The sequence below is a fragment of the Zingiber officinale genome, chromosome 5B, assembly GCF_018446385.1.
Source record: "Zingiber officinale cultivar Zhangliang chromosome 5B, Zo_v1.1, whole genome shotgun sequence".
In the NCBI taxonomy this organism is placed as follows: domain Eukaryota; kingdom Viridiplantae; phylum Streptophyta; class Magnoliopsida; order Zingiberales; family Zingiberaceae; genus Zingiber; species Zingiber officinale.
In genome coordinates, this window is record NC_055995.1 from 86854913 (window position 1) to 86907736 (window position 52824).

The following is a 52824-nucleotide window of genomic DNA, read 5'->3' on the forward strand; positions in this document are numbered from 1 at the left end:
ACAAGGGGAGTCACCCCTAGAGTTGATCTTGATGAGTCCCAAATGGCCAAGGCTTTAAAGCCTAAGAGGGTCATTAGGAGGGTTGCTAGGGAAGTCATCCCTAGTGAATATTTAGTGAACCCAATGAGCTCAAATAGGTATTGGGTTCCTAGGAGCGTGATTTCATCACGCTAGATGAGTTAGGGTGTGCCAACCTTACTTGACTAGGTAGTTAACCTAATCATGGCAAAAGGTGGCACTTTAGGAATTTTCAAGGTGTGATCAAGTCTTGAAAATGAAATTAAGAATTATTCCTAAGGTGATTAGGATGTGCCAATCAAATTTGAGGAATTTTCTTGAGTCAATCTAGTTGGCACATAGTGATCTAAAAGTCTTGAGGATATGATTTTAGGTCTAATACACTTAGGAATATAGAATTTATGGTAAAATGGTCGAAATTATCAAAAATGGCAACTAAGGCTAGAATTACGTATTTTCTATACCTTTACATGTTATTTGCCATATATTGTTTGCCATATGCCATGTCATGACATCGTATTTAATCTATGATCATTTGAAATATCATGATAATGCTTAGGTTATTTATATGTCATGCTTTATTTAAGTTTCATACTTTATGCCATGACATCATGACATTGGCACATGTTATTATGTATGATATCATTATATGCCATGTCATCATCTCTTCTCTCGCATTTATAATCAATGAAATTGATTTAAGGATAAAAACACAATTTGATATGGAGATCAAATTGATGTTTAGAAAATGCATGAGACCTTAGCCTAAGATAACCTAAACCCATATCTCACATCAAAATTGACTTGAATGTGTTTGATACACCTTAGATGTGTGTGAGATATTAGGATAATGAGTTAGGATCAAGGTGCATGGTTCTTGTACCTAGATGAGCCTAATTCGAAATTGGGGATCATAGGGAAAGCTTATGTATAAGTCATGTACATTTAGCCCAAAGATTGTGGTCCTAAATTAAATGGTTTAAAATCATTTCAAAATTGATTTGAAAAACCTTGATGGAGCTTTTCTAGTGATAGCATTCATCATTGAACAAGTTGATACAAAGATGACTTAACTTTGAGTTATTTCAAAGTCTTTTGAACTTTGTATCAAGATTAAAAAATAGAACTTATTTTCATAGAAAACTATTTTTTCTTGATAGTATATGTTATGAGAAATGTATCCTCAAAATTTCACAATTTTTCAAATTTTCTGGAATTTTCTAGGAGTTTCTGAATTTCGGGAGGAAAATCAGAAATTCTGATATCAGACTTGTGGACCGATCAGAGAGGATTCTGATCGGTCCAGGAAAGAGTGGATCGGTCACTAGGACCGATCCAGGGGATGCTGGATCGGTCACTGGACCGATCCAGTAAAGGCTGATCGGTCTGGTCACCGATCAGAGCGTGCCAAATGCTGATTTTTCGACTGTTGACTGAAATTTCAGCTATGGGAGTTGGTATTTTGAAGGTTTGAAACTCTCCAAGACATTGTTGGTGCAATGGTCAAGGGGGAGATGATCTTTAGGGGGAGTTTTACCTATTAGTTAAGGGGAGTTGACTTTTAGGGGGAGTTTTTACTCCTAAAAGACTTAAGTGATATGGGATTATCACTAAGTTAATTGTTGACTCTAGTGTCAAGGGGGTAATTAAGGGTTTCAATGAAAGGTATGAGAATTTCATTAGGAAGAAACTCTTGACCTTGATTCACTCTTTTTGATGTGTGTCAAAAAGGGGGAGAGTGTAGGTTTGAGGAGAATGAAGAATGTCTAGAGAATGTTCAGGGAAGAACATTGGAAAACCTAAGTTAGGTTATCGGATTAACCTAACTTGATTATGGGTTTGATTATGAGTTTTGTCAAACATCAAAAAGGGGGAGATTGTTGGTGCAACCTTAGGTCAAGGTTGACCTGGTTGACCAGACTCGAGTTGACTTGACTCGAGTTGTGTTTTGATGTTTGACGAGTTATGTTTGACAATGTTTGTACCTTGATGTTTTACAAGGATACAAGCTTGGGAGATTGTGGGTGCAACCCGTGGTCAAGGTTGACCTGGTTGACCCGAGGTGAGTTGACCGACCCAAACGAGCTCCGTTGGGAAAAGTCCAAGCAGGGAGTTTGGCATGGTGAAAAGTCCAAGCAGGGAGCTTGGCACGGGAAAAGTCCAAGTATGGAGACTTGGCACGGAGAAGTCCAAGTATGGAAGCTTGGCACATGGGAAGTCGGAGAGGGCTCGGTAGCTCGTTCTCCGGACTGTGGTCAGAGAGGGCTCGGGAGCTCGTTCTCTGGACCGGATGGAAGTCGGAGAGGGCTCGGTAGCTCGTTCTCCGGACTGTGGTCAGAGAGGGCTCGGGAGCTCGTTCTCTGGACCGGATGGAAGTCGGAGAGGGCTCGGTAGCTCGTTCTCCGAACTGTGGTCAGAGAGGGCTCGGTAGCTCGTTCTCTGGACCGGATGTGGAAAGTCCTGGTGAGTGAAGCCAGGCAGACGGATAAGTCCTGGTGAGTGAAGCCAGGCAGTGGGAAAGTCCTGGTGAGTGAAGCCAGGCAGTTGGAAAGTCCTGGTGAGTGAAGCCGGGCAGATTGGAAATCCTGGTGAGTGAAGCCAGGTGAAAACCCGGTGAGTGAAGCCAGGTAAAAGTCCTGGTGAGTGAAGCCGGGCAAGGGAAAATCCAGATGGATCAAGGGTGATCGGACATCTGGTGTTGAGAAGGTCAAGTAGGTCAAGGGAGTGACCGGATATTTGACACGAAGAGAAAAGTCCAAGTGGGTCAAAGGGATTGACCGGACACTTGGTGGGGAGTCTTAGTAGGTTAAGGGAGTGACCGGATGCTAAGCATGATGTACCAACAGGTCAAGGTTGACCGGATGTTGGTTTGGAAGGTTTGGGACTTGGTTTGGGCAAAAACCAAGCTCTGGATCGATCTGGGGACCGATCCAGTGATACGGCTGATCGGTCTGGTGACCGATCAGTAATCAAACAAAATGCTTCTGTGGATTATCTGATCGGTCTGAAGACCGATCAGGAAGCAAACAGAAGAGAAGAAGGAGAAAGGCTGATCGGTCCAAGGGACCGATCAGACTCCTCCTGGACCGATTAGACATAGCCTGATCGGTCCCCAAGACCGATCAGGGACAGTGTGGACCGATCAGGTTGGAGCCTGATCGGTCCAGCACTAGCCGTTGTGACTCAACGGCTAAGTTATTTCGGGCTCCTGTGTTCTGGTCTTTTTGCTTGCAGGTTCGCAGGTTGGCTCAGGATATCAGAGGTTATAAGAAGAGATCGAGGGCTGCTACTGCTACTTCTTCTTCCTCTCTGTTTCTTCTTGCTTCTTGCAAGTTCTTCCTGTTGATTCTGCGAGCTTTGTTGAGCTCTCACTGCCGAAGCTTCGGGTGAGCTTCCTGCTGGTTTTCTAGCTGAGCTTGGATCCGAGAAATTGCTGCTTCATCAGGATTCCAGTCGACAACGAGAAGACAAGCAAAGGGTTTTACATTTCGATTGTTCTTGTTTGCTTTCTCTACTGTTGTACTCCTTATTGCTGTTGCAAAGTTCTTGTGGCGAGGTTTTTCCACCCATAAGGAGTTTATAATAGCCGGTTTTCCGGGGACTCATCCACCGACGGATTGATAGGCTTCGTCCACCTTACGGACACGCCGAGGAGTAGGAGTTTCATCTCCGAACCTCGTTACATCGACGAGTTTGAGGTTTGATCTTTCCTTTTTGCGTTTCTATTTAGTTATTTCCGCTGCGCTAACCCTAATCGTAGGAAGAAACGAAGAATTTGGGGTCGGCTATTCACACCCCCCCCTCTCTAGCCGCGATCATCGATCCTAACAGTTGCAAGGAGTTCAAATATGTTATTTATTATTTATTTTGACTTATCAGATGTGCTAAAATGTAATAAGGAAGAACCGATAAAAATCTCCAAGTTAAGGCCTGATATAATTCAATATTAAGTCCAACGTGGAGAGAATGAATGTACAATGCCTATTAATGGGAAATTCTACCTCTCTTTCTTCTTTTTTATTTGCATGCATGCATATCATAGGCCTGATATACAAATCATATCAGTCCAACGATATTTAAGATTTAGTTAATCTTTTGATAACATTTTAATATATTTAGAGAAGCTAAAATAAACCACGAATAGCAAATTTGAACTCCTTGTAATCTCATAAATCCACAGGAATTGAAATAAGTGCAATCAAAGCTCTCTAGGTCTATTAGTGGGTTTTGGTCAAAACCCACTGATGGACTTAGAGACCTCATATTGCACTCATTTCAGTTTCTGTGGAGTTCTGAGGTTGTAAGAAGTTCAAATATGCTATCCATTATTTGTTTTAACTTATCAGATGTGTTAAAATATAATAAGAAAGAACCTGTAAAAATTTTCACGTTGAGCCTGATATGTATTATATTAGGCCCAACGTGAACCTGATATGATTCAATATCAAACACAACGTGGAGAGAATTAATGTACAATGCCTAATAATGAAAAATTTTATTTTACTTCTTTGAGGATACAACAATGAAAAGAGACTTGAATAAATCAACAGGTTTATCATCTGGACCAGCTAAGACCCATGATGATTTGAAGTATGGAAGGATTAAGTGCAAATATAAGGTTCTTCATTAGAGAAACAAAGACAATTAACTAATAATGAAATGCTCTAAAATACCAAGCTAACAGGTTTGTGCTGAAATTACAAATTTCATGTAAAGCAAACAGTATAGAATAACTCATGGTCCACTTGTTGGAGTGTATACTGAAAGCCTAAGCTTTTGTAAACATTTATTTTGAATAAAGAATCACATTTGGTCAAATTGTCTACATTTAGTTGTAGTTGTTCAATTAATTTATATTGTAGATAACATAGTATGTGGTGCTACATACAGAAGATGATGTTATCAGTACCTTATAAATTATAAACAGTAGCTCACGACCAAAATGGAAAGGAACAAACCATTGGAAGGTCGTAGTGTAATTAGGTATTAGTTTATCTTGACTATATAATTACACTAGTACACTCAGAGTGTATTGAGTAGGACCATTTGAGGTCGTTTCTTTTATACTGACTTTATAAAGGAACAAAGACCTCGGTTATTATGGAAGTGTGTGCTCTTAATCCTAATATAATAACAAGCACATATATTTGATATTTATTTCTTTAATTTATCAATAGGTGAGATTTAGTTCGATGAATCAATAAACCCGATAAGTTGGGAAATGATATCACTTATAGTGTGTGTTGTTGATTATAGAAGGAAACTGTGTCCTAGAGATACTAGGTTGATAATGTCCCCAAGAGGAGCTCATAATGATTGTCATGTTAAACCCTGCAGGTGGACTTAGTCCGACATGACGATAAGGTTGAGTGGTACTACTCTTGGACTAAGATATTAATTAAATGAGTTGTCAGTAACTCACTTAATTAGTGGACATTCGATATCTTAAACACAGGGAGACTAACACACTCATAATAAGAAGGAGCCCAAAAATGTAATTTGGGATTGGTGCGGTAGTTTAATAATAGTTCTCTAGTGGAATGAATTATTATTGATAAAATTAAGTTGTGTGTTCGGGGCGAACACGGGATGCTTAATTTTATCGGGAGACCAAAACCAATTCCTCCTCTCGGTCCCTATCGTAGCCTCTTATTTATAGAGTACTATACCCACCTATACCCACCTTCTATACCCACCTAAAGGGGGCCGGCTAAGCTAGCTTGGGAACCAAGCTAGGGCCGGCCTAATCATGGTTTAGGGTGGTCAGCCCTAGATTGAACCCAAGCTAGAGGGGGCCGGCCATATTAAATTAAAAAGAATTTTAATTTTAATTTTTATTATGTGGAAGATATAATTTATTAAAGGGAATTAAAATTAAAATATTTCTCTTGTAAATGATCAACAAAAGACTAAAGAAAGAGATTAGATCTCTTTCCTTATTTGTAGATTGGTGAAATATTTTATTTTCTCTTTAAAAATTATTCACATGTTGAAAAATTAAAATTATAGAAATTTCTTTTTATCAACTATGAAGAGATTTTTGAAGAGAAATTTTATTTTAAAAATTTCTGGAAACAAATTAGGAAGTTTTAATTTGTTGATTAAAACTTGTCTAATTTATTCCTTCATGATGTGGCCGGCCATTATGTTTTTAATTGGGAAATTTTATTTTATTTTTCTCAATTAAATCATGTCAAGGAAATTAAGGAAATTTTATTGTAATTAAATTTCCTAATTTGCCAAGGCCAAGGAATATAAAAGAAGGGGTGAGGGTGCCTTCATGGGAACAACCTCTATTATTTCTCTTCCTTTTTTCCTTGGTGTTATGGCCGACCATCATCCTCTCCCTCTCTTCCTCTTGGGGTGGCCGAATCCTTCATCTCCCTTGGAGCTCTTGTGGTGGCCGGATACTACTTGAAGAAGAAGGAGAAAAAGCTTGCATCTCTTGGAGCTTGGTTGGTGTTTTGTTCTTCATCCTTGGTAAAGCTTCCTTGTTGTGGCCGAACCTAGCTAGGAGGAGAAGAAGGTGGTTGGTGGTTTCTCATCTCGGAAGATCGTTGCCCACACAACGTCCGAGGTTAGAAGAGGAATACGGTAGAAGATCAAGAGGTCTTTCTAGAAGGTATAACTAGTAATTTTTCCTTTCCGCATTATACTAGTTATTTATGGAAATAATACCAAATACAAGAGGCTTACGATTCTAGTATTTCGAATATGCTTTTCGATGTTGTGTTCTTTTGTTTTATTTTTCCTTGTGATTTGATTGTTCTTTTCGGTTAACCTAAAGTTATTTTAGGAAATTAAATATTAGCTTTCCATAAAAGGTTTGTCTAGTCGGTGGTGATTGCTCCCATATCCAAGAAGGTCATGTGCCTCGCCACGTCAGTACTGGGAACCAATTATGGAAATTAATATTTAATGGAATTAATAAGTTAAGGTGATTTGGGTCGAACGTGTTAAGTTCCGCAGGAGATCCAAGTCAAAACCTAAAAGAACAAATAAATTAAGTTTTAGATCAAACATGTTAAGTTCCGTAGGCGATCCAATATTTAATTTAAAAGAACACATGGTAGCTAGGAAAAGGTTCAGACCTTTGTACAAAATTTTTGTACAGTGGAACCGCTAGGTTTTCCGAGTAGTAACCAACACCACTAAGGGTTAATGACATAAATTTTAGATAAGAGCAACTTGTTAAAAGTAGGTGGGTATCAACAAAATAACAAAACTATGCAAATAAACCAAAATTATTTATGTATAAAAAGCTATAAAATTTCTATAAAGAAACCTTATGTGGTTAGAGAAATATGATCTCTCAATATAGTAAGCTCGCATGAAGGTTCATCTTGCTCCAAAAGTTTTAAATACTCCATTGCAGTTGTCAAAAGCCCTTGGTTAGCTAGTAATTCAGCATAATTCTCAAAAATCCTCAAAGAAGTATAATAGAATTTTCCATTAATAGGTATTGTACATTCATTCTCTCTACGTTAGGCCTAATATTGAATCATATCAGGCCCAACTTAGAGATTTTTACCGGTTCTTTCTTATTACATTTTAACACATCTGATAAGCCAAAATAAATAATGAATAGCATATTTAAACTCCTTGTAACCTTAGAAATCAACAGAAACTAAAACGAGTGTAATATGAGGTCTCTAAGTCCATAAGTGGATTTCAGTCAAAACTCACTGATGACCCTAGAGAGCTCTGATTGCACCCATTTCAGTTTCTGTGGATTCCTAATGTTGCAAGGAGTTCAAATATGCTATCCATTGTTTATTTTGACTTTAGAAGGTGTTAAAATATAAGAAAAAAAGATCAGCAAAAAATCTCCATGTTAGGTCTGATATGAATCATATCAGGCCCATGTTAGGCCTGATATGATTCCGTATCAGGCCTAATGTGGGCCTCACTCTATTAGGAATGCTCAACTATTTTAGGAACTCTTCATTTCATAATGGATGTGTCTATGATTGCTCCAACACTATGTGCCACTGGTTTGGTGCAATCAAGAATGAAAAATCCTCAAGCACATACAGGTAGAAGGAACAAGCAAATGCTTAAATTGAACAAACTATTAAGTCACAATCACTTAAGGTTGTACTCAGCCTCTTGGATGACATCAATGTAATGAAGGACACCTTGTTTAAACTGAGCTCCTCCCTTTGGAAACTTGAGGTACTCTCCTGAAACTTTCACTCAGTTCTGGTGTCCTTTTACCTTTGCAAGCTGGGTATGGGGGGAATATCAGTACTCAAGCTGATACGATTCATATCAAGCCTAATATTTAGAGATTTTTATTGATTCTTTGTTAGTATATTTTAATACCTTATAGATGTCAAAATAAACAATAGATAACATATTTGAACTTCTTGCAACATCAAAAATCCACAGGAACTTAAATGGGCGCAATCGGAGCTCTTTAGGTCCATCAGTGGGTTTTGACCAAAATTCACTGATGGACCTAAAGAGCTTCGATTGTGCCCATTTTAGTTCTCGTGAATTTATGATGTTGAAAGGAATTCAAATATGATATCCATTGTTTATTTTGACTTTCAGAATGTGTTAAAATATAATAAGAAAAATCAGTAAAAATCCCATACGTTGGGCCTGATATGATTCATATCAAGCCCAACGTAGGCCTGATATGAAATCATATTAGACCTAATATGGGCCTGATATGGAATTATATCAGGCCTACGTTGAGCCTGATATGGAATTATATCAGACTTAATGTTTGAAAATTTTTATTGATTCTTTCTTATTATATTTTAACACCTTCTAGAAGTCGAAATAAATAATGTATAGCATATTTAAACTCATTACAACATCAGAAATCCACAGAAACAAAAATGGGCGCAATCAGAGCTCTCTAGGTCCATTAGTGGATTTTGGTCAAAATCCACTGATGGACCTAGAAAGCTCCGATTGCGCCCATTTCAATTCCTGTGGATTTCTGATGTTGCAAGGAGTTCAAATATACTATCCATTATTTATTTTGACATCTATAAGATGTTAAAATATAATAAAAAATCAGTAAAAAACCTCCATGTTAGGCCCACACATTAGAAGTTTTGTCGATTCATCATTATTATAATTTTATACCTTTGTAGAAGTTGAAATAAATAATGAATCAATTTCTGATGTTACAAATAGTTCAAATATGTTATTTATTTATTATTTGACTTCTCCAAATGTATTAAAATGTTATCAAAAAATCAACTATACTTTAAACGTCGTGGATCTGATATGATTTGTATATCATGCGTATGTTATGCATACATGTATGAAAAAAAAAAGAGAAGAGAGGAGAGGATAAATAAGATTAGTTATATGCATACAAGAGGGGAATAGAAAAAAGAGTGAGAAATCATCTAGAAAAATAAAAAAATCAGATTTGACAAAAGTATAAAATAGAAAATGTACTTTAAAAATATATATATTTTTTAGTAAATATCAAAATAAGATGCATTTTTTTTAAGTAAATTCAGAAAATTAATACAACTTTTAATAAATTATCTTAAAATTTTACATTTACAGTTTTGGTAAATTTATCCCAGAAAGTATGCATGCTTTTATTTTAGTAATCACAGTCTCCTTCTGCTGCATAGATTAGATTCGCGTGCCAATTTGTATTTCTTGTTTTTTTAATCCTTTGCTCCATAGATTCGTGTGCCAATTGTATTTCGTTTTTTTAATCTATTCGGTTATTCGAACCGGTTAATTCCGATGTAGTGATTTAGTCCCGTAAAATTTTTTTCATCAATCGTAAAGAAAAATCCGAAAGTGCTCATGGGTCTATTTAAACCGCCAGTATTCTCATAGTTACCATTCCACCATCTCGAATTACATTTTTAATTAACGACAACAAATCCTACAAAACTATGATTAATAGATCAGATGTTGACTACTGTTGTCATGTATCTCCTCCATCATTAAGATTTGATTTGATTCGATCGAGGGATCGATTTGATTCTTCTCAATGCCATTGATCATCCATTATTTTAATTAATTTATCTTAATGAAAAACCTAAGATCCAGGACCATTTTTCAATCATTTCGACCTAATTAAAAGCTTTACAGCTATTTCTTTTGACCGACATTGAACTAGAATAGAAAAGGGGGCAAGCATCTATTTTATGCTGGGCCCTACTCGTGAAGAACATTTTTTATTCACATCTCACCTTAGATAGACAGTTCCTTATACTTAAGTATTTCGTTAACTAGTAGAGCCGTTAAAATAACTGATACGTAAGTATTTCGTTAACTATTTGATGAGAAACTTTTTCCATTAGATCTATTTATAATTTAAGTACAATTAATAGTTAAATTGTTATTTGGCATTTTGTGGCATTAATGAATCCATGTTTAGATTGGAAGGGGGGAGTTGCTATCATGGATGTGAGTTGGCTTGTTCTTCCCAAATTATTAGGGTTCTAACACTGGCTACATAGCTTTAACACATGGATGGTACACCAAACGATATAAATGAGATTTGCACATCCAACTCTTGCTTGTTACTACCTACCTACCAACCGACCTTTCGAAAGATTGGAGCCAAATTAGCGTTCAAAGTCCAAACAATGCAGCATTAATGCGATAGTAACAAATTTTTTCTAAGTTTATCATCATAGGATAAAATTGAGTAATGAAAATCCTAGGAAACTTTAATTGTAAAAGATCAATTAAATCAACAAACTGTGAAATAATTTAGGCATTGTTCTTCCTTTCAAAAGTTGGATATTGATACGGGATGTAATAACACCCAGGAGATGACATGATAGTCAAACTTAAGGTGACGTGATGGTCAAAATCAAAGAAAGAAAATATTCGTCAACTAGCTTTATTATTCGCCCAACACTAAGCCTTGTAGTGCCAACCTGACCGAATTATAAGCCGTTCGAAGTTGGGCCAACCGACCCTTAAGCTAGTGGAACATAGGGGGTTTAGTATTTTACTCTTGGACTGGAAAGCTAGCATGTCTGGTCACTCAATTGCTGACCAAGTATAGGGGATGCCCTACCCACTTCATATTCGATTGACCCTAGGGTAGGTCGAGGTGAATGTCAAACTCCCTATTCTGTATGAGTCTCTTTGTATATATCTGGTCGACCTCATTACTGGTTAACCTTACGAGTCCCCGCACGAGATAGAAGGCCTCCATGTGTATTGGACCAGTACTATAGTCGGACATACCCATGGCGCTCGACAAACCCATACAGCTTGTACGTGCTTTTCTTTTATGCGCACAGGTGTAAAGCAGTCCTTAGTCAAAATTTCAGATCTCCGACTCACTTTAACTACAAATTATTATATGGACGATCAATTGAAAGTATCGATCGAACCTTTCAAAGTACAACTTCATTTCTCTAGGCATCCCATTACATGCCCAACCGGATGAAAGGTCGATCGAGCCTAAGACACTTAGTTTCATACTGCTTCTTGAACGGATTTCCAGGACGCCCTCCAACACACATAGTTTATTATATTGTTTCTCAAAGGGATCTCCAATATACTCAATGCATTATATTATTTCCCGAACAGATTATTAACAACATTCAATGTATAACCATTTGTGCGAGGATAAACATAAAGACGATCGACCCTATATGCCGGCTGAGATATACTCAGTAAACAATATGAGTGGAGAATCCTAACAACCTGTCAGAAGAACAACCGTATGATAGAGAATATTCTTTTGAAACTTTCTTCGCGGATTATTATGTTTCCCATCTGCCGGTCGCTTATGACAGCATATTCCTCATCAACGACATAAGTTATAAACGACAAAAGAAGTATACATGTGGGTAATGAAAGATTCCTTAGACAATTATTGCACAAGTGACAGACTTTCCATTACTCGAGAACCTCTGATATTCTTAGCATTATAAGGAGGTTATGAGAAGTTGTATATAAATGGGGGCCTATTCGTTGGCGGAATTTTTTCCGAACATCTAAAACTGATTCTTGCACGCACGTTCTCTACTATTCTCCATTTGTCCGTCCAAAATTTTTACTGACGTGAGCGTCAGAAGGCCTTTGCCAAAGATTTTCCATGGTTTTGGGGCACTGACATTTTATTTGCTCATCTCTGTATATGCATGATCGAAAAGAAGTCTCCATGTAGAGTAAAAAGTCTTCTCCTATTCAACAATTAAGTCATCATTACTAACACGTTCTCTTTTCAATTTTCAGATAGGATCAGATATACATCGGGTCAGTGTTTGTCAAATCTATCTTCAGTAGGTGACTTTCTTCAAGTCAGACTTCTTTTTATATTAGTCTTATTAGACTTCTTTTAGATTGAACTTTTTTCAGGTCGATTGTTGCTAGTATGATTTCTCAAAGGCTCCGCTTCTAACCGCTGAGCATCATAGGGATGTATGGAAATACTCATGTAAGAGGTTAAAGGAGGGGCCAAGGTGAATCTTAACGAAAAAGCCGCCGATTTTGAAAAAAAAATTGAGAAAACAAAAGGTGTTGTTTGCCTTTGACCCCGAGTTACTTTAAATAGAAAGGAAAAGGATGTCTGTAATTTCAAAAGGACAAAAGCTACCAACTTATTCATCGTAAGTTTTCGGTATAGACACGGTTTGAAGGTTAACGACTAATAATCAGATGTCTATCTCTATCTATATGCTATTAACTGTGTAAGTTCTTTACTGTTCAATTCCTACTTACCTTAAGTTCGTAAAGTTTTTCTCTCTAAATAAAATTTATGATTAGAAAATACTGGATTTTTGGCTGTCCATATTAAATATTTATGATTTATTATGATATTTATTAAAAAATTTTATAAAGCAACCTAAATTTGATATTGTCCGATCTAATTAATTAATTTTGTACAAGATTAATAATCATATATTATGATTTGGACGGACTAACGATGCGCTAGGGCGAACGAAATAGCCTCAAAGATAGAACAGTAGGATGTAAATGAATCAAACCGCTCGTGAATTATTCGAAACTCGATTCGATAAAAGCTCGTTTAATGAGGCTCGTTAAAATAAACACACCAAGCTCAAGCTTCGTAATACTCGACTCGTTAGCTCATGAATACGTTTGTTAAGCTCATGAATCAACTTTTAAATTAAAAAAATAATAATTTTGATATTAAATTTATAGATTTTATATTTTACTTATGAAAAATATAAATAAATATATTAAATTTATTTATTAGAATAAAATTATAAATTTTAATAAAAATATTATAATTTTCTCTAAATATATAGTTTAATTTTTAATGAATATTTAAATTTATAATTTATACTTATTAAATTCGTTTAGCTTAATAAAAATTCAAATAAACTCGTGAACCATGAATATATTCATTAAATAAAATTCGAGCTCAACTCGATTATAAACGAATCAAGCACAAATATTCCAAAATTAAGCTCGGCTCGACTTCATTACACCCAACACCCAACGTAACAGAACAGAAAAGGAGGCAGAGCACTGCGTTAAGCGGGCTGCTCTCTAATTAAAACGCACACACACTCTTTTCTTTCCACTTGTAAAACCCATTTCTTTTTGGGGGAGCCTTCTTTGGCTTTTCCTCCTCCTCCAACTTCAGATCTGCTACTCGCTCTCTTCCTTTCTTCTTCTTCTTCCACAGTGCGGCAGGAGGAGGGTGGCCATGGGGTTTTTGTGGGCTTCCCTGTTGCTTCTCCTGGCGAGGTGGGGGGAAGGAAGCGAGTTATGGAATGTGAGCGAGCTGGAAGCTGCAAACTATGTGATTTCCTCTGGGAGCTCTCCTTTGTTGGTGGGACTGACAACCATTCAGTCTGCTGTCGCCAAGGGAGCTGGTAATGCTCTCCGAAGCCCTCGCCTTTCTCCGATTTGCTCACTTTTATTTTTATTTTTTTTCTTTCTCTGATCCGTGCGCCGCGTGTTGTTATTTTTTTTATGCAATGATCATTCCTCATCCCGAGTCTTTCTCTCGAAATCATTTTGGCTGTGACTGCTTTCGTAAGCGCAAAGAACATTGATTTTCTTCCTGTGAGGGTGTTGGTCTTCTTTCCTAAAAGATAGCATAATTAATTCCTTTCGTCTATTTTTCTAAGACTCTGAATCCAAAGAATGTATGTTTGAAAACTTTTCTAGTATCTCGCCTAGAAATGTTGTTTTCTTCATTGTCTGATCCGGTGGTTTATCTCTTCTTTGTCATCTGACAATTTTTTCTCCAGTCATTCGGGTTCACCTTCATCAGATGCCTTAGTTTTCTCCTCAAGACATAATTCTTAAGTCAAATTTGCTTGTACTTCTCAACATATTTTCATTTTTCATCTGTGAAATCAAATACTCGCTGACTAATGAAAAGAAAGAAAAGAAAATTCTACGTTTACTGAGACTTGCATAACATAACACTGTCAATCATAGCCTGTATATATTCTTTAGGTATTAATGTCGGAGCTTTAGACTAACAATAGAATTAGGAAAACATGTTGAAAAACTTAGAATTGTACTGACTGTGAACTGATCATAGAAATTTTTGTCCGGTTCAATTTCCTTGATCAATACATTTGCTTGCATTATATTTTCTTTGTAATAAAATCAATGCGATGCACACTAGCCCGTTATTTTGAGGGGCAACTGATTAGCTCCTGGTTTCTGTATTACTTATGAATCCAGTATGCTTGGATGGGAGCCCACCTGGTTACCACCTTCATCGTGGCTACGGATCTGGAGCAAACAACTGGATCATCAATTTAGAGGTGATTTACAAAATCTGGAGATTGACTTGCTTTCTCAAGATGCTTCAGTTAAATGCACACTTTGTATTATCTCTGCCGTATTTCACATTTTTCACTATCCAATCTTCAATCTGAATGCTATTGATCGTGAGCGCTTCAACTTGCTACTCAGGGAGGAGGCTGGTGTAATGACATCCGATCATGCGTTTATCGAAAGATGAGCCACCATGGTTCATCATACCACATGGAGAGCCAGATGCAATTTACTGGAATACTCAGTGACAAACCTAATGAAAATCCAGGTTCACCTTGGACTCCTTTTCTCTACAAGTGAATTTTAGCCTTTCTTATGCACTCATGATCTGTTCCTTGTAGACTTCTACAACTGGAACAGAGTCAAGATTCGCTATTGTGATGGTGCATCATTTATGGGCGAAGGCTATAACAAGGTTTGCTAAATGGCTATTTCACTATCTTACCCACTTCACACAAAAAAAAAAGTAAACAAAATAATGTGAAGCTGAATGCCTTCATTCATTACATTTTCTTACCTCACATAAGAACAAGAATTATAGTCATGGATGTGTTGTTTTATGGTTTAGGCTGCTGGCCTTTACTTCCGGGGGCAACGTATTTGGTTAGCTGCTATGGAAGAACTAATGTCACTTGGAATGCGCCATGCTAGCCAGGTTTGTTTATGATTCCACAACACATCTTCAATCATTCCTATATTTAGCTCTCATACTCTACTTCCAGGCCCTCCTTTCTGGATGTTCCGCGGGTGGTCTAGCAACCATACTACACTGTGATGAATTCCGAGCATTATTTCCAGGATATACAAGAGTCAAGTGCCTGGCTGATGCTGGCATGTTTCTTGATGTGTAAGATTTACTGTATTTTAATTTTAAGGATCCGTCAATGCTGCTATACTGTCTTGGATACAAATGGATTCCCTTTCAATTTTTTGCTGAATTACCATCATGTAAAATCTAAGTTATTTATACACATTACAGTGCAGATGTAGCTGGTGGTGAGACCATGAGGTCCTACTTTAGAAGTGTAGTGAAGTTGCAGGTAAACATATATTTCCATATTATTTTTGCCAAATAAGACTTATGTTCTGTTGGTTGAGATACACCATGCATCTTGGTCATTTGCTGTTTGTTTTAATCACGAAACCTCAAAATTTCACTTAACCATTCTTACCATAAAATTGTATCAATCAAGGGTGTCTGGAGGAATTTGCCAAGAACATGCACTGCTCGCATGGATGCAATTTCGGTGATGTTCCTTTTGACACAACTATTTATTTGATGGAGAATAAAGATGTGAATTTCTTATGCTCAAACTCTCTTCCTGTCTTTTGCAGTGTTTCTTCCCAGAAAATATTGTTTCAAATATTCAGACTCCATTATTTGTGTTGAACGCTGCATATGATGTGTGGCAGGTCATTTTCTTTTCTTTGTGATTTTTTTTTTCACTCGGCTTTGCATACAATCATGGTTAGGCATATTGCCGATCCTCAGATAGTGACAGATTCTTATAATTTTGATCTGCCTGTTTTTCTGACAAATCGCCTTCTTGGATTTCCAGTTACAGCAAAGTTTAGCTCCCAAAACAGCTGATCCTAATGGTTATTGGAGAGAATGCAAAATGAACCATGCAAATTGCAATGGATATCAAATGCAATTCTTGCAAGGTTCCATCACTTCATTCACCCTTACATTAGCTTGATAATCAATGCAACATTCAATATTGTTGTGCAAATGCAGGGTTTAGAAATCAAATGATAAATGCAGTCAGAGACTTCTCCGGGTCGGGGAAAAATGGCTTGTTCTTGAATTCTTGTTTCGCTCACTGTCAAAGCGAGAGGCAGGATACATGGTATGCGAGTAATTCCCCGCTTCTTGGACACAAGGTACTATTCGCCAACCAACATCCGGAACGATTCTCATGAATATGAATCATCTGATACCGTTGGAAATGTTTGATACGCAGAGAATCGCCACCGATGTGGGAGACTGGTTCTTTGAACGGGGCCAAGTGATCGCAGTAGACTGCTCATACCCCTGTGACAATACCTGTCATCATATTGTTTTCAGGGGGAGTATCTGAATGATTTGTTTTCAATTTCTTCCTCTATTCATTGTGGTCGTTGTCATCCTCATTGGCTAATTTGTCAATGTCGTGAAGCAGCATAACACAGAGAATAACAGACGATGCGCAAGTGCCTCACTTGCTAGTGATTCAGAGACAAGGCGATACAGTTTGCCTGAGACACACCGTATCCCCTTATTTATATAATTAATCAGACATTTGATGTTCTCTGTCATTCATGCAAAGAAAATTGTCATTAATTTGACTGTTATAATTTTAATGTTATCTATGATTCAGATGAGCGTGTCAGACGTCTTTAAAGTTAGGTTGATATTATTGACGAATAAGCCAACGGGCCTAATGTGTGTGTTGAATAAATGGATAGAGAAGAAATGGAAGAGGAAAGAGGTTTCATTATGAATGAGATTTTAGTGTCACATTGAAAGTTTTAAGGTATTTTTATTGGTTTATATTGATTCATATACATTGAGGATGTGAACAAATGTATGAGTAAAAGTTCTCTCTTACATATGGGTGCGCAGGGGTATAAATCTAGGGTTCAGATTGCACTGAATCAACTTGTATGCGAACGTGACCTGTGCACACGAATGCTGGATCGATTGAGGTAAAATTTGCCCAAGTGGAATACTAGAAGATATTCCACGATTCAAAAGGTTAAATCAAGATTTAGTTGCAATCTCTCATGAGGAATGAGCTTGATGTCGTTGTAAGCGATTAGTGTATAGGACACTCAACCTATGCTGACTGGAGATCCTAAGAATTAACACACCATATAAATAATATTATTTCCAACTTATCGGGCATATTGATTTAACGAGCTAAATCACGTACATTCATAATAACAGAGGTTCTGTTTTTTTATGTAGTTAGTATAAATCGAATAATCTCAAATGGTCCTACTCAATACACACAGTGTACTAGTGTAATTTTATAGTCAAGACAAACTAATACCAAATTACACTACAACCGTTTCAATGATTTGTCTCAATTCATTTTGGTTGTGAGTTACTATTTATAATTTATAAGGAACTGATAACATGATCTTCTGTGTGCACACCACACACCATGTTATCTACAATATAAATTAAATGGATAACTGTATTGACATATATATAAATATAACATGCAAACATTTGACCAAAGTAATTCTCATTTCAAAATATTTCAAAACATATGTTCATACAAAAGCTAGACTTATAGTATATATCTCAACACCGTTTCGAAGAGAATTGGAGGCACAATCCTTAGAATTTCTCATAGAACCATGCATGTTCATGGCCAAGAACGAACACACTCATGAGAACTGAGTTGTATCAGGGAGAGTCTTGAGTGAGATTTGTCACTGCTTACACAGACGATAGTATAGTTCAAGGATATCGTGTCTACTATCACTTACCTATCCTATACTTGACTCAACTACTGAATGCTATCACTTACCCTATCTCCATTCATGTGGGGGATTGTTGAATAAGTGAATGGAGAAAAAATGGAAGAGGAAAGAGACTCCATTGTGAATGGGACTTTAGTCCCACATTGGAAGTTTCAAGGCATTTTTGTTGGTTTATATTGATTCACATACATTGAGGATGTGAACAAATGCATGGGGAGAGACTCTCTCTCACGCGTGGGTGCGCATTGGGGGGGGTGCAAATCCAGGGTTCGGATTGCACTGAACCAAATTGACTCGTGTGCGAGCGCGACCTATGCACACAGATGCCGAACCGGTCGAGCCAAAATTTGTCCAAGTGGAACAACCAACATTTTGCCACGAGATTAATGCAGAATAAAACCGGGTGAGTAATAATGAGTGAAATGACCAAAGATCATTAACTTTGACCATTAATTTGATCTCCTATATAAGGAGGCTCCGATCATAGGCAGAGCATATACAGCAAAGCAAAGGCTCTCCATTTTTCTTCCTCCTCCTCTGTCGTGCATCTCCTGCTCGGCGGAGTGCCCGTGGTAGCATTCGGGTACCACTCAGCTCGTCGTGACCAACAGTGCTTGGTTGGATTCACGGTCGGTCGTTGTATCTTGGGAAACAAGCTCGGGATCTTCGCCCGGCCTGTCAACTCGCCCGGTCGGCCAGTCTCTTTGATAGCCCGACCTATTTGCTTCACTCGGCCTGCCTGCTCGACACAACCGACCTCTCTGACAGCCCAACCTGTCTGCTCACTCGGCCTGTCTGCTCGACCTGGCCGACCTCTCTGACAGCTTGACCTGTCTGCTCGACCCGACCGACCTCTCTGACAGCCCGACCTGTCTGCTTCACTCGGCCTGTCTGCTCGATCCGACTGATCTCTCTGTCGCCTGGTCTGTCTGCTCGACCCGACCAACCTCTCTTGCTCGGCCTATCTGCCTCGTCCGATCGACCTCTTTGCTCGGACGCTCTGCTCACTCAGTCACTCTGAGGTTGACATTTAGATAAAAACCACCACAACCTGATATCATTTACTCACATCAACTTAACTGTAAGTTAAATTTAAATTTTATGAAAATTTTAAATTAAGTTTCTTAAAATCCCCGACAATTGTTTGTATTGCAACAGTATGTACGCGCTGTTCTTTTCTTAAATCTGTACCCCTAATTCAATCGGCTGATCTAAAAGTCATAGCTAGGTTTAGAATTCCGATAAGGTAGCAAGAAGAGTAGAGGTGAACTGCGTGCCGAAGATTGAGCTCGGAGCCGTGTAATATCGACGGGAAACATGGCTGGTGCAACGCCAAGCAGCAGCTCCTGTCTGCCGCCGCCAGCTGCGCTCGTCGACCGCACCCTCCACGCCCTCGGCTTCCGTTTCACGCACATCTCGCCGGGAAAAGTCGCCGGCCGGCTCAAGGTCACCGAGACATGTTGCCAGGTCCGCAGAAGCAGAACGAACTGTTCCTGATCCCAAACTTTTGCTTATCTTCTTTCTAAAATTCCTAAGCTAAGCTGCTGGCCTGTTTGGTTCGTTAGCCGTTCAACTTGCTGAACGGCGGAGTGTCGGCTCTGGTGGCGGAGTCGTTGGCGAGTTTGGGTGCATACGTGGCGTCGGATTTCCAGCAAGTGGCGGGCGTGCAGCTCTCCACCAACCATGTCAAGGCGGCTCTGCTAGGGGAAGAGGTGGAGGCGGAAGCATGCCCAATCCATGTCGGCAGGACAATCCAAGTAAGTAATAAATAAGCTGGTTCGATCTCCTCTTGAGAATTTACTACTAGCGTCTGCATGCAGCAGCCTTTCCAAGCTGCGATCTGTAAATTGAGACTTGGATTAATTAGTTGCGGAGATTTCAACTAAATCCTTCTTCCTCGTCCCTTCCCTCTTTAGTCTCATATGTTAGTGAAAGTGAAGTAGAGACGAATAACTAACTATTTATTTATTTATTATTATTTTTTTGTGTGTTTGGTGATTTCGTTGTTTGTTGTTGGAAGGTTTGGGAGGTGCAGATACGGAAGATGGACTCCTCGACCTCAGGGAGAAATGTATTAGTCTCATCTTCAAAGGTCACCATCTTATGCAATCGGCAAACTTCCCAGGCGCACAAGGATTATGAAGACACTATCAAGAAGTATGCAAAGCTGTAATTTTCTTCTTTCTTGTTTAGACAAGCATCACTTGATTTGGGGTTCTGGCTGGAATATTCTGGTTTCAGTGTGATCAGTTGATTATCCTTGAAACCTTGCTCTTCGCTGATGCACAAACCTAGTTTGTTTATCAGCTATGGAATAAAAAGAGGAACGCCGTGCCCGGCAGTAAACAAAAAGAGTTAAACAATATATAACTTCTTCACATAGAAAACAATGCTTTGAGACTGAAAAATTAGGGAATTAGTTTCCTCCATTTCATATAGGAACTACTGCTGCATTTTATGAGCACAATCCAGAAGGGAGACAAACCATCTGTCAGAGACGCAAGTTCTGATTTTTCTAATATTACCTTACCTGAAGATAATGCAGAAGTGGTTCGACTTATGAGAGAATGATCTTAGCAAAAGTAGCAAGTGAAAATTTCAAGAAATCAGTCAGCAGTCTAGAGAAGATCTCTGTCTATACATACACACAGAATGGTGATGCTAGTTTTATCAAGATGAGTCCTGCTCCTGACAAACTGACGGTGCTGGAAGTCGAAACGTTCTTCGAGTATCCTCCTTTTGGTAGGTTCGCTGTGAGAGACATATGGCTTCTGGTGGATGCCAATAAGTGCGTGGAGAAAAAGGATCCGACTTCATGCTTCTCCCACTGTTCCTGCCATGAATGCTATGGAGAAGGACCATGAATGAATGCTATAGACAGCGTCGAAGTCTGAGATCAACCAGAAAAAGGTAGATGATTTTGATTCTTCATTTAGGGAGCAATCTTGTATGATTCGTGAGTAAGATTGTCCGGTAATTGTTTGGGATAAAACTGTAAAATTCAATAGAGGATTTCACCATCTTCCGTATAGTTTGAGGTCAACCAGACAAAGGCAGATGATTTTGATTCTTCATTTAGAGAGCAATCTTGTATGCTTTACGAGTAAAGCGTAATCGTCTTGTGGATTCCACTTGGGTATTTGTCGCTTGGACTTTCTCGTTTTACCTCCCTCCTAGTGATAGTAGATGGCCTGGGGCTGCTAATGTGGTTGTTTCGGATTGTGAGAGACACTTTTTACAATGAAAGTGAGTAAGATTCTCCCTATCGGTATGGAATACCCAGTTGACTACAATCGGAGTGAATTCTCACCGTGAGAGACACATAATAGATTCTCCCATGATTAGTTAGGTTTTCCTGGTAACTCATTCTCCCGTTCCACCCCTCGATTATTTCACGAAAAGCCAACCGGTTCATTGGGTCGGTTCAAATTAGCGGTCGACACTCGACGTCTCCTCGAAATTTTAGCCCTGTCGGAGTAATTAAGGGGAAATGTTCTGGGTATTTCCGCGAAATCGGTCTGATTCCGTTTTGGTGCTCTTTGGTTGCAACACTGACCGTCCATTTGGGTGATTCGTGCGTAATCTGATGTACGGCTGAGATGGAGGGGATGAACAACTAGTCTTTTATAAAACGATTTCCTGTTCCTGCGATCCGCTTGCCTGGGAAAGGAGACGCGAGGAGAGCAAGGGAAGATGGAAGCGCTTCGAGGTTCGCGCTCGGAGGCCTTCGCTATGGAGGCGCAAGAGGGGGTGCAAGGGCGGGGCGTGAAGGTCTTGAAGCTATTCGGTGTCAGTATTATCGGAGGAGAAGCGAGAGAAGGAGGGGAAGGTATGGGGGAGGCCGAGGAGGATGAGGAGATGGAGGAGGAGGTGATGAGGAAGAGCTGGAGCACGGGCAACCTTGTCTCGTGCATCTCCGCGGCATCGGCCGCTGATCATGGCCTCGATCAAGGGTACCACTCCGACGGCGGCCTCCTTCCGTCCCCGAGCGGGCCGAGGAAGAAAAGCCACGAGAGAAAGAGAGGTACGTCGAAATGGCCCCTTTTGTTTCAGAAATATTCTCGATTTGCTTCCGTGTTTTATCTATCGCCTACGTGGATTTGGGGCGGATCATCTATCTGTTTGCAGAACAAAAAGAAACAGCTCGATCTACTTTGCTTATATTATATTATGTGGATATATCTGGCGAATCTCTTGAGCTTTGCGATCTCCTATTCATTTGGTTATACATATAATTTTGGTTACTGTCTAATGCATTAATTGCTCGCATTCTAACAGAAGGGATTAGATACAATAATCTATTGTTTGGTGCTACCTGTTGATATTTTTGTTTCCTTGTCGCAGGATTGGGTTGGTAGAGTTATTATCTGAAAACCTAATACTTCGTTCTCACCTTCTCTGCACTAACTTATTTGGCTCACTTTTTTAAAATTTAGATTCAAGCAATATTCAGAATCTTCCTGACTATTTATTTTGACCTGGGCACATCTGCAATCGACCAGATGGTCAAATTCTTCCATTGACGCTTCAATGTCTCATCTCAAACTAATACTGCAAAATCATGAACTTGATATTCCTTTTACTCAAATGTTAACCTGTTAACTGATCAGATTATCCTCTTAATAAAATCTGTTTCTTTTTCCTTGTATATATATATATCTAGTAAAGCCTTCAGTTTCAAATCTAGATCCTGGCAACAACTCGGGGTTACTAACTTTGCAGTTGGTACCTTGCTTTATGGTTTAAGACAATGGTGTATTGTCATCATCCAACAAATAATGGTGGATCAGCACAAATATTTTTTTACATGATAGAGGATATGATCACCTATAATTTTGCCACACATGCATTCTACTGGTACTTTTTTTTCTTTTTTTTGCTCCTTGTTATATTTCTCATAGATGCATTGTTGGGGAAAGATATTCTTGGTATATACGTGATGTCCTGCAAAATTCTCATCTTTACTATGAAAAAAAACATTGTTCCGATGAAGCATCTCCTCTTCTCACTCTCCTAGGTTTTCAAAAATATAATGATTTGTCCCTCAAAAATCATTGTATATCAGGTTCAGTCTCCTAAATTTTCATTAGTGTTTTCACACGCTGAAGGACTGTGCTTCTTTGGAAGCAGCACATGCTCACTTTTTTTTTTATACATCTAAGAATGAGTTGTGTCCTTCACAGGGATACCTTGGACAGAGGAGGAACATAGAACCTTTCTGATTGGGCTCAAAAAGCTAGGGAAGGGGGACTGGAGAGGGATTTCTAGGAAATTTGTCACAACTAGAACTCCAACCCAAGTTGCTAGCCATGCTCAGAAGTATTTCCTCAGGCAGAGTAATACTGGAAAAAAGAAGCGTCGATGCAGCCTCTTTGATGTTGTGGTCAACGATAAAGTAAGCCTTAATCATTTCCATGAGTGTTGAATGCAATTGCAAAAGCAATACTCACCTTACTAATTTCCTGATCTTATCTTTGCAGGTTTCTGCCACAGAAACAGCTCCTCTATCATCTTCAAAGGAAAATAATGAAGTTCAAGAAAACAATAGTCATCACAACCAGGACAATAACTCTGTAATTTTCACATATCAACATACTCATTTACTGTTTTTATTTTTCAAAACGAGATTTATACCTTTTACAATTGATCCATGACTCGTTGTCTCAATATTGAAATATATAATCTAATTAGTTGAATTTTTTCTCATTTTCTAGGTAAGGTTGTCAAATAACTGGACAACTGGCATGTCATCCGTGGCTGGAGGGACTTCTTCAGATTTTCAAAATGTTACAAGTCAAAGTAATGCTACCAATCTCCCTACTACTCCCATGGTAAGCATAAAATATTTGCAGTCTTCCCGTTCTCTTCATGATTAATCACACAGGAACATCTTGTTAATCACAATCTAATTCCAGAGGAAATTTGGATTGTGATCAGGTTGTTATCACTGGCCACCCTCACATTTTGGGTATGCCACCAACCAACGTACCAATTCAAACAGATATGCTGTCACATACAAAGATAGTGTACCCATCCCCACATTTCGTCGAATTGTCTTTGTCGTCATACCCAAGCAGTCAAATTCACTCTTCATCGACAGTCCCAACAGAGGCCACTGATTTGGAGCTCAGGATGGCACCTCCTCAGCCTCGCACCCGTGCTAAAGTGCCTGCCCATGGCGCCGCTGGTGCAATAAGAGTCATCTAATAACTTGTCTACTTGCGCACCATGTTATATTTCTGCTACAGACAGATAATTATGCTATAAAACTCTGCTATAATTGGAAGTGACATTTCTTTCTTTCTTTCTTTCTACTCGAGAAACATCACTACAATAATATAATTTCGAGCTGTATTCTATCTGTATGGTCTTTTGTATTTCTGCAACATATTGGAAAGGGATGAGTGGTGCTCACTGAATAGAAGAGGATATAAGTTGCTTTTCTTTCTTCTCGTGGAGCATCACTACAATAATTGCAGCGGTGTGACAACATCCATCACTAGTGTCTCATTGTTTGTGGCTTGCCATCTTGAGCAACAGTAAAGGGTTGAAGCATTTTGTGGCTCATGGCTTCTGGTGCAGGATATGAGTGAGATACTTGGGAAAAAGATGGAACTGCTCTGGGAGAGGCCAACTACCTGCTGTGTTATTAGTTCTTTAAGATAGCTACATGTCTGGCTGATAAGGTTGCTCGTGAGGTGAAGATAGATCCCTTGTGTGAAGGGATTGTGCTGTTGACTATTTCAATGGTGTCGAGTGAATCCTTTAAAAGGTCTGTACATTTTTTTTTTTAATTTTCAGATTTTTTTAAAAAAAATAATATTGGAAAAAACAGAGAATTTAAAGTTATTTTCACATATTTATTTGTTTCCATTTAATTTTCAATCATTTTAACGTGCCACACCCATTAAAATCGGGCCCGTTTAGCCCGAGACGAAGCCCCAAACTGGCCTACACTCGCTAAAAGTTGCGATAAAGTCCTATCGCACACTCCATGGCCTCTGCACGCTCCTCCACGCAGATACACGAGCAGGGGCATTTACAGGTAAAGATATATAACACATCCTCAAGTAGTAATTTATGGATATCATACTTCTGATCGGGCAGCATGGATGCGGCATGAAGATAGTCCAAGCAGCTCTTGTATTTCTTCAGGTCAGGTTGAGGTGGTAGGTCGACCTACCAGCGGGTCCAGAAGCTTGACCGCTCGGGGAGGCGTATAAAAAAGAAATATTTCTTCCAATGTTTATTGGAAGTCGGTATTTTATCGAAGAAAACCAACCCGATATGTGACTGAAACAAGAAGATACCCAGTTCAGACTGTTTGGGGTAATAGAAGAAGTGGAAGGCTCGGGGAGTCAAAGGGATGCCGTGCAGCCGGAACAACACAATGACGCCGCACAGAAGGCGAAAGGAATTCGGTACAGGTTGTGGAAGGGGAACACGGAAATAATTACAAACTTTAATGATGAAGGGATGGATAGAGAAGCAGAGATCGCCCACAAATTGGTCCCGAAACAGATAGATGGTGTCGGTCGGCGGTGCATTTGGTCGATCGGATGAGGAAGCTAAAATGATCTCGTGATCAGGGGGATCTCAAAAGCGTTCTTAAGGTTCTCAGTGTCGCCTTCATCGAACCTGGTCGTCATGGTGGTGTACCAGAGTTCGGGAGGGGGGGGGGGGGTCCAACGACTGAGAAGAGCTCGCCATTGTGATAAGAATGCGAAAATAGCGGAGGAAATGTGAGCGAAGAAGAAAAAAGACCACCGAAAAGACAAAGGGAGTGAGAAGAGGCCGACGACCAAAAGAGAATGAGGGAAGGAGGCTTGCGGGACGAGAATCGTCGGAGCAGAAATAGAGAAATGGCTGACAACGCGCAGAAGGCCGCCAGAGAACGCGCACAAAGCCGCCGGAGAATGCGCACGGAATCGCAGGAAAATGCAAGCGCAAGAGCACGAGGGTGAAGAAGGCGGTGAGGTGACGAACTCATATACCCAAGGCTCGGCCGACCGGAGCTGTCCGATCTAGGTCGCGAAAACCTATGCGAAGATTCAACCGTCAAACGTCGCCATTAATGCCTGTCACGTCAAGCGTACAGCGGTTGCGGGTCAGACACGTGACGCGCTATCATTGGGCAGCAATTAAGAGCGGCATGGGAACCCGCTCTGCCTTAATGAAAAAAGATTTGCACGAATTCCAAGATATTCGGGTAATGTCAGCCAAGCCTTCGCTCACCTAAGACAGCCAGAGGAAAAATTCTACAAGGGTAAACCTTTGTTCTTCCGATCGGATCAAAGAAGCATGATGTTCGATCGAGCGACTACTTTCAGAAGGTCGATCGGCGAGGATGAGGCACAGCTTGACCAGAGTCTATACAAGGATGAAGGCCGATTGGGAAGAAATCGACGCACGCTGGTCTAGTCAATCGGACTATAGTCTCCTTCTACTAGACTTGAAGGGGAGGCTTGTGATGCAGTGATAAGGGGAGGAAGGCCCCACCCCGTGGCCAGGGTGGAGGTCAGTGCCATGGTGGGGGCCAGTCAAGGCGATCAACCGCCTCTAGACCACTCGCTGATCGAGTAGCACGCTCGCCCGACCGGGATAAGGAAGACCTGATCCGAAATCATAATAGCTCGGCGAGGTTCCGAGCTTCCGATGCTCAGAAAGACTGCTAGGTATCTACAAGAGCACGTCGAGCGGCTTCCCCGCTCGGCCTTATATAGAGCTACAAGAACAGAGCGGATTTACTACGGAGCTATGCAGAAATGGAAGGGCGACCGAGCGTCTTTCTCAAGACAGTGGAAGCACCGGTCGAGCGGCCTCCCCGCTTGGCCAGAGAACACACTCAGCCGAGCCGAACGACTATTCCGCTCGGCCCAGTAAAAGACACGGCCAGCTGGATATTATCTTTTTGGGAGCATGTGCCATTGACAGGCGGTATAGTCGGCGGTTGGTTCAGACAGAAGATCGTACAATAGAAGTTTCCACTATCACTTCAGAGATATGCTCGGCTCGTTAAGGTATTGTGTCAGAGACACTATACTGATACATGTTTTTAGGGAAACTTCGAGAAGCGTGCACACTTTGGGAAGAGTGCACACGCGCTACAGGAGCTCTATATAAAGGGGGGTTCAAGCTTCAGTGGGGGTATGTGATAATCTATTGTTACTGCTACTATTCGTTACTTTGCTCTGCTTCCACATATCGCCGGTGACTGACTTGAGCGTAGAAGGGTCATCGTCGGGGATCCCTTCCCTTGCTTGGCACTGACGCAGCTGTGGTTACAGAGTTTCGAGGAGTCGACACACGGTCAATTAGAGTGCTACGCCCTTAATTTTCATCACTTAGACTATCGGATAGGATTATATATACGATTAGTTGCTTGATGAAAAAGTGTGGTAGATTATGTTTTGATGACATTATTATTTTATATTTAGACAAATAAATAACATTAATGGTTAGCGGTTTAAGTGATAAAAGAGTCTGAAAATTTTAAACTACTTTGATAATTTGAAAATGATTGGTATATCCTATTAGATAAATAAATGGCATTAATGATTTAATATAATTTTGAGGGTCAAAATGAAACCTTTCTTAATCCAAATCAGTGTCCTCCCGTCCTTGTCGCCCTGAATTGGACTCCAAACCATTCCCTTCCTCCTCTCGAATCAATCGCCCAATGCTTCGCTTTCCCTGCTAATCTCGTCTTCCCTGCTAATCTCGTCCCACCAAGATTTCTCCGCTTCTTCATCTTTGGACTCCACTTTCTTCTTCTTCGTCTTCTTCTTCTTCTTCTCCTCCTCCTCTTCCTAAGATTTCAACTTTCTTTTCTGCTACACCTCCAATCCAGCGATGCGCGGCGGCAGCGGCGGCCAAATGATCTCCATTTACCCGGAAGAACTCAGCTTCGAAGGTAAGCTGACACTTTTCCCTTTCGTTCGCCCCACATTCTGGTTCCCTAAGGATCTGATTTCGGATGAATAGTTGAGTTGGAGAAGCCATCTTCTTGCAATATCAAAGTCGTCAACAACACGGAGCACCACGTCGCCTTCAAGGTATTCAAAACACTTGGCTGAATCCCCCTCCCCTACTTTTACCATTTTGTGTGTTGTATCTAAGATGCGGGAGGAAAGGGGTTCGATTTCGTCGCGCATTGATCTCTGTAAAAAATTGGATATTTGATTCTTTAGCTCAATGGATAGGTGAAAACGACGTCCCCTAAGAAGTATTTTGTTCGCCCTAATGCAAGCGTCGTACAACCTTGGGACTCATGTACTGTGACAGGTACCTTTAGGATTGGTCTTAGTTCAATGGATAGCGATGCATCATGAGACAAGTTCACTCATTTATGTTTAACATTGAAGTCACTCTCCAAGCTCAAAAGGAGCTTCCTCCGGATATGCAATGCAAGGATAAATTCCTCATTCAGAGTGCTAAGGTGCCCCCGACTAGCCACATTGATGAAATTCCTAAAGATACAGTGAGTTTGTTTGTGATGTCATTTTGTTAACACTTAATACTAAGGACTTGTAGTCTTTTGGTATGTAATTCAGTCTCGATCTATGCAGTTCAATAAAGAAGTTGAAAAGGTGATAGAGGATCTCAAACTTAGGGTTGTGTACATTCCCCGCTCGGAAAATGGCCATGCAAATCCCGAAGAGGAGTCTGGTAGAACGTCTGATGTAAAACTCCCCAATTCCTATCTTTTGTTCCAAATATTTTCTTGTACTTTCTTTGACTGCCTTTATTATATGATTTGTTTCTTTGTGCCTCAGATGCTCAAAAACGAGGTGAGCAATATTTGTTAATGGTCCTTTTCCTTATGGCTTGTCGCACCAATAACTATCTACAAATTCAAGTTTTCTCAGCTAACATTGTTGATTCTTTATGAGATAAAATTGTATATTATCACGTTATTTACTCATTATTGAATTCCATGATTATATGTGATGAAAATTGAGAATGAGACTTCTATGTTTATCATGGAAAACACATGAATATTTCCTTTGCATAGTTTTGGATCAACATGTTCCTTGTATATTTGTTCAGAAAAGACTAAAATGAATGAGGTCTCCGCACAGAAATTACATGAAGATTGGCTCACCATGCCTTAAAATCTGTGGAACACTGACAACTAGCAAAATAAACACAAGCAGCATTGATGAGCTTATCCTAAATTTCATAGTGCAATTGAAAAATGTTTGTTTATCCATTTTTAGCTAATCTCGATGCTATTGAATTTGAGATGCAGGTACTTCAAAAGTTGAAGGAAGAACGTGATTTGATTCTTCATCAAAATCATCAGTTCAAAAGGGAATTGGTTAGTCATGTCCTTTCGTTTGAACACTTAACTGTTTAAGAGAAGATTTTTTTATTCCCTTTCTGTTAGGCGCATTCTTTCATAGCTCATAAATGATTTCAGAATTTGTGAATAAAGTCTTATCGTAAATTATAGTAAAGTCGATGCAATTCCACCATAAATTGCCACACTTTTGTTCATTATTTGTTCAATGTTGCCTGCTCTCTTAGTAGGTCAGTTAGAAATTTGCTCCCTGATTGTGTCGGTTCTTGTCAGTTTGATTCCTAATGTCTCCTATTTGTTTGCTAACTTTTTTTTTAAAAAAAATTAATATGGTTCAGGAAATGTTGAACAAACGAAGAAGCCGCAAAAGTGATGCTGGTTTTTCGATGACTTTTGCTGCATTTGCCGGCCTCATTGGTATAACATTTGGGTTCATCCTGAACCTTCTATTCACTGCATCACCAACTTCATGAATTTCATTAGCCAACCTTCAGAGTTCAATCAAAATTTCATCTCTGGAGGCCATCTCCATTTGTTTTTTCTGATTCATTAAACGTTTTCCCCTCTCATTTGCTACCTAAGAAGGAGGTTACATCAGTCCCAATGCTCACTTCTGTGGCCTTGGGCGTGCTTTTGCTTGTTTGACCTCTTGGAGTTGGAGAAAAAAGGAACTCGAAGATAATCCATTTTTGCATGTGGTTTTACTCCATTGTTTTTTTTCTGTATGCCGAGAAATATTGAAAACTTGATGTAGAATGGGTTTGATGTTTTTTTTATTTTAAGAAAGAATGCATTATTCATTTTATCTCTATTGGTTTTGCATTTACAAATAAGCACATATAATAAATGCCTAGTCATTTATGTATTTGTTCTCTAAATAATGAAATGGCATCGAAGCAATATCATTAAAACTGAAGCAGTTTGTGAAAATCCACACAACTACAATTGGACAAACAACCAGAGTCATGGCCCAAATATTAGGGTTCTTATGAAAAGCTGAAATACCAATTTCAGGTACGTAGTAAATATTTCCTATCCCTACTCGTATATCCAAGGGTGGAGGTTGCTCTGCCACTCAGAGATGCCTTCAGGAAACCACAAAGCAATCTCCTTCCTAGCACTCTCAACCGAGTCACTTCCATGGATCACATTCCTGCGTATAGAATTGAAACCGTGATCCTCTAAAAGAAAATAAGCACAAATGCAAAAGGAGCACCAAAGTTAATTTTAGCTGCAAGTGGTGCCACAACTACAGTAGAGCTTTATTTATTCCAAATCTTATATAATAACACAGGGAGCCAATGGCATCTACCATTAGAAAGTAGATTTGGAGTAACAGAAAAATTATTAGATTACATGCACTCTGAATGAATCTTTTCATAAGAATGGCTTTCTCCCTGTCAGCTCCAAGTAGATGCTTTCTGTTTTAGCACATGTCACAGTGCATTAGAGGAAAGACAGCCATTAGAACTAGTTAAAATACAAATCAAATCACACACGCATCAAATCCTACCAGAGCCAGAGGATCCAGAACCAATTACCATTCCATGAATGAGAAAAAATGTTCTTCAGTAGTTTGTTCAGACTTAGTGGTTTTTAACTAATTTTTTGATTGTCATAGTGGCGTAGCATGATTGCATAACCAACCTTTTTTATGATTCATATTATTGGGGAAGAAGAAATCACCTGCCAATCTCAATTGCATAGTCTCCGCGGATGGTCCCGGGGGCAGATTCCGCTGGATTGGTGGCACCGATGATCTTGCGACCAGTGACCACCACATTCTTTCCCGTCCATACCATCGCTACCACCGGACCAGAGATGATGTACTCTACAAGGGAGCCAAAGAAGGGCTTCGCGGAGAGGTCGGCGTAGTGTTTCTCCGCAAAGGAGCGTTCCACGCCGACCAACTTCAACCCTGATCGACGCACAAAAATAACCAAGAAAATTTCTCCTTTCTTCTCTAAAGTAGATGGGGAAAACAAAAAAAGGATTGTAGTTGGTAAAATCTTCACCTTTCAAGTAGAAACCTTTTTTCTCAAACCTACTAATGATTTCTCCAACCTTTCAAGTAAAAAAAAAAAAGGAAGAAAAAGAAGGATTTTGGTGTTTCAGTAACACATCCACTGTAAATTACGCAATGCAACGCCGAAGAATGGATGAACGAAGCGAAGGAAGAAGAAATCAAAGGGGAGGGAAACGGAGAGCACACCAGGCCGCGTTGGACGCCGTCGGGCTTGATCATGATGAAGGTCTGTTCCATCGCCGCGCTCGCTTCGTTTCTATCGGTTGCCGACGTTGCCAAGGAGAATGATGACCGAAGGCACAGCTTTCATAGAGTGGGAACGGAAACCCTAATCGGACTCAGCTCCACAGAAGGTCCTGGCTAGAAGTGCGAGTCTTCCCAAGTCAAAACTACAAAAGCCAATCGATTTGCTGGCAGCGGGTGAAAATTTTTTAAAGGATTGGATCACAGGTTTAGTATGATCATGTTTTTCGGAGCCAATCGATTTGCCACCACTGAACATAGTTAAGAGCATTTATGTGGGAGGCCAGATCCTCTGATTCTGGATCATAAAAGATCCTATCTATTTATTAGTTGGATAAATTGTACTCCACCTATTAAATAGATGGGATCTAGTTCATCCAACCAATGAATGAACAAGTGACCAAGGATGGTCCAAGAATCCTGGACCAGAGGATCCCTGCCCATCTCCGTAGGCATCCGCAATCGTGTGAACTTCTGAAAAAGTTTATACTTTATCGTATCGTAAAAATCTTAATCCTTTTAAAATTCTCTCATGATTATCGTAAAATCTTACTTTAAAACCTCACTTCTTTTAACATCTTCTTGCTAGATTTTTGTAAACCTGATCCCAAAATTTTAAGATAGGTTTATAAAAAAAATTATAAACCCCACTTATGTAGTGGAGGGGGAGTTTATAATGAGAGATTTAGAGCATAAATCGCATGGTAAGGAGGTTTTTTTTTTTTAATGGTTAAACTTCGTCCCCTCAAAGCGATGCGATGGTTGAAATATAACGTGTTGCCACATGAGATATTAGAATCGAAACTCGGTGCCAGAATCGGCCCTGGGCCAGGGCTACCGGGGCCCTTGCCTAGTACCCAAAAACTATATAAAAATATATATTTTTTTAATAAAATTTTTATTCTTTCTCTGAAGCCATCTCCGAAGTGATGAAGCCCTAGCTCTCTCGACTCTCACCTTCATGGCGATTCTCCTCGGCTGCCATCCTCACCGACCCCGGTGTCTTCAATGCCTTTAACCTTACCATCGAGAGGATATCGCCAGCGTTGGTAACCTCAACGGCTGCTCCTCCAATCTTCCGGTCAGTAACCATTTTATCGATTTGGGCAACTGCGGTCTGAGACCAGATCTCGATTCTTCGCCTAGTTAATTAGAGTTTTGTTGTTTGATTAGGCAATCACTTAGGATTTTATACCTGGATTTTACCAGAATTTTAACTTTTGCTTTTCAATTTGCAATTTTGCATCGAAATTGTTCTCATTATGCAGATGATTTCTACTTCTTCTTCTTCTTCTTCTTCTCTGGTACTTAACTACTTATATTTTCCCAAATTTTTTACTTTTTTCAAGTCGAATAAAAATGTTCTTATTATCATAAGAAGATGACTTTTTCTTCTTATTCCTTGTTACAAATTAAAATATTATAGTTAGTCACACTTAGTAGGCTCTTGATTAAGAAAAACAAACAGATATCAACAAATCGATGTGTGTGTGTGTGTATGAGAGAGATACAAGAACTTTCTTATTGGTTTACTCTAAAAAACCTTGGCTTCTAGTTGTTTATTCTCTTCAGATGGATTCTTTTAGCTAGTAAATGATAAGTAGATTAACTAAGTTTCATGTCATTTAGCTAGTTAAATTAATGTGCCTGTGTCTTTAATTGCATGAATAAAGTCCCAACTTCTAAACAATTAAATTGTTGTATTTTTTTATAAACTTGTAGGATATCCGTGTTAGGTCTTATATAAGTGGATTTCGAATCAAAGAAAAATTCTCCATATAAGGTTTTATTGTTCTTTGTTTATTGCTTATTGTTCATAATTATCTATCATCATTAAACAACTCTCTAGATATCAAAAAAGACAAAAAAAAATAAAAAAGAGGAGGAGATTGCCCAAAGCTTAAGAGGTTTATTGAATAAATATTTTAGTAAAGAATCACATAACACAACAGCAAGCTTTTTGAACTAAGCTTAGTTCAAATTTTAAGTAATATAATGAATCAAATACAAATGAAGATTTTGTTGAAAATAATAATAATGAATATGAATAATTTATGGTAAACGAAAGTGCTGAGAATGAGAAATTTGTAGAAAATGAGAACGAAGAGAATACAGATCTTAATGATTTGAATGAAATTGAAATTGACAAAACTAAAGATATTGATAATTGTTGTGATGATGAGCATACAAATGAATATCAATGTTCGACACCTAGATATGATATAAACATATTTGATCTAAGAGTTTGGGATAACCTTGATACAAAAATAAGAGATTTACTTGTGGAAAGAGGTCCTAAAAGAGAAGATATTCTTAAGTTTCCTTTAGATAAAGAATCTTGACAATTTTTTCATACTTACTATGTTCAAATGTTACCAAATGGTGAGACTTGTGATCGAAAATGGTTAGTATATTGGAAGGAGTTGGACAAAGTATTTTGTATTTGTTGTAAGTTGTTTAAAGTAATATACAACAAAAGTAATTTAGCAAAAGGAGTTAATGACTGGAAACATTTATGTGACAAATTTAAACAACATGAAAATAGTGTTGAACACCTCACTAATCTGAGAGCCTTTGTTGAACTACAAATGAGATTAAAGAAAACATTGACAATTGATAAGGAAATACAAGAACAAATTAAAAAGGACACAAAACATTGGAAGCATGTTATGCTAAGAATAGTTGTTGTTGTCAAATGTCTTGCTATACATAATTTGACATTTTGTGGTACACATGACAAAATTTATGAAGATGGTAATGGCAATTTTTTAGGTCTACTTGAAATGATTACAGATTTTGATCCAATAATGCAAGAGCATTTTCGACTCATTCAAGATAAAAAGATTCATTATCATTATCTTAGTCATAAAATTCAAAACGAGTTAATATCTCTTCTAGCTTCTAAAGTCAAGAATGCAATAATTAAAAAAGTAAAAGAGGCAAAATATTTTTCAGTAATTCTTGATTGTACACCGAATGCAAGTCACAAAGAACAAATGTCTCTCATATTAAGATGTGTAGATGTTTCAGAGACTCCAATTAAAATAGAAGAGTACTTTTTAGAATTTATAAATGTAGAAGATACAACTGGTTTAGGTCTTTTTAATGAATTGCAAGTTGTTTTACAATCTTTAGAACTTGATATTGATAATGTGAGAGGGTAAGGTTATGATAATGGATCTAATATGAAAGGCAAAAATCAAGGTGTGTAAAGAAGATTGCTTGACATTAATCCTAGAGCATTTTACATGCCATGTGGTTCTCATTCTCTTAACTTAGTTGTTTGTGACATGGCAAATTCTTGTGCTAAAGCAAAATCATTTTTTGAGCATGTTAATGTATGTACACACTATGTTCTCTAATTCAACAAAAAGATGGAATATTTTGCTATAATATATTGATGCATTAACTTTAAAATCATTGTCAACTACAAGATGGGAAAGTCATATTAAAACAGTCAAAGCAATATTATCTCAAGCTTCCCAAATCAGAGAAGCTTTGTTCAAATTAGTAAAAATAAGTGAAGATGGTAAAGTAAGTAGAGATACTGAAACTTTAGCATCTTGTGAACTTTCAAGTTTTGAATTTATATTAAGCCTTGTTATTTGGCATGATATTTTGCATAAAATTAACTTAGTTAGCAAAAAATTACAGTAAGAGGATATGCATCTTGATGTTGTTGTAAAATAATTGTCTTTCTTATTTCTTTTTTTTGAAAAATATAGAGAAAATGGTTTTGCTTCTGCTATGGTTGATGCAAAAAAAAAATAGCATCTGATATGAAAATTGAGCCTGTATTTCCTATAAAATGTAAAATTTGTAGAAAGAGACATTTTGATGAAATCGCTAACATTGAAAGAGAAAATCAATCACCAGAAGAATTAATCTTTTCGAATAGATTATTTTATCTTAGTGTTCGATATTGCTCTTGGGCAATTGAAGAATAGATTTGAACAATTGCAATATTTTGAATCTATATTTGGGTTCTTATATGTTGTTACAAAATTAGTTTCATTAGATGATGATGAATTGATGAGTTCTTGTGTTAATCTTGAAAATGCTTTAAGAATTGGCGATACTTCTGATATTGATGCAAAATATATGTTTTTAGAACTACAAGTTTTGCAAGTAATGTTACCATGTGAATCTTATGAAAGAAATAAAAAAATGGTCTTCCATTCAAATATTAGATTTTTTAAAAATAATGGATATGTTTCCAAATGTGATGATTGCTTATAGGATATTATTGACAATACCCGTTACAATGGCATCTACCGAAAGAAGTTTTTCAAAATTAAAATTAATAAAATCTTATTTACGGACCACAATGACTCAAGATAGACTAAATGGATTAGCAATTTTATGCATTGAAAAGAATATTTTGGAAAACATTGAATATGATGTTATTATTGATGATTTTGCCTTTAAAAGTGCATCACGAATACACTTTAAATGAGTTACCTTTGTGTTTTTTTGCAGGTGTATTACAACCAATAATTTAATTATATCCTCTGCATTCACTCTCATTCGCACTTGTAGGTAAACATTTTGTTACTTATGAGTACACGTGACATTGTATTTATGCTCTTAAAGTGTTCATAAGTCATAACAACTCCAGTACTTATGCTAATTGGTGCTACTTATACTCTTTTTCTTTTGGTGATTAGATCAATTAATAGTTTGATAAATTGATACTTTTTTGTTTACTATGGCTTTCGGAGGGAAATGGCGGAGCATTTTCTATGGTGAAAATTTTGTTTCAAGGAGCATCCTTTTTTATTGGAGTATTCTTGATATGCTTTGATACACAGAGGTTTTATTCATGTCAGATTGGGTAGCTCTTCTTTTGGTGGTTGGCTGGCTGGAGTATAGATGTTGCAGTGGGTATCTTACAGGGAGGAGAAACTTATTTACAGAATGTGCTTAGAAGGGGCTGGATTGAAGCTGTGATGTTGATGGTTTATGATCTGTTGTGCAGGAATGTTGGTATGATGTGCTGTGTTTATAGTGGTTTTTTGTATTAGTTGTTGGAAATTTGTAAAGGTTGGTTTTTCATGTCTAGCACTTCCCTCTTATCAGAAAATGTGATGTTCTGATAGTGTAGGGATTTATGTATTTGGTTGGTTTTGTTCTAATATGGGTTAGTATTTGATATGTTTTGATTGTGAGATACTATTGTTGTTGGAGTCTGATGTTATGGTTTCTAAAGAAGGTGGAGCAATGCATATTTTTTGAAGGGTTGTATATGTGGCTGATTCATTAAGAAAAATTTTATTTGGTGGATTTCTAAAGGTTTTCTTTGCAATTGGGAGTTCGAAAAACATACCCTGTGGCTGTGTTTTATTTTGATCAGAAATTGATATTGATTTGTGGTGTTGTTGGGTTTTGAGCTGCTGACTGAATTTGTTGATGAAGCTTTAATGTGTAAGCTGATTTTTTTGGGAGAGTTGGTGGATTTCCTATGTTATGTATTGGTGGTGTGGTGGTTATGTATTGGTGGTGTGGTGGTGGTTTTGAAAGTTCTATGGTGTTCTGAAAGTTTGGAGATTTTGGTGCGTTCTACATGTTTGGGATTTCATTTTGTGAGTTTGAAGGCTTTTGCTGAGCGTTCATTGTTGGTGGTTTTATTTCAAGGAAGAGGTTGAAATCTCTTGGATTTGTTAGAGTATTTTTGTTAGAAAGTGTGTAAATAAAGTCTATTTTATATTGTGTTCTTGGAATGTAAGTATGGAGAGAATAGTTTTGTTTGGAATACATGTAAGTCTGTGGAATCCTTGTAAATTGTAGTATGAGATTAGGTTTGACCCCCTCATTCTATGGTTTTTTTTTTCATATCTGATTTTTTTAATTAAAGAAAAGTAGTGCTCGTTAGATAAAATTGGGTCATAATTTATAATTTCGCCCAAGGCCTTTGAACAATAAGGATCGGCTCTGCTCGGTGCATCCGAGCATGCCTTCCCTATACCTTGGTCATCTGTACTAATGGCTAGTAGTCATCCATGATTTGTCTTTTCCGTGCCGGCCTAGGGACGGATTGATGGGGGGCACTAGGGACGAGCGAATCGCCTTTTGTCACATCTAATGGCAAAACCTTTAAATGAGGTTTTTTTAGCCTTCAATACTATATCAAAAATAAAAAAACCTATTATTCTTTATAATGAAAAAATCTCCCTATAATTTTTTTCTATAAACTCTACATTATAAATCATAGAACTCTTTGTATTACAAATTATAAATTAAAATGCAACACTATTTTATCATTAATTACAAATTACATTTTCAACCAAATTTTTTTTTTTTTGAGTTTTCAATACCACTCTTGAACTACAAATCTCAAACTTCATCTCTACCATGTTTTAAACTTTTTTATTAAGATTTTTGATTTTATAAATCTTGTAAAATTTGTATTGGAGATGTCCTTGGTTAAATACTACAAAAAAAAATTGATAGAAGTAGACAGAGTCAATGTCCAATAAAATTGGGAGAAATATCCTTCCCTTCCCTATGCTACTGTTTAATTTTCTAATTTATCTCTGAAGCTAACTGTGTGGGATATCTAGATCAATATATCCAAATACAAAGCAAATATATTTGGACAAATCAAAATAATTCTTTGTTAAATGAGAACCACCAGCATTAACGGTATATAAATTCTTCATTTATGACCTTCATTATGATGACTCTTCAAATTCTCTATGAATCATCATTATGATGACTATTCGAATTCTCCATTAATCATCATGATTATGACTATTTGAATTCTCTTTTTTTTTTGTATCAAAAATCTATATTTGATCTTGATCTCGACTAGTTTTTGATATTTTAGAATTAATTAATAATCCAATTAATTCTTATTCTAAAATAATCAATTGATTAATTTTTGTATCCACTAAAATAATCCATAGTGTTCATGTCTGCATGCTATGCGTGCGACCCTCTAGGTTTTATACACGAAGGCGGTGTAAATTTATACACAGACTAATGTAATCGTCTAACAATAATTTTTAGTCACCCAACGTGATAAAATTAATATCAGTCATAAACTATAAACCACCATGAACTGATTACTGCATAATTCAATCTCTTCATCTAAGCCTACATCCCAATTAATTCAGTACATTATGTATCATTACCAAATTAATTGTTTTACTTGATTTCTAAGATATAATAGACTCCTCTTGAATGATAAATCATTCCTCTCATGGCCACGGATTTCGAGTCACTAATATCTCTATCAAGTGGCCAGGATGTTAACTCTTAATTCAAGAGAGTGATGAATCTCTATTGACTCAACACTATTCTCTCTACGCTTTGCCATATACCGAACTACCATATTAATCACAATCCGATTAAAGAATACTTTTAACTGCGTCAAAGCACATAACTCCACTCATAGAATAAATGAAAGTCTCAAGTCAAAAGATCTGTTACACTCGTTCATAAGAGGAATGACCAATGATGCTTAATATGTGGTTTCCTCTTAAGCGGGTCATGCCGAGTGTGTCTCTAAACTCAAGGCACCCTTAAGTACAACTTGGATATCCATCCCTTGGTATATCTCGACCTAGTCATACTCATCGTTGATCTAGATATCCATGTCTCCTCTAGATATCTATTCGATCAATGACTTTTTTCAGATTAATATACTCATTAATCTATAGGACTTTATCATTAATCATATATATACAGAGAAGTAAATAATCAATGATAAATACATGCCTTTATAAAATAATTATCCACAAAATACATAAGGAGTGTCTTGTCACATAAGTGCACATACTAACAATCTCCCACTTGCACTATTTCCAAACACTATGGGCTCTTAGTCCTAGGCACCTCACATGAGTCTCATGTTTCTGTAGAGGTAAGACCTTTGTGAGTGGGTCTGCAATGTTCTCGCTGGTGTCTACTCTGCTAACCAACACATCACTCCTCTAAACAATCTCTCTGAGGAGTTGATACTTCCTTAGTACATGCTTGGATCTTTGGTGAGACTTGGCTTCTTTACCTACGCTATGACCACATTATTGTCACAGTATAGCACAACTAGATCAACAATGCTAGGAACCACTTAAAGCTCCACTATGAAGTTCTTGATCCATACAGCTTCCTTTGCTGCCTCTGAAGCTGCTATGTACTTGGACTCATCTGTTGAATCTGCAACTATCTCTTGCTTGGAACTCTTCCAGCAAACAGCTGCACCATTCAAACAAAACACATATCTTTACTGTGATTTCAGATCATCCTGATTTGTCTGAAAATTTGCGTCAGTATATCCTCTGACGACTAATTCCTCGTCTCATCTGAAAACTAAGAACATGTTCTTTGTTCTTCTAAGATACTTGAGGATAGTCTTTACCGTAGTGCAATGACCCTCTCCAGGATCTGACTGATATCTACTCATCATGCTTAATATATACAAGATATTTGGTTGTGTGCATATTATAGCATACATTATGGACCCTATAGACAAAGCATAAGGTATCTTGTCCATTCTACTTCTTTCTGTAGGACCGTTGCGGTCGGCTAGGAGGGGGTTGGATATCCTGCTAACACAAAAAGAACAACAAACCCTTCTCGAACTCTTTAAGCTAACACTTGCATAAATAAACTAAGCGCTAAATTAAAAGCATAAAGAAAAAGCGAGGCAAAAGTATTTACTTGGTTACAACCGATGTGGTTGTTAATCCAAGGAAGATTAAGCTCAATAAAAATCTCCTTCAGGCGGAGAAGCCTCGTACAACAATGTAGCGCAGAAAACAGAAGCTTAGACTAAAAGAGAGCGTGCAAGCACTGGATTTACAATCAGTGAGTTCATTCAAAAGCTTCTGGACCAAGGCTATATTTATAGCCTTGATCGGGGCGCTTGGAAGGGTTCCAGGCGCCTTGGGGGGATAAAACTTATCCCCCAACGTTTAGATCGAGTCAAAACTCGATCTGGTCAACTTTACTGCTCAGGGCGCCCCGGAGGGTTCCGGGCGCCCCGGAGGGCTCCGGGCGCCCCGGAGGGCTCCGGGCGCCCCGGACTGCTCCGGGCGCCCCGGAGCCCAAAGTCAACAACGTTGACTTTTTCGCCTCCGGTTCAGCTCATCTCGGTCCAGGTCTTGTTCGCTCCGGCTCCGCTAGCTTGGGTGATCTCTGCCATCCGGAATAGGGCTCACCCGAACCCAAGTTCCGGCCTTCTCCTCGACAGCCTTCCTTCCCGGTTTCTCATCCCTCGAACGCTGCGCACGTTCTTCTCATCCACCGGTGTACTCTTCCGCGGTCACCTCGTCCCTCGGACGCACTGAGCCCGTCGGCTCTCTCCCCGTGCCGTCCTTCTCGCTAGCCGCGTCTTCCGTTCGACTTCCTGTGTTCCTAAGCTCCTGCACACTTAGACACAAGGGTTAAACAAACGCATGACCTAACTTAGCTTGTTTGATTACATCAAAACACCTTGGGGTTCCAACAATCTCCCCTTTTTTGATGTGAGCAACCCAAGTTAAGTTAGGGCAAACATATGCAATAAAAACAATTTATATTCAAATAAGTCCAAAATATTTTTCAATTGAAAAATTATATTACCTCCCTCTAGACTTATACTTTCCCTTCTCCCCCTTTGATCACAATAAAAATAGAGTTTCAAGAAAAATAATCTAAGGGTTTGACACTTAAAAAAAAATATAAATATATTTCAATGTTTTTCGGAGAAAAAATATTTCCAAGTTAAAAAAAAAATTCTAAGTCAAAGAATGACTTTTGAAAAATTTCTAAGTTTCCACCAAAAATAAATCTTTCTAAGCCCAAAAATTTATGCAAGAAAATTTAAGAAAAATTGATAGCATTAAAAAAAAATTCTATGCATTTATTTATTTATACTGATACTTATATCAGCAAGTTTTAAATTTCCATTTCAATTTTTCATAACTTCTCAAATTACACTTTTTCAAATTTAAAGCCACAGATATTAAACATACAATAATTTGTATCATGTTAATTTCTATTATTTTTTGAATTGCAACTTCACAAAAATATTCAAATGGCATAGATTCTAACTTGATAAAATTTTTCGACAATATAAAAAATTCTTTCGGCAATGTGCAAAATTCGTTCGAAAGAATATTTTGTAATTTGCAAGAATTTTTTAACAAAAATTCTAATTTACAGGAATCTATTAACAGTAGATTTCTTAAACCGAAACACCTTTTCGGTGACTCAATTTCTAAATCGCAAAATTCTTTCGAGAGAGTAATTTGTAATTCAAAAAATTCTTCTAATTTGCATAATTCGTTTGTCAAAGTATTTTTAAATTTGAAAATTTCTTTTGATAATATTTCTAATTTGCAAGACAAGTTTGACAATTGATTTTCTAATTCAAAAAACTTTTTCGGTAATTCAATTTTTAAATTGCAAAAATCTTCAGGCAATTTTTCTATTGAATTAATCGGTTGTTCAGAAGGTAGAGACCATACCTTACTTACCTCGTTGGCCGTTGGTTCTCCCCCTGTTGAATTAATTTCTTCCGAAGATTCTCCCCCTTCATCGATCTCGGGATGTACTTCGGTTGTTGGGGTTGTCTCGGTAATTTCTTCCGTCTCGGATTCTTCTGATGACGGCTCGATGTCTATTGAGGGGACGACTTCAATCGGTTCTTCGTAGAGTTTTAAGAACTTTTCCCAAAGTTCTTTTGCGCTGTTGTATTCGCCAACTCTATCAAAGTCTTCGTTTGATATTGCGGTTAAAATGTGAAACTCTGCCCGACCGTTTGCCATTGACTCGTCACGTTGCTTCTTGTTCCATAGGCGTAGATCGAGTTCTTCTCCATTCGTTGTCTTTGGTGTTTCATAACCTGTTTTCATTATTAGAGAAATACCAATATCAGAGTTAAGAAATACCGTCATTCGTTGCTTCCAAGAAGCAAGCTCCCCCTCGAATGCTGGTGGGTAGTCGCTAGCTCCGACCATTGTTTTGTTGCTTCAGACGGCGGTTAGTCCTTCTGAGGCTTACTCGGCTCTGATACCACTTGTAGGACCGTTGCAGCCGGCTAGGAGGGGGTTGGATATCCTGCTAACACAAAAAAAACAACAAACCCTCCTCGAACTCTTTAAGCTAACACTTGCATAAATAAACTAAGCGGTAAATTAAAAGCATAAAGAAAAAGCGAGGCAAAAGTATTTACTTGGTTACAACCGATGTGGTTGTTAATCCAAGGAAGATTAAGCTCAATAAAAATCTCCTTCAGGCGGAGAAGCCTCGTACAGCAATGTAGCGCAGAAAACAGAAGCTTAGACTAAAAGAGAGCGTGCAAGCACTGGATTTACAATCAGTGAGTTCATTCAAAAGCTTCTGGACCAAGGCTATATTTATAGCCTTGGTCGGGGCGCCTGGAAGGGTTCCGGGCGCCCTGAGGGGGATAAAACTTATCCCCCAACGTTCAGATCAAGTCAAAACTCGATCTGGTCAACTTTATTGCTCAGGGCGCCCCGGAGGGTTCCGGGTGCCCCGGAGGGTTCCGGGTGCCCCGGAGCCCAAAGTCAACAATGTTGACTTTTTCGCCTCCGGTTCAGCTCATCTCGGTCCGGGTCTTGTTCGCACCGGCTCCGCTAGCTTGGGTGATCTCGGCCATCCGGAATAGGGCTCACCCAAACCCAAGTTTCGGCCTTCTCCTTGAGCAGCCTTCCTTCCCGGTTTCTCGTCTCTCGAACGCCGTGCACGTTCTTCTCGTCCACCGGTGTACTCTTCCGCGGTCACCTCGTCCCTCGGACGCACCGAGCCCGTCGGCTCTCTCCCCATGCCGTCCTTCTCGCTAGCCGCGTCTTCTGCTAGACTTCCTGTGTTCCTAAGCTCCTGCACACTTAGACACAAGGGTTAAACAAATGCAGGACATAACTTAGCTTGTTTGATCACATCAAAACACCTTGGGGTTCCAACACTTTCCTCTTGTATTCTTGGACACATAGCCTTGGAAAGATGCACACCATGTGACACTGGTAAATATCCTCTCTTGGAGTCCTACATACCAAATCTATTCAGCATTTTATCAATATATGTACCTTAACTCAACCCTAGTAACCTGCTTTGTCTATCTCGGTATATTCTAATACCTAAGACATAGGTTACATCCCTAAGATCTTTCTTTGAGAAACACTCTCCCAACCAAGTCTTGGTAGATTCTAAGTTAGGGATATCATTGCCTATAAGAAGTATATCATCAACATACAACATTAGGAGCGTAATCTTGCTCCCACTAACCTTTTTGTAAACGCAAGGTTCTTCTGGACTCTTGACAAAAGAAAAATCTTTAATGACTTCATCAAATCACAGATTCCAACTTCGAGATGCTTGCTTTAGTCTATAAATGGACTTCTTGAGCTTACATAATTTATTGGCGTTCTCGAATTTTATAAAACTGAGAGGTTGTAGCATATATATACTTTCTCCTGTAACCTTCCATTTAGGAAAGTAGTTTTAACATCCATTTGCCCAATTTCGTAATCCTTGTAAGCTGCTATAGCTAGCAAAATTCTAATGGACTTAAGCATTACAATGGACGAACATGTTTCATCATAGCTAATTCCTTGACGTTGATTGAAACCCTTTGCCACAAGGCTAGCTTTATAGGTACTTATGTTCCCATCCATGCCAATTTTTTTCTTGAAGATACATTTGCACTCTATGGGTTTTACTCAACTGACACATCAACCAACTCCTAAACTTGGTTGGTGTACATGGAGTCCATTTTATATTTCATGGCTTCCAGCCATTTCTCAAAATCATTTGAAGCAACTGCTTTCTCGTAAGTCGACGGTTCATCATCTTCAATGAGTAGCACTTCCTCATCTTGGGTTACCAGCCAACCATATCTGTTTGACTTTCAGTGTATTCTTTTAGACTTACGTTGATCTTGTTGGGTGTTACTTGAAATTTCGTTCTATTTCCCTTGTTCAAAAAATTGTACAAGAAAAGAACTTTTCCTAGCAACCCATGTGCTCTACAGAAGTCAAACTTGGATTGCAAACGAAACTTAGCATTATTAATCCAAGTTGTTCTTCAAAAGTTAAACTTGGATTGGAAACGGAACTTAACATTTTTACTCCAAGTTCAACCCATGTGTTCTTTAGAAGTTAAACCACATTACAAAAGTTGATTAAATATCTATTTCAAAGATTGGCTTCCAAGTTAAACATGGTGAGACACTCGACCTTCTTGGGTATGAGATCATCCATCACTTCCTAGATAAAGTCTTTCAAAGAAATTGAATATTTAAACTTCTTACAGTAACTTTAGGTTTAACTATAGAGATCACAATAGAAACACAAAATCGAAACACAGAATCGCTAGCCTCTTGTGTTGGTATTTCAGGATCCATACAAAGAACACAAACTAATTATGCAGCGGAAACAAATAATTAGTTATACCTTTCTTTGTATCTTAAAGACCTCTTGATCTTCTGCTATATTCCTCTCCTCCTCTTGGACGTCGTGTGGACGACAATCTACCAAGATGAAATCCACCCGAGCCTTTCTTCTTTGCCTACAAGTTTCGGCCACCCAAGGAATGCCAAAATAGGAAATTTCCTTCTCTTCTTCTTCCCCTCCAAGCAAACCGGACACAAGAAGATGGAGTCTGATGTGTTGTCGGCCTCAAGAGAAGAAAACAAAGGGAGAAGAGAAAGAGAAGGGTCGACCACCAAGGAAAAGAGAAGAGGGAACTTTAGGTTGTGTTGTTGTTCCATAAGGCACCATTTATCTCTCTTTTATAATCCTTGGTGAATGCAAAAAAGGAAAGTTTTAAACATAATTAAAACTTCCTTTTAATTCCAATCATGGCAAAAAAGGAAATTTTAATAATAATTAAAATATCTCTCTTTTAAATTTCCTATTGTGATAGCTACAAAAGGAAAGTTTAAAATTAAACTTCTCTTTTAAATCATGGTTACAAAAAGGAAAAGTTTTATTAAAATTAAAATCTCTCTTTTTAACCAATATAGATGGCAATAAAAAAAGGAAAGATTTTAAAATTTAAAACTCTCTTTTAAAACCATGTGGACGACTTCAAAAAAAGGAAAGATTTTAAAATTAAAATATCTCTTTTAATCCTTTGTAGATTGCTATAAAAGGAAAGATTTTTACAAAAATTAAAATCTCTCTTTTTATTACTTTAGTGGTCGGCCCATTGCTTGGGCACCAAGCAAGGATGTGACCAACCCCTAGCTTGGATAAGAAGTTGGGCTTTGGGTGGATAAAAAAAACTTTTAATAAGAGGCTACAACAGGGACCTAGAGGAGGAATTGGTTTTGGTCTCCTGATGGACTTGAGCTTCTTGTATTCGACCCGAACACCCAACTCAAGTTCATTAATAATAACTCATACCACTAAAGAGTCATTATTAAACTACCGCACCAATCCTATATTACATTATGAGCTCCTTCTTATCATGAGTGCATTAATCTCCCTGTGTTTAAGATATCGAATGTCCATTAATTAAATGAATTACTGACAACTCACTTAATTAATATCTAGCTCCAAGAGTAGTACCACTCAACTTCATTATCATGTCAGAACTAAGTCCACCTGCAGGGTTTACATGACAATCCTTATGAGCTCCTCAAGGGGACATCATCAACCTAAATAACTAGGACACAATTTTCTTTTATAATCAACAAACACCATATAAATAATATTATTTCCCAACTTATCGGGCCTATTGATTTAACGAATAAATCTCACTTATTGATAAATTAAATAAATAAATACTAAATATATGTGCTTGTTATTATATCAGGATTAAGAGTACGCACATCCATAATAACAGAGGTTATGTTCTTTTATGCAGTCAGTACAAAAGGAACAACCTCAAATGGTCCTGCTTAATACACACATAGTGTACTAGTATAATTTTATAGTCAAGATAAACTAGTACCAAATTACACTACAACTATTCCAATGGTTTGTCCAATTCATCTTAGTTGTAAGCTACTATTTATAATTTATAAGGAACTGATAACATGATCTTTTGTGTGACACCACACACCATGTTATCTACAATATAAATTAAATGAACAACTGTATTTTACTAAATGTAGACATTTGACTAATGTGATTCTTATTACAAAATAAATATTCATACAAAAAGCTAGGCTTTTAGTATACATCCTAATAGATCTTGTGTTTCTTGAGTAGTCTCGGATGAAGGAGACACTTGTACTTGTGGCACTGTCTCATTGTCCAATTGTTCATCTTCCAACTTATTTGTAGAGTCTATAATTTCTTCAAGACTTACTTTACTCCCACTATTTCCTTTAGAAATAAATTCCTTTTCCAAGAAAGTAGCATATCGAGCAACAATAGCTTTGTGCTCACTTGGGAGATAAAAATAATATCCCACTATAGCTTTGGGATAACCTACAAACATACATTTTATAGATCTTGCTGCAAGCTTATTAGAATGTTCATTCTTCACGTAAGCATCACAATCCCATATCTTAAGGTAAGGCAAATTTGGTTTCTTTCCAAACCATAATTCATAAGGAGTCTTATCTATTATCTTGGTTGGAACTCGGTTAAGTGTGTATGCTGTTGTTTCTAAGACATAACCCCAAAATGACATTAAAAGACTTGCATGACTCATCATCGATCTAACCATATCCATGAGTGTGCGATTTCTCCTTTCTAAAACACCATTCCACTCCGGCGTTCTAGGAGGTGTAAGTTGGGAAATTATCCCACACTCTTTTAGGTAATTAATGAACTCTTGGCTTAGATACTTGCCACCTTGATTACTCCGAAGGGCCTTAATCTTCTTGCCACGTTGATTTTCTACCTCATTCTTGAACTCCTTAAACTTGTCTAGAGTTTTAGACATATGTTTCATTAAGTAGATATATTCATATCTACTTAAATCGTCAGTAAAAGTCACAAAGTAGGTATACGCTCCTCTAGTCTGAATTTATAATGACCCACAAATATCACTATGTATGAGTTCTAGTAGTTCCTTTGCCCGTCCAAATACCCATTACTAAGTAATCTAGTGATGCATTTCTGGGTTATATGACCAAGTTTACAGTGCCAGAGATGTGTCAAGTTTGAGTCATGCAATTTCTGTTTCTTACTTTCAATACAATAAATCGGTTCATCTAAGTTAAGAATATAAAGACCATTATTTAATAAACCATTCTCATAGAATACATTGTCTAAATAAAAGGAATATAACTTGTCCTTGAATTAAAATATAAATCCCTTGGCATCCAAACTTGACACCGAAATGATATTCTTTGAGAAACTAGGAACAAAATAATAGTTTTATAAATTCAAAACAAGTCCATTAGACAAATTTATTGAATAAGTTCCTACAGCTAACGCAGCAACTCTCGCTCCATTAGCTACTCGTAGGTTCATTTCGCCCTTGGACAACTGTCTATAGTTACTTAGACCCTGCATGTTCATACAAATGTGAGAACTATTTCTAGAATCGATGACCCATGATGAAGAAATAGAAAGATTGCATTCTATCATAAAGATACCTAAAGCATCAACTCCACTGACATTCTTCTTCATGAAAATATAGAAGTTTTTCTTCCAGTTACCTTTCTTGCCACAATGGAAGCACATGGTCTCCTTCTCATCAGATTAGAGTACTTGCATCCCTTTCTTAAGCTTCTTATATGCTTGATATCTAGGATTCTTCACTGCATTAGCCTTGGGATTAAACTTCCTGGATATAGGGCGCTTGTTAGTCTTTCTAACCATCATTACATGTAGTAAAGGATTTACCTTCATATCCTTCTCAGCAGTTTTCAATATTAACCATCAGATCAATCAAAATCTTGTTCATGTTGTTCATGTTGAAGTTTAACACAAATTAGAAAAATGATGGAGGTAGTGACGACAAGATTAGGTCAACAGCCAAGTCCTGGTCCAACTTGGAACCTAAGCTCTCGAGCCTCTCTATGTATCCGATCATCTTGAGTACATGAGACCCAACTTGGTTTCCTTCCTCCAACATGGTACGAAATAGTGTTCAAGAGGTTTTTGTTGGTTAGTCCTAGGAAAATCGTACCGGTTCCACTGTACAAAAATTTTGTTCAAGTGTCGAACCTTTCCTTAAATAACCTATTGTGTTCTTTAGAAGTTAAATTAGGAATCGCAGACGGAACTTAACATCATTGATTCCAAATTTAACTTATCTGTTCTTAATGGTTTAGATTTAAATCGCAAAAGGAACTTAACACTATTGATTCAAATCCACCTAAGTTATAAATTCTATTAACTATTAATTTCCAAAATTGGCTTCCAAGTTAAACATGGCGAGGCACAAGGCCTTCTTAGATATGGGAGCAACCATCACTTCCTAGACAAAGCCTTTTAAGGAAAGCTAATATTCAATTTCCTTATATAACTTTAGGTTTAACCAAAAAGAACAATCGAATCACAAATTCAAAAAATAAAGAAAACACAAACATGAATTACTAATTCGAAAAACTAGATTTAATGCTTCTTGTGTTTGGAATTCATACAAAGAAAAATAACTAGCATGATGCGGAAAACAATTGCTAATTATACCTTTTCTTTGCAAGCTAATGACCTCGAGATCTTCTGCCGTATTCCTCGCCTCGCCTTGGACGTCATGTGGGCAACGATCCTCCAAGATGAACACCACCCAAAGCTTTCTTCTCCTTCTTCTAATATTCGGCCACCACCAACAAATAGCAAAAGAGAGCAAAGGGAAAGGGAGAAGGGAGAGGGCCGACCACACCAAGAGGATCACCAAGCAAGAGAATAAGAATTGTGTTCCATGAGGCCTCCTCACCCCTTCTTTTATATTATTTGCCCAAGGCAAATAAGGGAAGAATTTTTACAAAAATTAAAATCTTCCTCTTGTTTTTCCTTTTCCCTTTTTATTTTTCTTTTCTTTCCTCTTGATTGAATCAATCACCAAATCATTGGATGATGATTTTATTTTGATTTTTATTTGGCCGACCACCTTGCTTGGGCACCAAGCAAGGGTGGCTGGCCCCCTTAAAGAGGAAGAAAATATTTTTTTATAAAATTTTATAAAAGAAGAAAACCTCTTATAAAATTTTACAAGCTCTCTTTCTAAAAGTGGATGTTAAAAAAGGAAAGTTTTAAAAATTAAAATCATGTTTTAAAATTTAAAACTTCTCTTCAAAAATTTCCTTTTTAAACATGAATAGAAAATTTTAATTTTAAAACTTCTCTTCCTTTTTTTCTAAAACCATGAGGATGGTTAAAAAGGAAAGTTTTAAAACTTTTAAAACTCTCTAATAAATCATGTGGCCTAATTCAAATAAGGAAAGTTTTTAAAATTAAAATCTCTCTTTTAAAACTTATAGTTTTCTTCAAAGAGAAGATTTTAAAAATTCAAAACACCCCTCCTATTTGAATTAATCATGGTCGGCCCCTACTTGCTTGGTCACCAAGTAATAGGGTCGCCCCCCATAGAGGAGGATGTGGTCGGCCCTTGCTTGGTCACCAAGCATTGGACCGGCCCCCTTCTTGGACACCAAGATGGGCTTATATTGAGTGGTTTATAAGGCACTAATGAGGCTATGACAGGGACCTAGAGGAGAAATTGGTTTTGGCCTTCCAATGAGCTTGAGTATCCCATGTTCGACCTGAACACACAATTCAAGTTCATCAACAATAACTCATTCCACTAGAGAGTTATTGTTGCACTACCGCACCAATCCCAAATTACATTTATGAGCTCCTTCTTACCATGAGTGTGTTAGTCTCCCTGTGTTTAAGATAACGAATATCCACTAATTAAGTAAGTTACTGACAACTCACTTAATTAATATCTAAGTCCAAGAGTAGTACCACTCAACTTCATTGTCATGTCGGACTAAGTCCACCTGCAGGGTTTAACATGACAATCCTTATGAGCTCCTCTTGGGGATATTCTCAACCTAGATAACTAGGACACAGTTTCCTTCTATAATCAACAACACACACTATAAGTAATATCATTTCCCAACTTAAGTTAATATGATCAAGCCTTAGATCCCAAAGATACGTTTGGTTCATTTCCGAAGGTTCTTTTCTCTTATTAGAGTTAGAAGATGTGTTATTAATTTCTATATTTTGCTTTGTGGGAGAAATTAGATTTAAAGTATATAAATTGTCAATCAATGCACCAGAATAGATAATCACCTTATTTCTCTTTATAACGACATTGTTACTAAAGGAAACAGAATATCCATCCATATACAGTTTAGAAACTGAAATTAAATTCTTTCTAAAACTAGGTACATAAAGACAATTTCTTAAAATCAAACTTCTATTCCTATCAAAAGATAAGTAGACGTATCCCATTGCAACAGCCGCCACCTTAGTAGCATTGCTCATGTATACGGTTATCTCTCCTTCAAATAATCGTCGGGTTTCCTGGAACCCCTGCAAAAAATTACAGACATGATCAGTGGCTCCTGTATCTACACACCAAGTGCTGGTAGATAACACCGCTAAACATGTTTCAACTACTAGAGCATGAGATATACCTTTATTGTTCTGATTCCTACGAGGACAATCCGCCTTCCAATGTCCTGACTGCTTGCAGATGAAGCACTTGCCCTTCGACTTCTTCATTCCAGCTTTTTGTCCTGTACCCTGAGGTTTATTCACCTTCTTTGCTGAAAAGACCTATTTCTTCTTCTTCTTGCCTTTCGACTTAGAAGTAGAACCATTTTTAGCATAGTGAATCTGAGAACTGTGACGAAATATTCCTTCTGCTGCCTGTAGTTCTGTCAGAAGTTCCGCCAACGTATACTCTCTTTTGTTCATGATATAGTTCAGGCGGAACTGCTCAAAACTTCTGGGTAGCATTTAGAGAATTATATTGACCTTGGTTTCCCCATCGATTCTCCTCCAAGAACTTGTATTTCATTCAGATAAGTCATCATTTTGAGGATATGATCCCTTACAGGTGTCCCCTCAGACATGGTGGCTATCATTAACTTTCTCATTTCCTCTTGCCTAGCAGTCCGACTCTGGTGCCAAAAGAGTTCTTTGAGATTGTTCATTATATCATAAGCAGTTGGTAATCTTGATGTTGATGTTGTAATACATTTGACATTGAAGCCAAAATGTAACACCGCGCCATCTCATTTGCTTTTACCCATTTCTTATGATACTCAATCTCCTCTGGGGTAGAGTCACCATTAGGTGTATCTGGGCATACCTCTGACAGTACAAACTTATAACTTTCACCAGTTAAGACAATATCCAGGTTTCTTTTCCAATCTATATAGTTGGGATCAGTAAGTCTATTCTCTTTTAGAATAATGACCAGTGGGTTGAAAATCATCCTAAGAATCACAAGATAAATTTTGGTCAGGACTCTAAATTTAGAATAATATTTATTCCTCAAACAATACTATTTAAATTTACCAACACCTCAAAATACCGTGAATATTGCATGTCACGTTAGTGTGGACGTATATAGATTCAACATTTGTAAGAGGAGGGTGTAACCCATTAATTTTATTATATTGTCATCCTAACTTTATGACAAATAAAATCAATAGTTGGTTTATCTTTGGTCACACAAAACAATAGCAGTGACTCCGTTGGGGAGGATACTATTGAATGCGTCTAAGTGTATACTATTATTTGATACTTAGTCCATTAAATAGGATTGTGCCCCTTCAGTTGGAGAAGATCACACGCTCCTAAATAATTTCCTATAACCATCCATAAAGGAAGTTTGATCTAGTGATCCGCAACAAACTCATCCGTTGTGGAGGGAGGCACTTAGAGCCAACACGCAAGCTTGTTGCATCACTTACAAACCAGTAATGGAGACCGTGAAATTTATTAAAATTCCTCTCCCACTTAGTTATTTAAAATTGAGGATTTTAACCTATGCTAGCATACATCACATGCACATAAACATCACAGTAAATAAAAGCAATAAACATGAAAATTAATTTTCCAACTATTATGGTCTTTTCCATCACTGTCTTCAGTATGCTCCCACCCTAGCTGTTGCCACCTTTAGCCACCGCCATCGGGTCGAGATGTCGCATCTATCTTGCTTC

At 37.9% G+C, this 52824-nt stretch overlaps 5 protein-coding genes across 7 annotated transcripts; 4 read left to right on the forward strand and 1 right to left on the reverse strand.

Moving 5' to 3' along the window:
* Positions 1-13513: 13513 nt before the first annotated feature.
* Positions 13514-17106, forward strand: LOC121984831 (pectin acetylesterase 10-like). The gene is made up of 12 exons (XM_042537973.1): positions 13514-13820; positions 14647-14729; positions 14881-15010; positions 15084-15157; positions 15311-15397; positions 15465-15589; positions 15722-15782; positions 15936-15989; positions 16078-16155; positions 16302-16407; positions 16481-16626; positions 16707-17106. Exons 1-12 carry the CDS (start codon positions 13652-13654, stop codon positions 16821-16823), a joined length of 1230 nt encoding a protein of 409 aa, XP_042393907.1. The 5' UTR covers positions 13514-13651; the 3' UTR covers positions 16824-17106.
* Positions 17107-19412: 2306 nt separating this feature from the next.
* Positions 19413-20445, forward strand: LOC121984833 (1,4-dihydroxy-2-naphthoyl-CoA thioesterase 1-like). The gene is made up of 3 exons (XM_042537975.1): positions 19413-19683; positions 19782-19973; positions 20237-20445. The coding sequence occupies exons 1-3, from the start codon at positions 19534-19536 to the stop codon at positions 20387-20389; spliced, it is 495 nt and encodes a 164-aa protein (XP_042393909.1). The 5' UTR covers positions 19413-19533; the 3' UTR covers positions 20390-20445.
* Positions 20446-21847: 1402 nt separating this feature from the next.
* On the forward strand, positions 21848-24530 carry LOC121984832 (probable transcription factor At5g61620). The gene is made up of 5 exons (XM_042537974.1): positions 21848-22240; positions 23400-23611; positions 23697-23789; positions 23931-24047; positions 24154-24530. The coding sequence occupies exons 1-5, from the start codon at positions 21910-21912 to the stop codon at positions 24421-24423; spliced, it is 1023 nt and encodes a 340-aa protein (XP_042393908.1). The 5' UTR covers positions 21848-21909; the 3' UTR covers positions 24424-24530.
* Positions 24531-27795: 3265 nt separating this feature from the next.
* On the forward strand, positions 27796-30323 carry LOC121984834 (vesicle-associated protein 2-1-like). Of its 2 annotated transcripts, XM_042537977.1 has the most exons (8): positions 27796-28129; positions 28201-28271; positions 28419-28500; positions 28581-28696; positions 28785-28924; positions 29184-29191; positions 29436-29536; positions 29857-30323. In XM_042537977.1, exons 1-8 carry the CDS (start codon positions 28069-28071, stop codon positions 29989-29991), a joined length of 714 nt encoding a protein of 237 aa, XP_042393911.1. In that variant the 5' UTR covers positions 27796-28068; the 3' UTR covers positions 29992-30323. The 2 variants fall into 2 exon arrangements, with proteins under 2 accessions (XP_042393911.1, XP_042393910.1); XM_042537976.1 differs by lacking the exon at positions 29184-29191 and having other exon boundaries at positions 28785-28898; positions 29468-29536.
* A 73-nt stretch (positions 30324-30396) lies between these two features.
* Positions 30397-31965, reverse strand: LOC121984835 (nucleoside diphosphate kinase 1). 2 transcript variants are annotated; one of them, XM_042537980.1, is made up of 5 exons: positions 31731-31965; positions 31534-31582; positions 31205-31436; positions 30875-30939; positions 30397-30671 (listed from the first exon to the last, which is right to left on the reverse strand). In XM_042537980.1, coding segments are annotated over exons 1-5 (399 nt in total). In that variant the 5' UTR covers positions 31782-31965; the 3' UTR covers positions 30397-30669. The 2 variants fall into 2 exon arrangements, with proteins under 2 accessions (XP_042393914.1, XP_042393913.1); XM_042537979.1 differs by lacking the exon at positions 30875-30939 and having other exon boundaries at positions 31731-31960.
* Between the last annotated feature and the right edge of the window lie 20859 nt (positions 31966-52824).

Excerpts from the sequence above, each read along its gene's own strand:
- LOC121984831 (XM_042537973.1), top strand. The coding sequence starts at position 13,652 with ATGGGGTTTTTGTGGGCTTCCCTGTTGCTTCTCCTGGCGAGGTGGGGG. Across the intron at positions 13,821-14,646 it reads TGCTGTCGCCAAGGGAGCTG|TATGCTTGGATGGGAGCCCA; the intron begins GTAATGCTCTCC and ends TTATGAATCCAG. Across the intron at positions 16,156-16,301 it reads CTGCATATGATGTGTGGCAG|TTACAGCAAAGTTTAGCTCC; the intron begins GTCATTTTCTTT and ends TTGGATTTCCAG.
- LOC121984833 (XM_042537975.1), top strand. The coding sequence starts at position 19,534 with ATGGCTGGTGCAACGCCAAGCAGCAGCTCCTGTCTGCCGCCGCCAGCT. Across the intron at positions 19,684-19,781 it reads TCACCGAGACATGTTGCCAG|CCGTTCAACTTGCTGAACGG; the intron begins GTCCGCAGAAGC and ends TTGGTTCGTTAG. Across the intron at positions 19,974-20,236 it reads ATGTCGGCAGGACAATCCAA|GTTTGGGAGGTGCAGATACG; the intron begins GTAAGTAATAAA and ends TGTTGTTGGAAG.
- LOC121984832 (XM_042537974.1), top strand. The coding sequence starts at position 21,910 with ATGGAAGCGCTTCGAGGTTCGCGCTCGGAGGCCTTCGCTATGGAGGCG. Across the intron at positions 23,612-23,696 it reads ATGTTGTGGTCAACGATAAA|GTTTCTGCCACAGAAACAGC; the intron begins GTAAGCCTTAAT and ends TTATCTTTGCAG. Across the intron at positions 23,790-23,930 it reads ACAACCAGGACAATAACTCT|GTAAGGTTGTCAAATAACTG; the intron begins GTAATTTTCACA and ends CTCATTTTCTAG.
- LOC121984834 (XM_042537977.1), top strand. The coding sequence starts at position 28,069 with ATGCGCGGCGGCAGCGGCGGCCAAATGATCTCCATTTACCCGGAAGAA. Across the intron at positions 28,272-28,418 it reads AGCACCACGTCGCCTTCAAG|GTGAAAACGACGTCCCCTAA; the intron begins GTATTCAAAACA and ends CTCAATGGATAG. Across the intron at positions 28,501-28,580 it reads GGACTCATGTACTGTGACAG|TCACTCTCCAAGCTCAAAAG; the intron begins GTACCTTTAGGA and ends TTAACATTGAAG.
- LOC121984835 (XM_042537979.1), bottom strand. The coding sequence starts at position 31,781 with ATGGAACAGACCTTCATCATGATCAAGCCCGACGGCGTCCAACGCGGC. Across the intron at positions 31,583-31,730 it reads ACGGCGTCCAACGCGGCCTG|GTTGGAGAAATCATTAGTAG; the intron begins GTGTGCTCTCCG and ends TTTACTTGAAAG. Across the intron at positions 30,672-31,204 it reads TATGCAATTGAGATTGGCAG|GAATGTGATCCATGGAAGTG; the intron begins GTGATTTCTTCT and ends TTCTATACGCAG.